This window comes from Homarus americanus, unplaced genomic scaffold (genome assembly GCF_018991925.1).
Source record: "Homarus americanus isolate GMGI-L3 unplaced genomic scaffold, GMGI_Hamer_2.0 scaffold39155, whole genome shotgun sequence".
NCBI classification, from domain to species: Eukaryota; Metazoa; Arthropoda; class Malacostraca; order Decapoda; family Nephropidae; genus Homarus; species Homarus americanus.
This window is the reverse complement of record NW_024737042.1, coordinates 3,033,616-3,105,704: the sequence shown is the minus strand read 5'-3', so window position 1 is coordinate 3,105,704 and position 72,089 is coordinate 3,033,616. Positions and strand designations below refer to the sequence as shown.

General features: G+C 43.0%; 2 protein-coding genes across 2 annotated transcripts; one reads left to right on the top strand and one right to left on the bottom strand.

Annotated features, from left to right (window-relative positions):
- Positions 1-16,676: 16,676 nt before the first annotated feature.
- On the bottom strand, positions 16,677-17,120 carry LOC121872774 (protein TRACHEARY ELEMENT DIFFERENTIATION-RELATED 7A-like). The gene has a single exon (XM_042375830.1). The coding sequence runs from the start codon at positions 17,118-17,120 to the stop codon at positions 16,677-16,679; it is 444 nt and encodes a 147-aa protein (XP_042231764.1).
- Positions 17,121-35,413: 18,293 nt separating this feature from the next.
- Positions 35,414-38,639, top strand: LOC121872773. Its single transcript, XM_042375829.1, has 6 exons — positions 35,414-35,468; positions 35,618-35,734; positions 36,099-36,211; positions 37,065-37,212; positions 37,829-37,969; positions 38,471-38,639. The coding sequence occupies exons 1-6, from the start codon at positions 35,414-35,416 to the stop codon at positions 38,563-38,565; spliced, it is 669 nt and encodes a 222-aa protein (XP_042231763.1). The 3' UTR covers positions 38,566-38,639.
- Positions 38,640-72,089: the final 33,450 nt, after the last annotated feature.

Genomic DNA, 72,089 nt, shown 5'->3' with positions numbered 1-72,089 from the left:
TCATACATTTATACTATTTTTACCATCACTTAACCATTAAATTCACTGTATGAAGTAGGGTTAGGTTAGGTTGTAAATTACAGGGATAAGACTACTTGTGATATACAAATCTTGCGATCACCTTCTCATTTACCCATTGATTTGTTGAAATGATGAAGGCACACTGTGCAAACCAAACTGCATACATCCTCTCTAGAACTATGTAAACCTTCTGCTCCGCCACCAATGCTTCTCATTGACTGGAGGACTTTATGGTTCTCTATTGCTCAAGTCAACAACACCACCGTCGTTACCCATATTCCCAGCCTAATCTTCAAGGGGTTTGTATCTGATTGAGCTTATAAAGGCAACAGTAGCTTCGTAGATTCTCAGATGTCAGTGTGGATACCTTTTCCGCTACTCACTGCTTTTGTCACCTTCCAAGACTTCATCTATCGCTACCTAGAGAAGTGGAAGATCTTTGGCTCTCACTTAATCAAAGCGTTGAGTGATTGACCTGCAACATACTCGTAATTATCAACAAAACGTTCCTTATCGGCCGCCGCCAAGTTGTAGGCTTCCGAGGGACCATCTTCACCCCCGGCGTCGTCCCCCAGGGCATTAGAACGTGATCTCTCTGCTTTCTCATCCTCGATACCCGCTAGTCTTTTACTTCTCATTAGAAATCTGTTTACTCCAGCATTGGTATCAGTGTTAACAAATCGGCTCCTGATTCCAGTTGCCTCCACGATACCCCCAACAGTGTCCAGTGTTGGACCGCCGCCAACCATGTCACCCTCAGCCATAGCCAAGGCCACCACACTGGGCACCAACAACCTCCAGGTGTGAACTCCACCAAACTCTTCGGTGCCAATATAGATGACAACCTGAGCAGGAGAGAATGTCAGTAACATCGTCGATTCTTTCACTTCTCGTCTCCACATCGTTCGCTGCCTCAGGATTCTTGGACTTTTTAACTCAACAATATGTACACAGCCTCCAAGCTTCTTAAACTCGCCTACACTTCCCCTGCCTGGTCTTCTTCCTTCTCCATTACGCAAGGAAGAGGACATACAAGATTATTCTGTTTCTTCTTACACCACAAAAAGAGAGGCACTTGGTACACTTGGGCTTTCATCTCTTTTTGAACATCACCATGACTTCATCTGCAAGTTTGGGACAAAGATGTTACACCATCCTCGTCACCGCCACCTACTACCTCAGACAGCTAGCCACGTCACAACTATTATACAACGACAACTAGTTTTAAAGGTCAGGTAACACCAAATAAGATGACTTTTGTCACTATTGTCTGAAGTTAAATACCGAGTACAGTATATGGATCGTGTACAGTATAATGTATGAAGGTCTTCTTGCCTTTGACAAAAACAACAACTGAAAACTTTTGTGTATTTAATAGGTTTAAGTTTACACCCAACCCAACCTAACCCACTCTCGACTATAATATTAAATCTGGGTCCAATAATCAGTTCTAACCATATTCAAATATTATCGCGTCTACAATCGCCTTTGTCTTCTTTATCTATAGTCTCTCACTTTACACCTACGGAAGGTTTGGTGATATTTGATGCAATATATTTTTCTTTCTTTTTTTCTTTGGTACAGTACAGTATTTCCAATAGGGGGAAGGGAGGGGCGCGGGGAGGGGCGGGGGAAGGGCGGGGGAGGGGAAGGACGGGAGACGGAGAATAGTGGAGGGGAGAGAGGGGGGGCAAGGAATTTGAAAATATCTCCATGTGTGAAATCTTTTTGTCCATGATACAATAAGTGTGGCACCTTCACAGCTCAACCATTTACCTTAACTGTTCCTCATATACAAGTGTAAACGGTTGTAAACAAAGTGATGATGTAAAATGTAAAACAAAACAAATTTGCTCTAGAAAGTGTATGTAAGTTCCTCAAAAAAACTAATTTTACCCAAATTTTGTGAGACAATATGACACAACGGATGAAGAAGGATTCCGACAACCTTACCGAGACAACAGGAGTCGCGGTGTTCATTATGAAATTCATCCATCCCCCCCTCCTCCCTCCCTCCCTCCCCTTCCTCCCTCCCTCCCCCTCTCAGTAACGATACTTATTTGAGTGACTGTACATTTGTCATGACGATACTATGACAGTTAACTTGGGGTCCCATGACAGTTAACTGGGGGTCCCATGACAGTTAACTGGGGGTCCATTGACAGTTAACAGGGGGTCCCATGAAAGTTAACTGAGGGTCCCATGACAGCTAACTGGGGTCCCATGACAGTTAACTGGGGTCCTAAGACAAGCACCTCAGGGTCCTATGACAGCACCCAGTCCCATGACAGTTAACTAGGGGTCCCATGAAGTTAACTGAGGGGGTCCCATGACAGTTAACTGGGGGTCCCATGTTAACTGGGGTCCCATGACAGTTAACTGGGGGTCCCATGACCGTTAACTTAGGGTCCCATGACAGCTAACTGGGGTCCTATGACAGTTAACTGGGGGTCCATTGACAGTTAATCAAGGATCCATGACAATTAACTAACCCATGACAGTTAACTGGGGTCCCATGAGTTAACTGAGGATCCATGACAGTTAACTGGGGATCCTATGACAGTTAACTGGGGTCCCATGAAGTTAACTGAGGATCCATGACAGTTAACTAGGTCCCGCGAAGTAACTGGGGGTCCCAAGACATTTAATTGGGGGTCCCATGAAAGTTAACTGGGGGTCCCAAGACATTTAACTGGGGGTCCCACGACAGTTAACTGGAAATCCCATGACAGTTAACTGGGGGTCCCATGACAGTTAACTGAGGATCCATGACAGTTAACTGGGGGTCCCATGACATTTAACTGAGGATCCATAACAGTTAACTGGGGGTCCCATGACAGTTAACTGGGGGTCCCATGACAGTTAACTGGGGGTCCCATGACAGTTAAATTGGGGGTCCCATGACAGTTAACTGAGAATCCATGACAGTTTACTGGGGTACCATTACAGTTAGCTGAGGATCCATGACAGTTAACTGGGGTACCATAACAGTTAAATTGGGGGTCCCATGACAGTTAACTGAGAATCCATGACAGTTAACTGGGGTACCATTACAGTTAGCTGAGGATCCATGACAGTTAATTAGCATACCATGACAGTTAACTGGGGTTCCATGACAGTTAACTGAGGATCCATAGCAGTTAACTGGGGATCCGTGACAGTTAACTGGGGATTCGTGAAGGTTAACTGGGGAACCGTGACAGTTAATTAGGGATCCGTGACAGTTAACTGGGGATCCGTGACAGTTAACTGGGGATCCGTGGCAGTTAACTGGGGAACCGTGACAGTTAATTAGGGATCCGTGACAGTTAACTGGGGATCCGTGACAGTTAACTGGGAATCCGTGACAGTTAACTGGGAATCCGTGACAGTTAACTGGGGATCCGTGACAGTTATCTGGGGATCCGTGACAGTTAACTGGGAATCCGTGACAGTTAACTGGGGATCCGTGACAGTTAACTGGGGATCCGTGACAGTTAACTGGGGATCCGTGACAGTTAACTGGGGATCCGTGACAGTTAACTGGGGATCCGTGACAGTTAACTGGGGATCCGTGGCAGTTAACTGGGGAACCGTGACAGTTAATTAGGGATCCGTGACAGTTAACTGGGGATTCGTGACAGTTAACTGGGGATCCGTAACAGTTAACTGGGAATCCGTGACAGTTAACTGGGGATCCGTGACAGTTAACTGGGGATCTGTGGCAGTTAACTGGGGATCCGTGACAGTTAATTGAGGATCTGTGACAGTTAACTGGGAATCCGTGACAGTTAACTGGGGATCCGTGACAGTTAACTGGGAATCCGTGACAATTAACTGGGGATCCGTGACAGTTAACTGGGGAACCGTGGCAGTTAATTAGGGATCCGTGACAGTTAACTGGGGATCCGTGACAGTAAACTGGGAATCCCTGAGAGTTAACTGGGGAACCGTGACAGTTAATTAGTGATCCGTGACAGTTAACTGGGGATCCGTGACAGTTAGTTAGGGATCTGTGACAGTTAACTGGGAATCCGTGACAGTTAACTGGGGATCCGTGACAGTTAACTGGGAATCCGTGACAGTTAATTAGGGATCCGTGACAGTTAACTGGGGATCCGTGACAGTTAACTGGGAATCCGTGACAGTTAACTGGGGATCCGTGACAGTTAATTAGGATGTGACAGTTAACTGGGGAACCGTGACAGTTAATTTGGGATCCTTGACAGTTAACTGGGAATCCGTGACAGCGAACTGGGGATCCGTGACAGTTAACTGGGAATCCGTGACAGTTAACTGGGATCCGTGACATTAATTAGGAGCCGTGACAGTTAACTGGGGATCCATAACAGTTAACTGGGGAATCCGTGTGACAGTTAGCTGGGGATGTGACGGTGAACTGGGGATCGTGACAGTTAACTGAGGATCACAGTTAACTGGGAAGTTAACTGGGGAACCGTGACAGTTAATTAGGGATCCGTGACAGTTAACTGGGAATCCGTGACAGTTGGCTGGGGATCCGTGACAGTTGACTGGGGATCCGTGACAGTTGACTGGGGATCCGTGACAGTTGACTGGGGATCCGTGACAGTTGGCTGGGGATCCGTGACAGTTGACTGGGAATCCGTGACAGTTGGCTGGGGATCCGTGACAGTTGACTGGGGATCCGTGACAGTTGACTGGGGATCCGTGACACCGCCCATATTTTTTGTTATATCCTCACCCCTTTTGTTGACACTGGAGTATAAATTTCAGGCTAATTGTTTAGAAAAGGATGATGATAATGATGATGAAGCTAATAATGATGATGATGATAATGACGATGGTGATGACAATGGTGTTGACGATGATGCTCATGATGTTTGTGTTGCGTTCGAGAAGACTTGAAAATTTCTCATGAAAGTTTCTCTGTTTCCGTGAGAGGACCTGAATATACGTAGGAGCTCAATGGCAATATACTCAAGAGCCTTGGGAACAGACAGCCTACTAAGGTCCTTGTGAGTGGTGTTAATTTTCTCTGGCACATGTATAGTGACTTTCATCCACTAATGGGGCTCTGACACGTCCGAGAGGGACCTTATACCCCCGAGAGGGCCCTTATACCCCCAAGAGGGACCTTATACCACCGAGAGGACCCTTATACTCCCGAGAGGGACCTTATACCCCTGAGAGGGCCCTTATACCTCCGAGAGGGACCTTATTCCCCGGAGAGGGACCTTATACCCCTGAGAGGGACCTTATACCCCTGAGAGGGACCTTACACCCTCGAGAGCGCCCTTATACCTCCGAGAGGGACCTTATTCCCCGGAGAGGGACCTTATACCCCTGAGAGGGACCTTATACCCCTGAGAGGGACCTTATACCCCTGAGAGGGACCTTACACCCTCGAGAGCGCCCTTATACCCCCGAGAGGGACCTTATACCTCCGAGAGGGACCTTATTCCCCGGAGAGGGACCTTATACCCCCGAGAGGGCCCTTATACCCCGAGAGGGCCCTTATACCCCCGAGACGGCCCCTACACCCTCGAGAGGGCTCTTATACCCCCGAGAAGGCCCTTATACCCCCGAGAGGGCCCTTATACCCCCTTAGACTGAACATGACCCCCTGGAGCATCTCGTCATTATCGACACATTTCGTGGTCGGGTGTCGTGCCTAAACGAGCTCAGTGTTGCCACATTATGTTCCTCCCGCTGAAGCAAACCTTACCTGTATCAGTGTTGTTGTTTACATACTAGGAGACTCCCAGTTTTGTTGTTTACATACTAGGAGAGTCCAGCTTTATTGTTTACATACTTGGAGACTCCCAGCTATGTTGTTTACATACTAGGAGAGTCCCAGCTCTGTTGTTTACATACTAGGAGACTCCCAGCTATGTTGTTTACATACTAGGAGAGTCCCAGCTCTGTTGTTAACATACTAGGAGACTCCCAGCTTTGCTGTTAACATACTGAGAGACTCTCAGCTGTAAGGAGGTTCTCTAAAATTCAAAGTACTTGTAATGTCAACTTGGGAAGATAGATGAAATATAGTAGGCTGGGTTAGGTCAAGTTAGGTTAGGTTAAGTCAAGTTAGGTTAAGTTAGGTCTAGTTAGGTTAAGCTAGGTCCAGTTAGGTCAAGTTAGGTTAAGTTAGGGTGGGTTAGGTCAAGTTAGGTCAAGTTAGGTTAGGTCAAGTTAGGTTAGGTTAGGTCAAGTTAGGTTAAGTTAGGTCTAGTTGGGTTAAGTTAGGTCTAGTTAGGTCAAGTTAGGTTAAGTTAGGGTAGGTTAGGTCAAGTTAGGTCAAGTTAGGGTAGGTTAGGTCAAGTTAGGTCAAGTTAGGGTAGGTCAAGTTAAGTTAGAGTAGGTTAGGTCAAGTTAGGTTAAGTTAGGGTATGTTAGGTCAAGTTAGGTCAAGTTAGGGTAGGTCAAGTTAAGTTAGGGTATGTTAGGTCAAGTTAGGTTAAGTTAGGGTATGTTAGGTCAAGTTAGGTCAAGTTAGGGTAGGTCAAGTTAAGTTACGGTATGTTAGGTCAAGTTAGGTCAAGTTAGGGTAAGTTAAGTTAAGTTAGGGTAGGTTAGGTCAAGTTAGGTCAAGTTAGGGTATGTTAGGTCAGGTTAGGTCAAGTTAGGGTAGGTCAAGTTAAGTTAGGGTATGTTAGGTCAAGTTAGGGTAGGTCAAGTTAAGTTAGGTTAGGTTATTGCGCATTTTTCTTACACTATAAAGAGTTAATAAGGCACTCAATTCTGTGCTCATCTAGAGAACACGGCCAAGGCATACTCCTATGAACACGGCCAAGGCATACTCCTATGAACACGGCCAAGGCATACTCCTATGAACACGACCAAGGCATACTCCTATGAACACGGCCAAGGTATACTCCTATGAACACGAACACGGCCAAGGCATACTCCTATAAAACGGGGCATACCCTATGAACACGGCCAAGGCTATCTTGAACACCAAGGCATACCCTTCACGGCCACTGAACACGGCCAAGGCATACCTAGACACGGCAAGGCATATACATGTGAACACGGCCAAGCATACTCCTATGAACACGGCCAAGGCATACTCCTATGAACACGGCCAAGGCATACCCTATGAACACGGCCAATGCATACTCCTATGAACACAACCAAGGCATACCCCTATGAACACAGCCATGCATGGCCTATACTCCTATGAACACGGCCAAGGTATACTCCTATGAACACGGCCAAGGCATGCCCTATGAACACGGCCAAGGCATGCTCCTCAAGAACACGGCCAAGGCATACCCCACCTATGATGAACACGGCCAAGGCATACTCCTATGAACACGGCCAAGGTATACTCCTATGAACACGGCCAAGGCATACTCCTATGAACACGGCCAAGGCATACTACCTAAGACCACGGCCAAGGCATACCCTATGAACACGGCCAAGGCATACTCCTATGAACACGGCCAAGGCATACTGCTATGAACACGGCCAAGGCATACTCCTATGAACACGGCCAAGGCATACTCCTAAGACCACGGTCAAGGCATACTCCTAAGAACACGGCCAAGGCATACTCCTATGAACACGGCCAAGGCATACTCCTGAGGGTATCATTTTGAATGTTATTAAATTTATTATTATTATTATTATTATTATTATTATTATTATTATTATTATTATTATTATTATTATTATTATTATTATTATTATTACAACTACTGGTTAGTGGTTCGGCTAACCGTAGTTCCAGCTGGAATTGAGTTTAATCATCGTCGTCAAAAAGTTAAATCATCGTCGTCAAAGAGTTAAATCATCATCGTCAAAGGGTTAAATCATCGTCGTCAAAGAGTTAAATCATCGTCGTCAAAGGGTTAAATCATCATCGTCAAAGGGTTAAATCATCGTCGTCAAAGAGTTAAATCATCGTCGTCAAAGGGTTAAATCATCATCGTCAAAAAGTTAAATCATCGTCGTCAAAGAGTTAAATCATCATCGTCAAAGGGTTAAATCATCGTCTTCAAAGAGTTAAATCATCGTCGTCAAAGGGTTAAATCATCATCGTCAAAAAGTTAAATCATCGTCGTCAAAGAGTTAAATCATCGTCGTCAAAGGGTTAAATCATCGTCGTCAACGGGTTAAATCATCGTCGTCAACGAGTTAAATCATCGTCGTCAAAGAGTTAAATTATCGTCGTCAAAGAGTTAAATCATCGTCGTCAACGAGTTAGATCATCGTCGTCAAAGGGTTAAATCATCGTCGTCAAAGGGTTAAATCATCGTCGTCAAAGGGTTAAATCATCGTCGTCAAAGGGTTAAATCATCGTCGTCAAAGAGTTAAATCATCGTCGTCAAAGGGTTAAATCATCGTCGTCAAAGGGTTAAATCATCGTCGTCAAAGAGTTAAATCATCATCGTCAAAGAGTTAAATCATCGTCGTCAAAGGGTTAAATCATCGTCGTCAAAGAGTTAAATCATCATCGTCAAAGAGTTAAATCATCATCGTCAAAGAGTTAAATCATCGTCCTCAAAGAGTTAAACAGTTTCCCATCCTACCTCAGTGTTCTCACGTTGGGAGGAACAGCCTTATGAGATCTGGCTTCAAAATCACTATGAATTTCTGCAAAAGTCTTTATCGCCCTTATTATTAAACATCTTCCCATGAAGAGGGTCGCCGTGTTTCAACCCCAGTATTAAACTAAATGAGTCCTGAGGGACACCGCAGTACAGTACTTAACTGGGTGGTGTAGCGGGAAAGTTAACTAATTCCAATAAAATTCATTTATAATATTGGAATTAGTTACGATAATTTTACCGCCACACCACCCCGTTAAGTACTGTACTGCGGTGTCCCTCAGGACTCATTTAGTTTAAAATTCGGGTTGAAACACGGCGACCCTCTTCATGGGAAGATTTTGTTTAATAATACGGGCGTATATAGCCTGTGTGTGGTGCTTCCTTAGCCCACATGTTCATTGATACATGTTCTTCAACCTAATGCTTACTTAGAGGGCCTACTACAATTAATACTACTACTATTTTTAAACGGGGCCTCCATCCTCCCCTAATAGCCACACCTTCGCCGCCATTTTATTACCTTAAAATTAACTATCCTAAAACAAAAGTAGCTACCCTAGCTGTGTTGAGTTAGTTGAGCCTCATCGTCAATATCTGCGACCGTTGTTGGCTTTGGGGCCGATGCTCTCGTTCCCCTGAGGCAGAGCAATGCAGACCTAAATAGAGAGAAGGACAGTCGACATCTCATCCAGGCTGTAACATAACTTCTGGGCTGCTGCTTCTGTTCGGAGATCAGCTCCGCGAGTCTGGCGTAGAAGCATCTTGCACTTGGTCCCATCCCACCAGAGGTTGTGAACACTAGAGGAGTGAAGCTGCCTTGATCAACGTTCTGAATTCTCTCCCAGTATGCCCTTATCTTGTCATTCTCGTTCCTCCTGTGTGCAGCATCTCGAGCTAGGTTACGGTGACATGCAGCCATGAGGTCGGAAATCCTTATGTCAAAGAAGGCTCGCTGTCCCCGCTTCCAGAATCCTCAAGTAGTAGTAGTAGTATTAGTAGTAGTAGTAGTTAGTAGTAGGTGGCCAGCGCGGCGTGGGTGTCGTGGACCGTCCCTCCTGATCTAAAGTGTTATTGGTGGGGACATACTCGTTGTGTGGGAGCGGGAATTTGACAATGTGTCCGTGAATATCGGATGTCACCCTAAGCATTGCCACCCAAGGTTTCTCCTCATCCCTTACGGCATAAATTGTAAATATTCCGTGTGTTCACCGGCGTTCACCAAGTGAGTGGTGACCTGTGCTGGGTCAGTGGTAGGATAATGAGAAGGCTCGGCGCCAAGGTCAGTGTCGTTAGGCCTACTGTGACAGGGGTGGTCCCGAGACTATCGCCCCTATGGGGCCGAGAGTGCTGCCCATGCGGTCGCCCCCACCCCCCCACCATAGTAACGGACTCTTAATGTAGGGTCTCGACGAACCTAGTGAGTATACATAACTGATATTACACCAGTGAGACCATACAAATAGTGGTTATTTGTGCCAAGGAAATATAAACTAGTGCCTGGTGTGACAAACTCTTGTCCATAGTGTATCATTCTGATGTATGGATGGTCGCTATTAGGGGGGGTAACCTACACACCCACGCGCGCACGTATGCCCCTACTACCTGGACACACCAGTCCAGCCTGTCACCTCTCCGCCCTTCCCTCATAAGAACCAGTATAATCTTGTGCCTGGGACTAAATCAGATGTCCGGAGGCAGACGTTACCGTCGCCCAAGGTGCTGGTCACTATGCCTGGTAACATTCCTTGCTGCGTCTGTGCTAGCCCGAACCAAAACTGCACAAATTGTGTTTGTGCGAGAAATAACCGACCATGTGTGAATTGCAGGAAGCTAGACCAGTGTCGGAACCCACGTCGCAGGGAGCCGACACAGGCGGCCACAGTGGATATCGCCGGGACCCAACTACCCGATGATATCCGAAATGATAGCAGTGAGTCTACTCAACCCGATAATGTAGTACTAATAAATGCTGCTCCCTCAGTAGCAGGTGTCCACGAGGAGAATGAGAGACAGCCGCCTCAGTGGAATGGCATGTCGATGGAAAATGCAGGCGTATGGGTCAAAGAAACCTACTCAGAAATTGTCAAGTGGTCGCCCGCTAACTTATTTGAACCACCCAAGTGTGCGGCCACCAAAGAAATGATTCGGGAGATGACTCACTTCATGACTGATTACACTCAGGACCGCTTCCTCGCCCCCCTAGCTCTTCAAATACTGGCAATAATACCACATCTATTTTGTCAGAGGACACACACAAAGGCTAAGCACAAAGAAAATGTGGCAGCAATGAAGAGAAGGTTGACAATGTGGCAGACTGGGGCCCTAGATGATCTCCTATGTGAAGCAAGAACACTGCAGGAGAGACTAAAATCTACGGGTGACGGAAAGCAAAACACCGATGACGTGGCAAGACAATTTGGAAACAAAATGCGTGTGGGAAAAGTGTCTCTCGCGGTAAGATCTCTCACACATGAATCCTCCGGTGGAGTGATGCCAATAAACAGAGCGACATTAAAACTATTGAAAGAGAAACATCCCCCTGCAAGCGAAGATGAAGGCATCAGGCTCCAGGGTGCTTATATCCCACCAAACGCTGTCCTGTTCGAGAAAATAACAGGAGAGATGGTGTGGAAAAAGGCACTGAAGACTCGAGGAGGAGCCGGCCCTTCAGGTCTGGATGCAAACGGTTGGAGAGTCATCCTCAGCACAAACAAGTTTGGCCCTGTAGCAAGCGAACTCTGCATTGCCATTGCCACCCTTGCAAGAAAGCTTGCATCCTCTTGCTGCCATCACCTCCAGGCTCTGACGGCCTGCCGCCTTATTCCTCTGGAAAAGAATCCAGGATGTAGACCTATAGGGGTGGGGGAAGTGCTGAGGCAGATCATCGGAAAGTGTATAATGGAGGTGGTAAAGGATGATGTCAGGGCAGCAGCAGGGAACCTACAAGTGTGTGCTGGCCACCAGGCTGGTGGGGAGGCAGCCATTCACGCCATGAGATTGATATTTGAGCAGCGTGATTGTGAGGCCGTTCTCCTGGTGGATGCTTCAAACGCATTCAACATACTTAACCGCAAGGCGGCACTGCACAACATCAAGAATTGATTAATCTGAAAACGTGTATGTTGAAAGTTATTGTAGAGGTCTTCAGACCTCTCGTGGTAAACAGCAAGGCTACGAAGATACCCATCCTGATCGATAGGGAACAACGCAAGAACCCGTTACTGGTAGCAATGTATGCAATAGGCTTCCATCAGTGCTCCAACAAATAAAATTAGCAAACAACTGGGGGGTCAAACAAATTAGCATATACGATGACCTCACAGGAACCTTGGGAAAAGTGGAGGACATCAAAGTGGGTGGGACCTGTTACACATCTTGAGGTCCACAAATGAGAATTTTCACCCAAACGCCCAGCAATCCTCCATCAGTGAAATGAGATCATTATGATCCGGGCTGTGGAGTTCGGCGAAGTGAGGTCAAAATAACTAAGGACATTAAGACATCTGGGCGCAGTAATTGGCACTACGGACTTCAAGACCAATGCTATTAGGAAGGTGAACAGGTGGAGTTAGCAAGAATCCATATATCGGGTGCCTGACACAGAACCTATCTGACACTGCAGCATTCACCTGCCAGGTCAACATCCGTTGGAACTTACCTGATAAGTACCTCCCCCCTGGAATCCGCCCCTCCTCCACCCTTGGAAGAAGCAATATGTGTCAAGTTCATTCCCCAAATAGTGAAAACACCGACCCAACTAGTAGAGAAAGAACATGCACTTCCACCAAGACTGGGAGGGATGGGACTAACTAATCAGAGAGGTGCTGACTCTGAACATCAGAAATTCACTTAAGCTCACATGGCCCTCGCGACCCATAATGGCCCAGAAATGCAACAGGAAGTAAGACACCAGCAGAGATTAATAAGATCAAATAGTCCATTACAGATCAGCAGCACTGCAAGAAGCCAGCATGTTACATAACTATTACTGCGGGTTCGAAAATCTGACAAAAAAAGTAGCTATAAGCGCGGTGGGCACCTCGAACTAGTTAACTACGTTACCGATAAGGGCAAAATGGTTTGGCATAACAAACAAGAATTTACAGATGCCATTGCTCTAAAGATGGGTTGGCCAGTAGATGGTTACTTACTCCCAATGCGTGTGGCTATTCCTATGATGGCGATCACGCCATGGTTTACAGAGGCCATATGCATGAGGGCATGATGAGGGTAAAGGATCTCACAGCAAATATGTTGAAGCCTGCCAGGACGTCATGAGTAGAACCATTATCACTTCCACTGGATGCGTGAGATCCTCCAACTGGGACAAGCATCTATGGTAGTGTGGACGTCAGTGCTCGAGGATTCTGGACGCGGGGACAGCGAGCCTTCGCCCATCAGGATTTTTGATCCGCGGCCGTTTGTCACGTGAACCCCTGGCTCTCGATGCTGCACCTGGGAGGAGCAGGAACGACAAGAGGGCATATGGGAGAGAATTAAAATGTCGATCAAAGGCAACTTCCTCCGTAGTATTGCAACCTCTCTGGTAGGATGGGCCCCAGCATAAGATGTTTCTCATGAACTACAGCGGAGCTGATCTCGAACAGAAGCAGCCCAGAAGTTATATCACAGCCCTAGATGAGATGTCGACTGTCCTTCTCTCAACTAGGTCAGCTTCTGCTCTGCCTCAGAGGTGAACTACCTTTCTCAAATCGCTGCCCAGATATCGACTATGAGGCTACAATTGAATCTTGTCGATCTGCGGCTCCAACTAGACTAACACAGATGAGATGGTTGCTTATGTATTAGGATATTTAATATTAAAGATTAAATAAATGGTGTGGCAGAGGTGTGGCTGTTGGGGGGAGGCTAAGGCCACTATATTTAAAAAAAAAAAAAAAAAAAAAAAAAAAAAAAAAAAGTTTAGTAAAGTAGTAGTAGTAGTAATAGTAGTAGTAGTATTAGTAGTAGTGGTTAGTAGCAGTGGTGAGCCAGTAGTAGGTAGTATTAGTAGTAGTATTAATTAGTAGTAGTAGTAGTAGTAGTCTGTGCTTGTAGAACCAAAACTGCAAATTGGCTGTGCGACAACCGACCATGTGTGGATTGCAGGAAGCTGGGTGGTCATCTGGAACCCACATGACAGAGCCGACAGGCGGCACAGTGGTTCTTGGGACCCAACCTTGATGATATCAGAAAATGATAACAGTAGTCCTCTCAGCAGTAGTACTAATAATGCATATAGTGTCCCAGGAGAATGAGGCTACCTCAGTGGAATGGCATGTCGATGGAAATCTGGTAGTATGGGTCAAAACCTACTCAGAAATTGTCCAAGTGGTGGCCCTTCTTATTTGAACCACCCAAATTAATGGGCCACCAAGGGAGTGAGTTAAGGAATGGCACAGTTACACTCAGGTTGCTTCCTCCTTGTAGCTCTTCAAATACTGGCAATATACCACATCTCTTTGTCAGAGGACACACCTTAAGGCTAAGCACAAGAAAATGTGGCAGCAATAGAGAAGATTGACAATGTGGCGGGCTGGGACTAGATGAATCCTCTATGTGGGAAGCAGAACACTGCAGGAGACTAAATCTGGTGTGACGGAAAACCAAAACACAGATGACGTGGCAAGAAAATTTGGAAACAAAATAGCTGTGTGGGAAAGAGTGTCTCCTCAAAACGACAAGATCTACTCACTCAGGAATCTTCCGGTGGAGGTGGTACCCAATAAACAGAGACATTAAAACTATTGAAGAAAACATCCCCTGCATGTGAAGATGGTATCAAACCCACGGTGCCTGCTCCCACCAAATGCTGTCTGTTCAGAGAAAATAACTTGGGAGAGATGGAGTGTGGAAAAAAGGCACAGGCTCGTCTGGAGAGCCATGCAGGTCATAAGATCTAAACAAACAGTTGAAGTCATCCTCACTTTAAAACAAGTTTGGCCCAACAAGCGATCTACCGTGCACTTACAGCTTGCATCCTCTTGCTACTTATCACCTCAGGCTGACGTACCTTATTCCTCTGGAAAGAAACCGGGATGTAGACCTATAGAGGTGAAGTGCTGAGGCGGATTATCAGAGGTATAATGGAGGTGGTAAGGACGATGTCAGGGGAACATGGCAAGGGAACCTGAAGTGTGTGCTGGCCACCAGGCTGGTGGGAGGCGGCCATTCACGCCGCAAGTTGATATTTGAGCAGCGTGGGTGTGGGGGCCGTCTCCTGAGTGAATAACTAAGCGCATTCAACATCATAACATAAGGCTGCACTGCTACTTATCAGAATCAGTGTCCTAGCTTTGCGATGTATGTTGAAATTAATATAAAATCCATCAGACCTCTACCTGTAGTAAACAACAAGGCTCTACGAGGTGATACCATCCCACAGTCGACTGAGGGAACAACACAGGGGACCCCACGTTGCAATGACAAATGTATGCAACCAGAGCCTATCAGTGCTCCAACAGAAATAAAGTTTGAAACAACTGAGGAGTCAAACAAGTAGCATGTAAATGACCTTACAAGACAGGAAAGTGGAGGACATCAAAAAGTGAGTGGGTTTCATTGACATCAGGTCCACAAATAAGTGCCACCCAAACGCCAGCAAATCCTTCCTCATCGTGAAGCCAGATCATTATGATGCGGGCTTTGGAGGTTTCGGCGAGGTGAGGTCAAAATATTAGGACGACCCAGAACATCTAGGCAATGGTGGCACTACGGACTTCAAGATGATGCAGCCATGGGAAGGTGAATGGTGGTGACAGAATCAAAACCTATCGAGAATTGCTAACAAGAATTACATGCGGCCCATGGCATTCACCCATGGAGTCAGCTTGTCGTTGCTGGAACTGCCTGATGCGCCATCCCTGGGAATCAGTTCCTCCTCCACCCTTTGGGCAATCAGTGTCGGATTCATTCTGACAGGTAAACACCCTGATAACCTATGAAAAGAACACTTCTTGCGCTTCCACCAAGAACTGGGAGGATGGGACTAACTAATCCAGAGAGTGCTGACTCTGGCGTAAAGTCCACTTTAGCTCGGCAGCCTCACTGACACATAGCCCAGAATGCAGCAAGAAGTGGACACCAGCGAAGTTAGCAAAAAGATCCATGGGTCCATTACCACAACAGATCGGCAGCACTGCCAAAATGATATGTTACTGTAACTATTTATGCATGTTCAGAAAATTTGACAAAAAAATGGCCAAAGCGGGAGGTGGTAGCCTCGAACTGGTTAACTACGTTTACCGATAAGGGCAAATGGTTTTGTGTAACAAACAGAATTTACAAGATGCCATTGCTCCTAGATGCGGTTGGCTGATAGATGGTTTGCCCTCCCATTGCGTGTCAAATCTCTCCCTATGATGGCGATGCGCCATGGCGGGTCTGCAGAGGGGGCTTCTTATGCATGGGGCGCTGACGGAGTAAGGGATCTCACAGCAAATATGTTAGAAGAAATCTGCCGGGATGTCATGCTGGTAAGGCAAGCCCTCAACTCCATTGGATGGTGAGATCTTCAACATGGGACTTCAAACACATCTAACAAGAAGCCCGTGTGGACATAAGTGCTTTCGAGGATTCTGAATAGCGGGACAACGAGCTTTCTTGACGTAGGTTTTTAGCCCATAGCCGTTTGTCACCATGCTAGCTCGATACTGCACATAGGAGGAACAGAACGACAAAGAGAAGAATATGGAGAGAATTGGAAATGTTGATCAGGCAGCTTCCTCCTCTAAGTGTTCACAACCTCTGAATTTGGGCCCCAAATTCCAAGATGTTTCCCTTAGAATGTGGGCGATCTCGAACAAGGCAGCAGCTTCCCAAGTTATGTTGGCCCTGGATGAGATGTCATTGTCCTTCTCTCTCTCTTCGGTCGGCTTTGCTCTGCCCCTCAGGGGAACAGAGCCTGCCCTACTCCGACAGCTGCAGATATTGACTATGGGGCTACAGTCACTGAATGCATAGATCTGCTTATTTCAACTAATTGCCTGAATGGGGATTCTTCTTAATGAGATATTTGTATTAAGGTAAATAAATGGTGTGGCGAAGGTGTGGCTGTTGAAGGGCTGGAGGCCTGAAAAAAAAAAAAGTAGTGGTAGTAGTAGTGGTAGTAATGGTATTATTGATGGTAGATTAATTAATCTAGATTAGTAATCGTGGTGGTGTTGTAGTAAACGGTAATGTTACAACAGCGTAGGTGGGGTGGGCAGCACCAGGTGGCGTGGGTGGGCAGCAGGTGGCGTGGATGGGCAGCACCAGGTGGCGTGGGTGGGCAGCAGCATTTGGCGTGGATGGGCAGCACCAGGTGGCGTGGTGGGCAGCACCAGGTGGCGTGGGTGGGCAGCGGGTGGGGTGGGTGGGCAGCAGCAGTTGGCGTGGGTGGGCAGCACCAGGTGGGGTGGGTGGGCAGCAGCAGGTGGTGTTGGGTGCGACGGTACCAGGTGGCGTGGGTGGGCAGCAGCAGGTGGCGTGGGTGGGCAGCAGCAGGTAATGTGGGTGGGCAGCAGCAGGTGGCGTGGGTGGGCAGCAGCGGGTGGCGTCGGTGGGCAGCAGCGGTTGGCGTGGGTGGGCAGCAGCAGGTGGCATGGTGGAAGTGGTGGGCAGAAGCAGGTGGTGTGGGTGGGCCGCAGCAGGTGGTGTGGGTTGGGCAGAAGCAGGTGGTGTGGGTGGGCAGAAGCAGGTGGTGTGGGTGGGCAAGCAGAATGGTGTGGGTGGGCATCAGCAGGTGGGCAGCAGCACTGCCCACACTCACTTTTGCTGCCAAGTTTCGTCTGTGCTGGTGTCGCGTGGCTGTATTTGGCCAAGGTGTCGCCACGGTCAGCGGGCCACTGCTTGCTGCTGCTTGCAGAGGGCAATGCTTGCTGGGCCTTGCCAGCTCTTGCTTGACAGTATGCTGTTTGTTGTTGCTTCATTGTGCGTGTGGTGTTTGTTATTGGTTGATGGTGTGGTAATTGTGTGTGTTTGTAGCTTGAACTATTGTTTGCTGATATTTGAATTTGAGGTTGTTAGCTGATGTTAATGGCGCAGTTATTATTTCTTTTTATATGGGAAGCTATTGTTTGGCCTTGTATGTATTGTTTGTTAGGGTTCAGTAATGAAGCTATTATTTGTTGATAGTGGAGCTATTGTTTGTCTGAGTATTACACAGATGCTGTTCATTGCCTTATGTTGTGGCTATTGTTTGTTGATACTTGTTTGTTACTATGGCTATTGTTTGTTAATACTGTGACTGTGGCTATTGTTTGTTAATACTGTGACTGTGGCTATTGTTTGTTAATACTGTGACTGTGGCTATTGTTTGTTAATACTGTGACTATTGTTTGTTGATACTGTGACTGTGGCTATTGTTTGTTAATACTGTGACTGTGGCTATTGTTTGTTGATACTGTGGCTATTGTTTGTTGATACTGTGACTGTGGCTATTGTTTGTTAATACTGTGACTGTGGCTATTGTTTGTTAATACTGTGACTGTGGCTATTGTTTGTTGATACTGTGTGTGTTGTTTTTTGATACTGTACTGTGGCTATTGTTTGTTAATACTGTGACTGTGGCTATTGTTTGTTGATGCTGTGTCTATTGTTTGTTGATACTGTGACTGTGGGTATTGTTTGTTAATACTGTGACTGTGGCTATTGTTTGTTGATACTGTGACTGGCTATTGTTTGTTAATACTGTACTGTGGCTATTGTTTTTGTCTGTGGCTATTGTTTGTTGATACTGCTTATTTGGTTTTTATACTGTGACTGTGGCTATTGTTTGTTGGTACTGTGACTGTGGCTATTGTTTGTTGATACTGTGACTGTGGCTATTGTTTGTTGATGTGACTGTGGCTATTGTTTGTTGATACTGTGACTGTGTGTGTTTTGTTGATACTGTGACTGTGGCTATTGTTTGTTAATACTATGACTGTGGCTATTGTTTGTTAATACTGTGGCTGTGGCTATTGTTTGTTAATACTGTGACTGTGGCTATTGTTTGTTAATACTGTGACTGTGGCTATTGTTTGTTGATACTGTGACTGTGGCTATTGTTTGTTAATACTGTGACTGTGGCTATTGTTTGTTAATACTGTGACTGTGGCTATGTTTTGTTAATACTGTGACTGTGGCTATTGTTTGTTGATACTGTGACTGTGGCTATAGTTTGTTAATACTGTGGCTGTGTTTGTTGATACTGTGGCTGTGGCTATTGTTTGTTAATACTGTGACTGTGGCTATTGTTTGTTAATACTGTGACTGTGGCTATTTGATACTGTGACTGTGGCTATTGTTTGTTAATACTGTGGCTGTGGCTATTGTTTGTTGATACTGTGACTGTGGCTATTGTTTGTTAATACTGTGACTGTTGGCTATTGTTTGTTAATACTATGACTGTGGCTATTGTTTGTTAAATGTGGCTGTGGCTATGTTTGTTGATACTGTGACTGTGGCTATTGTTTGTTGATACTGTGACTGTGGCTATTGTTTGTTAATACTGTGACTGTGGCTATTGTTTGTTAATCTGTGGCTATGTTTTTGTTAATACTGTGGCTGTGGCTATGTTTGTTATACTGTGACTGTGGCTATTGTTTGTTAATACTGTGACTGTGGCTATTGTTTGTTGATACTGTGACTGTGGCTATTGTTTGTTAATACTGTGACTGTGGCTATTGTTTGTTGTCTGTGACTGGCTATTGTTTTATTATACTGTGACTGTGGCTGTTGTTTTAATACTGTGACTGTGGCTATTGTTTGTTGATACTGTGACTGTGGCTATTGTTTGTTAATACTGTGGCTATTGTTTGTTGTCTGGCTGTGGCTATTGTTTGTTAATACTGTGGCTGTGGCTATTGTTTGTTAATACTGTGACTGTGGCTGTGTTTAATACTGTGACTGTGGCTATTGTTTGTTGATACTGTGACTGTGGCTATTGTTTTTTAATACTGTGACTGTGGCTATTGTTTGTGTCTGTGACTGTGGCTATTGTTTGTTAATACTGTGACTGTGGCTATTGTTTGTTGATCGACTGTGGCTATAGTTTGTTAATACTGTGGCTATGTTTGTTGATACTGTGACTGTGGCTATTGTTTGTTAATACTGACTGTGGCTATTGTTTGTTGATACTGTGTCTGTGGCTATTGTTTGTTGATCTGTGGCTGTGGCTATGTTTGTTGATACTGTGACTGTGGCTATTGTTTGTTAATACTATGACTGGCTATTGTTTGTTGTCTGTGACTGTGGCTATTGTTTGTTAATACTGTGACTGTGGCTATTGTTTGTTAATACTGTGGCTGTGGCTATTGTTTGTTGATACTGTGACTGTCATTTTGTTAATACTGTGACTGTGGCTATTGTTTGTTGATACTGTGACTGTGGCTATTGTTTGTTGATACTGTGGCTGTGGCTATTGTTTGTTGATACTGTGACTGTGGCTATTGTTTGTTAATACTGTGACTGTGGCTATTGTTTGTTGATACTGTGACTGTGGCTATTGTTTGTTGATACTGTGACTGTGGCTATTGTTTGTTGATACTTGATGCTGTGGCTATTTTTTGTTGATACTGTGGCTATTGTTTGTTGATACTGTGACTGTGGCTATTGTTTGTTGATACTTGATGCTGTGGCTATTGTTTGTTGATGCTGTCCATTGTTTGTTGATACTTGGCTATTGTTTGTTATTACTGTGACTGTGGCTATTGTTTGTTGATACTGTGACTGTGGCTTTTGTTTGTTGATACTGTGGCTATTGTTTGTTGATACTGGCTATTTTTGTTGATGCTAGCTATTGTTTGTTGATACTATGGCTATTGTTTGTTGATACTGTGACTGTGGCTGTTTGTTGATACTTGATACTGTGGCTATTGTTTGTTGATGCTGTGGCTATTGTTTGTTGATGCTATGGTTATTGTTTGTTAATACTGTGACTGTGGCTATTGTTTGTTGATACTTGATACTGTGGCTATTGTTTGTTGATGCTGTGGCTATTGTTTGTTGATGCTATGGTTATTGTTTGTTAATACTGTGACTGTGGCTATTGTTTGTTATACTTGATGCTGGCTATTGTTTGTTGATCTGTGGCTCTTGTTTGTTGATACTGGCTATTGTTTGTTGATACTTGATACTGTGGCTATTGTTTGTTGATGCTGTGGCTATTGTTTGTTGATACTTGATACTGTGGCTGTTGTTTGTGATGCTGTGGCTATTTTGTTTGTTGATATAGTGTGGCTATTGTTTGTTGATGCTGTGGCTATTGTTTGCTGATACTGTGGCTATTGTTTGTTGATACTTGATACTGTGGCTATTGTTTGTTGATGCTGTAGCTATTGTTTGTTGATACTGTGGCTATTGTATGTTGAGGCTGTGGCTATTGTTTGTTGATGCTGTGGCTATTGTTTGTTGATGGTGTGGCTATTGTTTCTTGATGCTGTGGCTATTGTTTCTTGATACTTGATACTGTGGCTTCGGCATCTGTAAATTCTTGTTTGTTGAGACTGTAACCATTTGCCCTTATTGTTAACATAGTTAACCAGTTCGAGGCACTCACCTCCTACGCTATAACTACTTTGTTTTTCAAATTCTCTGGTACTTGCAGCAACAGTTGCTGCAACATTATTTTTGGCCGTGCTGTCGTTCTGTCGTAATGGACCTTCGAATCTTGTTTACTTCACTGGTATCCACCTCCCCTGTTGCGTTCTGAGGGCTGCCGTGAGCTTAACTGACTTTTGATGTTCGGTGGCAGCAATCTCCTCTGGATTGGTCAATCCCTTTCCTCCCAGTCTCGGTGGTAGTGCAAGGAGTGATCTTCCTGCTGGGGTTAGGTGAGGGTGTTTCACTAATTTGGGAATGAAATTGACGCTGATAGCTTCTTCCAGAGGCTAGAGGAGGGGGTCCGATATCAGGGAGAGTGCGCTGCAGGTAGTTCCAGCGATGCTTGACTCCATGGGTGAATGCCGCAAAAGCCGCATGTGGCTCTGTGCTAGCAATCTCAGACAAAAGCTTGATTTCCTAACCCACTCTATTCACCTTTCCTGTTGCTGTGTACTCGGTCTTGAAGTCCGTCGTGCTGGATTACTGCACCTAGGTGTCTTTGGCCATCATTTGTTATTTTGACGTCGCTTCCACCGAACACCTCCATTGCCCGTTCATAATGTTCTGCCTCTACAATGAGGAAGGATTTATTGGTGCTTGGGTGGCACCTTATTTGTGGGCCTCGTGATGTTACTTCTTCAGGTCCCACCACTTTTTTGATGTCCTCCACTTTTTCTGTTCTGTAAGGTCGCTCAGCACGCCACTTGCTTGACCTCTGTTGTTTCAAATTTTAATGTGTTGGAGCACGGATAGGCCTATTATGTGCTACTGCTATTGCAACAGGGTCCCCTGCGTTACCCGGTTGACTGTTTGATGGTATCAAATTTTAGAGCCTTGTTGTTTACGTAAGCAGAGGTTCGATGGATTCTATAAGAGTTCTCAACATACTTTGCAAAGCTTGCATACTTTTTGATCTTGATGCTAAAGCAGTGCGGCCTTGCGTTATATGTTGAATGCGTTTGAAGCGTCCAGCACCAGAGAACGGGCTCACAATCGCACTGCTCAACATCGCTTTCATGGCGTGAATGGCAGCTTTCCTCCAGCCTGGTGTGGCCAGCATAAACTTGCAGGTTCCTGCTGCTGCCCTGATATCATCCTTACCAATTTCCATTATGCATTTTCTGCGGATCCGCCCCAGCACTTCCTCCACCCTATAGGCCTACATCCGACTTATTCCGGAATGAGGCGGCAGGCCGTCAGAGCATGGAGGTGTTGGCAGCACGAGGATGCCAACTTTGCAAAAGACGGGCAATGGCAGTGCAGAGGATCACTTGCTATGGGGTCAAACTTGTTAGTGCCAGGATTACCTCCAACTGTTGCAGCCAGACCTGGAAGGGCTGCACTCTCCCCAGCCTCAGTGCCTTTTTTTCACACCTTTCCTGTTATTTTCTCGAACAGAACAACATTTGGTGGATATAGTCATCCTGGAACCCGATGTTCGTCTTCACCTCCAGGGGGATGTTTTTCTTCAGTTGCTTGTGGTGAATGTCTCTCTGTTTATTGGCAGAACCCTACCGGAGGACTCTTCGGTGAGAGATCTTACCGCTAAAGCATTATTTCTTTTTCCCATGATTTTGTTTCCAAATCCTTTCGCAACGTCATCGGTGTTTTGCTTTCCCGTCTCCTATAAATTTTAGCCCTCCTGCAGTGTTCTTGCTTCATAGAGAAGCAATCAAGGCCCCATTCTGCTACATTGTCACACCCGGGGTGCTGGTGGTAGAGTGGTACTGCTCTGTTTCTAGCGATGTCACGGTCTGATTCCCGGCCGGTGGGAAGAGTTTGGACATACTTCCTAGCCCCCATTAGTCCCTGTTCACCTAGCAGTAATTGTGTAGGTACTGTAAATCGAGTTGCGAATTGCATTCAGGACAAGTTGTTGAGTTTCCAATAACTTGATGACACAAACTATTGACTCTTCAGGCTTTTAAGTGCCCCTTCACCTTCAGGCTTCTACTCCTTAACGCATGAGATATAAAGGGCAAGCATGAACTTAGTATGTTTCCTGTTGGGCGCTGTAAACGCTTCTTGCGCTTCACCCTTACACAAGGATGAGTGCCCAATAAAAAAAAAAAAAAAAAAAAATCTTTCTTCATTATGCCGCATTTTGTGCTTATTCTTTGTGTGTGTCCTCTGACAGAATAGGGATGGTTATTGCCAGTATTTGAAGAGCTAAAGGGGTAAGGAAGCAGACCTTGAGTGTACTCAGTTATGAGGCGAATCATCTCCTGAATCCGCTTCTTTGTATGCACATTTGGGTGGTTCAAACAGGTTATTGGCGACCACCTGACAATTTCTGTGCAAAGTTTTTTAACCCATATGTCCGCATTTTCCATCGACATGCCATTCCACCTTGTGGCTGTCTCTCATTCCACCTGTGGACATCTACTTACCATTGAGCAGCGTTTATTAGTGCTACATTTTTCAGGTTATAAGACTCACTGCTATCATTTAGGATATCATCTGGCGGTTGGGTCCCTGTGATATCCACTGTGGCTTCCTGTGTCGGCTCCCTGCCATGTGGGTTCCGACAATTGTTTCCCTTTCTGCAAACCACACATGGTCGGTTGTTTCTCGCACACTCACAGCTAGTGCAATTTTGGTACTGGCTAGCACAGGCGCAGCAATGTCTGTTACCCGGCATAGTGTTCCGCACTTTGGGCGACAGTTACGTCCGCCTCCGACATCTGCTTTGGCCCCATATAGAAGAAGAAATTAGTTCTTATGAGTAAAGGGCAGAAAGGTGACAGGCTGGACTGCTGTGTCCGGGCAGTAGGGGCATACGTGCACACGTGGGTGTGTAGGCCACACCCCTGTGGGCGACAATCCACACATCAGAATGATACACTGGGAGCAAGAATTGTCACACCTAACACTTGTTTATATATCCTTGGCAGAAATATCCAATATTTCTATGGTCCCACCGATATAAGATTAGTTACATATACTCACTTGGTCGGCCGACACTACATGAAGTGACCGTTACTTGGGGGGGGACGACCGCAAGCGTAGAGCACTTGGCCCCATAAGGGCGAGAGTCTCGATGCCACCCCTGCCAAAGTAGGCCTATCGACACTGGCACTGGCACTGGCATCTGCGGTAGCCGTCCAACCAAATACTCACAAACTCGCTTGGTGATCGCCGTAAGCGATGAGAAGAACCTTCGGTGACAAAATGCTTTGGGTGACATCCGATATTCACCGACACACTGAAATTCCCGCTCCCACACTCCGAATATGTCCCCTCCAATAACACTACTAGTTGTGATGTATATACTATTTATACTACCAGTTGTTACATATATACTATTTATACTACTAGTTGTTACATATATACTATTTATACTACTAGTTGTTACATATATACTATTTATACTACTAGTTGTTACATATATACTATTTATACTACTAGTTGTTACATATATACTATTTATACTACTAGTTGTTACATATATACTATTTATACTACTAGTTGTTACATATATACTATTTATACTACTAGTTGTTACGTATAGGGGAAACGTATCCAAGAACTGATTATATGTGTCTTGTTTATCGACTGCTAGACGACTGTATAATACATGGCGGTGATACAGGAACAGCACATGACTTCTGAATTGACTTACGGTGTTTAAGGAATGGGTTTGGATACAGCGTCACCAGGAGAGTGTATAGCTGGTTGGCCCGGTACAGCACTATTTGGCGTGTGGCGGTCCAGTGAGTCAGCGCTCGGCTCCTGTTACAGTGGTCGGTGGCTCGATTCCGAGGTGCTCTCAGTTCATCCTGTGATGATGTATGCCGTACAGTTCTACATTTTGTATACCGTATTGTGCTACATGTAATATACCGTATAGTTCTACATTTTGTATATGTATTGTGCTACATGTAATATACCGTATAGTTCTACATGTTGTCTATAGTATTGTGCTACATGTAATATACCGTATAGTTCTACATGTTGTCTATAGTATTGTGCTACGTGTAATATGCCGTACAGTTCTACATTTTGTATACCGTATTGTGCTACATGTAATATACCGTATAGTTCTACATTTTGTATACCGTATTGTGCTACATGTAATATACCGTATAGTCTACATGTTGTCTATAGTATTGTGCTACGTGTAATATACCGTATAGTTCTACATGTTGCTACATGTAATATACCGTATAGTTCTACATGTTGTATAAGTATTGTGCTACGTGTAATATACCGTATAGTTCTACATGTTGTCTACAGTATTGTGCTTGTGCCATGTAATATACCGTATAGTTCTACATGTTGTCTACAGTATTGTGCTACGTGTAATATACCGTATAGTTCTACATGTTGTCTATAGTATTGTGCTACGTGTAATATACCGTATAGTTCTACATGTTGTCTATAGTATTGTGCTACATGTAATATACCGTATAGTTCTACATGTTGTCTACAGTATTGTGCTACGTGTAATATACCGTATAGTTCTACATGTTGTCTATAGTATTGTGCTACGTGTAATATACCGTATAGTTCTACATGTTGTCTACAGTATTGTGCTACGTGTAATATACCGTATAGTTCTACATGTTGTCTACAGTATTGTGCTACATGTAATATACCGTATAGTTCTACATGTTGTCTATAGTATTGTGCTACGTGTAATATACCGTATAGTTCTACATTTTGTATACCGTATTGTGCTACATGTAATATACCGTATAGTTCTACATGTTGTCTATAGTATTGTGCTACGTGTAATATACCGTATAGTTCTACATGTTGTCTACAGTATTGTGCTACATGTAATATACCGTATAGTTCTACATGTTGTCTACAGTATTGTGCTACGTGTAATATACCGTATAGTTCTACATGTTGTCTACAGTGTTGTGCTACATGTAATATACCGTATAGTTCTACATGTTGTCTACAGTATTGTGCTACGTGTAATATACCGTATAGTTCTACATGTTGTCTACAGTATTGTGCTACGTGTAATATACCGTATAGTTCTACATGCTGTCTACCGTATTGTGCTACATGTAATTTACCGTATAGTTCGACATGTTGTATACCGTATAGTTCGACATGTTGTATACCGTATAGTTCGACATGTAATTTACCGTATAGTTCAACATGTTATATGCTGTTCTACATACTATATACTGTTATTTCTACATGTCATCTCACTTGCCTCAAGAACTCTCACCAGGAGAGTCATGACAGAGTGCTGCCCTCTGGTGGTGGGAGGTAGGATCAGACTGTTGGTTGTACAGCATAGTGTAGTCATGTATAAAATTCCCCATTTCCTTCCATCTGGTAAATTGAGTCACACTTGGAGCTGTAGTTTGCTTGGAGACCACACACTTACCTGATGCTGTGATAGGTCGGTCATGTTTGGTAAGATGGCACTAGTAAGGCTGGTAGGGGCCGACCTCCCACCAAGGAGTGATCAGAGTAGTTGATATACAATAGTACAGATGGTGGTGTTGTGGGTGAGTTGCAAGAACTATTATCCAGCCCATTTAAGTCATTATACTGACCCGGCAACATTTATTAAGCACGACCCTATCATCCTGTAAGGGAAGTACCACGCAACTAGCTGCCACCCTTATAAGAGCGGGGGCACCCTTATCTTACTCATACTTCTCTCTGTCTACATATTTCAGTTCATGGTTACTACATACATCAGTTCTTTTTGGTAGCATGGCGAGGACAGGCACGTGGGTACTGTAATTCTGGTATCAGGGTCACTTGGACCGAATAACGGTAAATACCGAGGTGAAATGAATACCCCTAATATACTCTAAGAAAAGGTTTATTAATATGAAATCAAATTAGGGAAAAATATATCATTAACATACAACTCCAAGGTGCAACTCCTCGGCTTTACTCAACTGCAATTTACTCAGATACTGTACTCTTACTACACACAACCTTACTGGTGTTACATTACATTACAGTTACCAGGACCAATTCCTTGGCTTCTCTTAACTGCCAATCCAAGTGGACACTTTTACTTCTCACGTATTACTGGTGGTACATGACATTACATACATAACAAACTTACATATGATACCTTCACAGACTGTTGTTAGTACATATGAGATGCACTCACAACACACAACACGTTATTACTGAAACCAAAAAGTTACACATGGGTTCACTACCCAACATGGGATAATTATATTCCAGAATTATCCCGAACATATACAACCGGCACTGTGGACCAAAGAACTAAGGTTATGTAGTAACCAATAACTGAAATATGTAGACAGAACAATTGAAGGAACTAAGAGAGAGAGCATGTGTAAGATAAGGGTGGCCTCGGTGGTTCAGCAGTAAGTAGTAGTGTTACCCCCGCCCTTACAAGGAGGCAGCGTGCAGCCGCCCTTACAATCCCACCCCACAACTGTGTAGCAAATGTCTCTTCTTTGGTATGGACAGTGTGAGCATCCTTGTCCGAAACACACATTTCTTTTCAATGGAGAACACACAACAACATATCCTATACACCCCGCCTTTGCTCAACAAGCAGATGTAATCCGCCTCCGGGTGGACTCAACACAAGCCAGGCACAGGACACAGCAGGCCAGAACAGCAACTTGTGCAGATATGGTTACGGGTCCGGTTTTCGATGTTGAGTAAAAACTGTCAGCTGCCCAAACTGTAGACCGAGACCTGTACATGACACCTGAGGAAGCTTCTTAAGCCCTGTCACCAGTGGCTTCTTCTGCCACTTCTACAGCTTCTTCTGCCACCTCTACAGCTTCTGCCACTTCTACAGCTTCTTCTGCCACCTCTACAGCTTCTTCTGCCACTTCTACAGCTTCTGCCACCTCTACAGCTTCTGCCTCTTCTGAATAGTAAACCTTCCACTGTGACTGTCTGACCCGCACAGCACCAGTTAGTAGATACTGAGGTGGATCTATTGTTCTTGTACTATTTGCCTTCATTTATCCCGAGATTGCTCAAGACACCATACCCCAAATGCCTCGACCTTTCTCAGTACTTGAGTGGCTGTACACGATGACCGAGCGACAATAACTGCCTTTATTCGAGTCCCCCTTTGTTATGATAAACAAGAAGGTTCAACTGACTTACAACTAACTTTCCACACAAACCCTAACTAGATCTCCTCTTTCCGTTCCCCATATAATACAGGAGCTACAGCCGAAGCTTTATCCTCGCTCATGATTCAGTAAAGCAAATTGGGGAATTTTCACAAATATTCTCATTGCTCCAGGTGTACAGTACAATATATTAAAAATACTTTGTTGTAGTATGTGCAATGGGGAAATTTTACTCTCGTGAAGTTACCTGATATATACACCCCCTTCTGTCTCCCGCTGAATAACTTATTGCCGAGAGAGAGAGAGAGAGAGAGGGATCGTACTTTCCTCCTAATACCGAACAAACCGGACACACGAAAACTTCATCACATCTCATTTCCTTAAATATTTATCTATGTAAACTTTTAGGGAAAAAAGTTAACTGTGCATTTACTTAATTCTTCAAAACAATAATGGTCTTTCCCTCTGTCAACCAGGCTTTACTCGATACGACTACATGATGCTGACACGATTCATTCAATAATTCCTCTCCACAAGGCATTCCATATCAGTGTAGGCAATATTTACTCAACACCCAAACAGTTCGAAACCATTTTCCTGGGCAATAGTTTCCCTCCAACTACCACGTAAATGATATGTAGGCAATTTACCCATATACTGTTTATTAAGTCGACGAAATATTTGCCAACACCAGCTACAACAAGCAAATAATTCGGAATCAAAATAACCTAACCTACGTGGAATTCGTCTCTCCCGGGAGAAATTGGTCTCAAGAGATTTATATGTAAAGTTCGTCTTTGTCAGGAAATTGTTACAGTTTGTTCATACGATAGCACAGTTCGCTTTAAGACTCATTCGTTGACGAGCAGCTGATTTGGGAGCCCGGATACAAATATCTTAGAAGCTGTATAAAACACCTTGACCCTGTTCCTGTTATTGGGAGTCGTATATGTACGTTCAGTACAGTATCTAGAATGTGGAATTCCTTCTTTTGAGCCCATCAGAGACCCGACCTTTACTGAAATACACATCGCCAGTTAATTGATGTTTCTAGCATACAGATGTTTTGCGAGCGTAGAGTTAGATTCTCGGTACAGTAAATATTGTTGTACAGTGGAGAGTCGTGCTGTAGTTTACCTTTGGCCCTTCTGGTAACTTATCACCGTTATGTTTACCACAATCTTGTTAACACACTATAAGTCACATCTCAAGTATCGCTGTTTAACTTTCTCTTCTGACGCTCTTCATATCTATTGGTGTAGGCTGGTCTCCTGAACTATTAGTACTCGGTGAAGACTTTGCTTGGCCGTCTAGCTGTCATGGGACACATGTTGCTACCATCAATTAATTTACCCTTTAATGGAAAACCTACCTTACACAATTACCAATAAATCCACCTTCAATAAATCTCTAACTTTCTAGGCTCTCATACGGACTGCTAGTATTAAACTTGGATCCTGTACGTGTCAACGGAGTGCAGCATCCAAGTGCATACAGAGTTTGCCTCTTGTCATCTGGGCTACCGGTTCGCACCCCGAGGCACCCCCAGACGACATAGCTGTGAATGGGTACCCAACAATACACTAGAGGAAGTGAAGCCAAATATAGAAAAGTTGTATCTCTTGTTAACTTCTGATAGACGGGTGTAATTACAGTACTACCGTTGTTACCCGCTTAAAGACCTTAGCTATTGAAGCTCAGCAATAACGCAAAACGTCAAGGAGTAAGTGAAAGTGATGGCGTTCAGTTGACCTAATGCCTACACCCCGCACCCCCACCTACACTCCCCACCCCCGCCAACACTCCCCACCCCACCCACACTCCCACCCCTGCCCACACTCTCCACCCCACCTGACTCCCCACCCCCTGCCCACACTCCCACCCCCTGACTACACTTCCACCTCCACCCACACTCCCCACCCCTGCCCACACTTTCCACCTCCACCACACTCCCACCCCCTGCCTACACTCTCCACCCCCACCCACACCTCCTGGACCCCACCCACACCCCCACCCCTGCCCATGCTCTCCACCCCCACCTACACTCCCCCATCCCTGCCTACACTCCCCACCTTCACCACCTGGACCCCACCCCTGCCTACACTCCCCACACTCACACCCGCTACACTTACATTCGCCACATCTACACTCGCCACACCTACACTCTCCTCAGCCACACCTGGGAAGATATTGGAAGCATAATGTGTTGTCTAATGGTAGACCCTGCTGCCATATGTGACCAAGTCCCAGGTTGATGATCTGACTTTCTGCCTCATTTACACACAATTGCAGGGTCTCAATTGTTTCTCTTACTGTTGACAACACAACAGATATATATTGTTTTTTTTATTTTTTTATTTCTTTATGGTTTTTATTACTATTATTATTATTATTATTATTATTATTATTATTATTATTATTATTATTATTATTATTATTATTATTATTATTATTATTTTTATTATTATTATTATCATTATTATTACTACTACTACTACTACTACTACTACTACTACTTTTTTTTTATAACGTGGCCTCCAGCCTCCCCCAATAGCCACACCTTCGCCACCATTTATTTACCTTAATATTAAATATCCTAATACATAAGCAACTATCCTATCTGTGTTAAATTAGTTGAGCCGCAGATCGATGCGGCATTCGGTGACTGTAGCCTCATAGTCGATATCTGCAGCAGTTGACGGAGTAGGGGCAGAAGCTCTCGTTCCCCTGAGGCAGAGCAAAGCAGACCGAAGGAGAGAGAAGGACAGTCGACATCTCATCCAGGCTGTGACATAACTTCTGGGCTGCTGCTTCTGTTCGGAGATCAGCTCCGCGAGTCTGGCGTAGAAACATCTTGCGCTTGGGCCCATCCCACAAGAGGTTGTGAACACTAGCGGAGTGAAGCTGCCTTGATCGACATTTTGAATTCTCTCCCCATATGCCCTTCTCTTGTCGTTCTCGTTCCTCCTATGTGCAGCATCGAGAGCTAGGTTACGGTGACAAACGGCCATGGGATCAAAAATCCTGATGTCGAAGAAGGCTCGCTGTCCCCGCGTCCAGAATCCTCGAGCACTGACATCCACACGGGCTTCGTTAGATGTGTTTGAAGTCCTGTGTTGGAGGATCTCGCCATCCAGTGGAAGGAGGGTCGGTTCTACCATGACGTCCCGGCAGGTTTCCTTCAACATATTTGCTGTGAGATCCCTTACCTCGTCATGCCTCATGCATATGAAGCCCCCCTTCTTGCAAACCATAGCGTGATCGCCATCATAGGAATAGCCACACACGCATTGGGAGGGCAAACCATCTACTGGCCAACCGTACCTTAGAGCAATGGCATCTGTAAATTCTTGTTTGTTAAGGCTGAAACCATTTGCCCTTATCGGTAACGTAGTTAACCAGTTCGAGGCGCCCACCTCCTGCGCTATAGCTACTTTTTTTGTCAGATTTTCTGGAACCTGCAGCAATAATTGCTGCAACATGTCATTTTGGCAGTGCTGCCGATCTGTTGTAATGGATCTACGGATCTTATTAACTTCGCTGGTGTCCACTTTCCCTGTTGCATTCTGGGCTATTATGTGGTCAGTGAGGGCTGCCGTGAGCTTAAGTGAATTTTGATGTTCAGAGTCAGCAATCTCCTCTGGATTAGTTAGTCCCATCCCTCCCAGTCTTGGTGGAAGTGCAAGAAGTGTTCTTTCTACTGGGGTTAAGTCGTGGTGTTTCACTAGTTTGGGAATGAACTTGACACTGATTGCTTCTTCCAAAGGGTGGAGGAGGGTTCGGATCTCAGGGATGGTACGCATCAGGTAGTTCCAACGATGCTTGACTCCATGTGTGAATGCTGCAAAGGCCGCATGTGGCTCTGTGTTAGCAATCTCCGATAGAGCATGGATTTCGCTAACCCACTCGTTCACCTTTCCCCCTACGTACTGGGTCTTGAAGTCCGTAGTGCCAATTACTGCGCCTAGATGTCTTTGGCCGTCCTTAGTTATTTTGACCTCACTTTCGCCGAAAACCTCCACAGCCCGATCTTAATGATCTGGCTTCACGATGAGGAAGGATTTGCTGGCGTTTGGGTGGTACCCTATTTGTGGACCTCGCGATGTTACCAGGTCCCACCACTTTTTGATGTCCTCCACTTTTCCTGCTCCTGTGAGGTCATCAGCATATGCCACTTGTTTGACCCCAGTTGTTTCATACTTTATTTCTTGTTGGAGCACTGATAGGCCTATTGCATACATTGCCATTGCAGCAGGGTCTCCTGTTTCTCGGTCGACTGTCGACTACCTGCTACTACTACTACTACTACTACTACTACTACTACTACTACTACTACTTACTACTACTACTACTACTACTACTACTACTGCTACTACAACAACAACTGCAACAAAACTACGGCGACAACTGGACTGGTAACCTGCTGTGGCTGGCGCTGCTGCTGCTACTGGTAGCGACTGACTGACTGGGCGACTGACTGGTACTGACTTTGGTGCTGACTGGTACTGGGCAGGCTGGACTGGCGACTGGACTGGACTGGACTGCTGGACTGGACTGGACTGGACTGGACTGGACTGGCTGGACTGGACTTGCTGGCTGATGCTGCTGCTGCTGCTGCTACTGCTGCTTTACTACTACTGCTACCTGCTACTGCTACTGCTACTACTGGAGGTGATGGCAGCAAGAGGATGCAAGCTTTCTTGCAAGGGTGGCAATGGCAGTGCAGAGTTCGCTTGCTACAGGGCCAAACTTGTTAGTGCTGAGGATGACTCTCCAACCGTTTGCATCCAGACCTGAAGGGCCGGCTCCTCCTCGAGTCTTCAGTGCCTTTTTCCACACCATCTCTCCTGTTATTTTCTCGAACAGGACAACATTTGGTGGGATATAGTCACCCCGGAGCCTGATGCCTTCATCTTCACTTGCAGGGGGATGTTTCTCTTTCAATAGTTTTAATGTCGCACTGTTTATTGGCATCACTCCACCGGAGGATTCATGTGTTAGAGATCTTACCGCGAGAGACACTTTTCCCACACGCATTTTGTTTCCAAATTTTCTTGCCACGTCATCGGTGTTTTGCTTTCCGTCACCCGTAGATTTTAGTCTCTCCTGCAGTGTTCTTGCTTCACATAGGAGATCATCTAGGGCCCCAGTCCGCCACATTGTCGATCTTCTCTTCATTGCTGCCACATTTTCTTTGTGCTTAGCCTTTGTGTGTGTCCTCTGACAAAATAGATGTGGTATTATTGCCAGTATTTGAAGAGCTAGGGGGGCGAGGAAGCGGTCCTGAGTGTAATCAGTCATGAAGAAAGTCATCTCCTGAATCATTTCTTTGGTGGCCGCACACTTGGGTGGTTCAAATAAGTTAGCGGGCGACCACTTGACAATTTCTGAGTAGGTTTCTTTGACCCATACGCCTGCATTTTCCATCGACATGCCTTTCCACTGAGGCGGCAGTCTCTCATTCTCCTCCTGGACACCTGCTACTGAGGGAGCAGCATTTATTAGTACTACATTTTCGGGTTGAGTAGACTCACTGCTATCATTTGGGATATCATCTGGTGGTTGGGTCCCGACGATATCCACTGTGGCCGCCTGTGTCGGCTCCCTGCCACGTGGGTTCCGACACTGGTCTAGCTTCCTGCAATCCACACATGATCGATTGTTTCTCGCACAAAAACAATTTGTGCAGTTTTGGTTCGGGCTAGCACAGACGCAGCAAAGACTGTTGCCAGGCATAGTGACCAGCAACTTGGGCGACAGATATTTCCGCCTCCGACCTCTGCTATTGGGCCCATACGGACGAAGGAACTAGATCTTATGCGTATGAGGCACAGGGGTGACTACTACTACTATTACTATTATTATTATTATTATCATTATCATTATCATCATTATTTTTATTATTAATATTATCACTAGCATGCGCACACGCACACACACACACACACACCACTAGCACGCACACACATACACACACACACCACTAGCACACACACACACTCACACTGTCGTGTCCATCCGCAAGTTGATCGTGATTCTTAAACAAAGACAAAATATTTATGTGTGCATATGAGATGACACCTGAAGGTACACTGTCATCACCTCTCCTCTATTCTTAGAAGTTTCGAAACAACTGAATTGATGAACACCAATCAATAGTTCTGTCACAAACCTGAGCCTTGACAATCACGGCCCTCTACACCAAGGTTAGACCCCAGTTTACGACACGAAGATCAATCACCTTAGCTATACTGTGCTGTATATTGAAGATAATAGCATCTACAGGTGATATATATTTTCTTGTCTTGCTAAGGGCATTTTGTAACATTTTGACATAACTTACTTCACATATCCTTTATACTCACTAATAACGTAATTACATTATATCAGGAGTAAACTAATTTTTTATTACAAAAAACAGATGGTGCAACGACCATTACTTGTAATATTACCTTCATTTTGATTATAATTCATTAGGCTGCAGTATTTTCTTAAAGAAGATATTCACGTATGAAATAAATACAGACTGTCAACAGATCAGTACAAGTTCACTACACGTTAACGACACGATCAGTTCGACCTTGAGCTCACACTGACACTCGGGTGCGATCTGGACGACTACCGCCCGAGGTATTTGAGTGATAGAAAGCCTTCCAGATATAGCATTAGTACAGTAAATAGGGTATAAACTATGTTGATTAATGTAAAAAAAACCGGAAAATATAATCACATGATCCCACAAAATCGTGAATTAGACGTGTTTCCTTGTTTCGTAAGTGGTTATCAGCATATACGTGGATCACGCGCACCTACTGTACAGTGATTTATTGGGTTTTGCCCAATAGATACAACCTAACCTAATCTAACAAACGTAACCTAACCTTACCTAACCTATAGCAAAATTTCGCTTATCGCTATTTTCCAAACAACCACAACGCGTTGTGGTTAGTTTTCGATCTTTTGCGCATGCTCCGCGGACGCGAATGCGACATCCATCTGTAGTACATACATAAAATTTGGTCATATTCCACCAATAAAAAAAGATTTGGAATATATATTTATTTACAGCATTTTCTCCTTCATCAAAGAACACCCACGGGCAGTTGAATCTACATGGACCAGACTGACGAGCGGGCCCCAGTTGATGAGTGGACCCCTATTGACGAGTAACTGTAGCCCCTATTGATGAGTGGCCCAAATAACGAGCGACCCCATTGACTGAAACACATTAACCACTTCAGTTTAAAACATGAGTTATTCATGTTAAAAGTCGAAAGCGGGTCGTCTATTGACCCCGACGACCCATCAGTTGGAGGTAGTGTGGCGACAGCACTGAATACACTGTCTCTGGCACAAAATAAAGCACTCAACCTCCTCCGTTTCCCCATCTGAAAAGTTAGGCACTCATTCACAGCTGTGTTGATCAGTGTTGAGGGTAGTTTAATAAAAGTCTTCAATATCCAGGTCCTGGCCAGCGCTATGTGAAGGAAGGCTCGTTAATGGTGAGTGTGGTGTCTGCCAGCACCACGTGCGGCATCCGCTGTACAGAGAACGTCCACTGCATATCTTTCAACCACAACGGTGAGTCCCACACACACACACACACACACACACACACACACACACACAAAACCCGTCTCTTGCCCGTATTATAACTTCTGGCTCTTACTCACGTCCATTACCACGAAGAACTAACTGAAACACTTCCAATATTATGAATAACTGTGTAAATAACTTGTATTATTATGTAGCCTAAGCTCTGACCAACACAATCATACGCTTGTATCGTATGCAGAAGGTCGGACACAACCAATCAATAGTACTAATGTGTGAACTGTAACAGACTGAACTGATTTCATGATTTTCTGGTAGGAGGCATTGTTACACATGTGTTATTTCGTATCTTTAAAAATTTATATGAACATTATGCTGAACATGCTGACAGGTGTCACGCAGAAGTATGAGCTGCTGAACACGGTGCCTTACTTAGCGGGAGACCACCTGTATCTGGCCAATGAAACAGACTGGAGTCTCTTCAGTGTCTACGTTTCTGAGAAGGTAATTACCACCAGATGAAATGCAATTGACAAAAACAAACAGATTTTATGAAAATTCCACCGGACAGATCCCATGGGCAAAATCCTACAGGGCAAAAACTAATATAAAGTTCTAATTCCCTGTAAGTTTAGATTAAGTTAGATTAGGGTAGTTTAGGATAGATTAGATTAAGTTAGGTCAGGTTATTACGTCATATTATTTTGTCTAAGTAAAAGTGCATATTTATTTTTCTTTGTCAATCTTCCAATGGACAATCCTAACCAACTCTTACTAGTCTTCTCCTTTACATTTGTTATCATCAATTCTCAAAATATTATTGCATCCATCTCTTCTTCTCAAAGTCTGCAACTTACTACTTCGGGAGTATTACTTCCATAACAAGTATAAATATCTCCATATTGACGAGTGGCCCCATTAATGAGCGGCCCCATTGATGCATGGCCCCAATTGACGAGTAACTAACCCCTATTGATGAGTGGCCCCGTTATTTTTCTGTTCATCCTTGCCAACTTTTCTAATACTGTACCCATGACGCTCCTCGCTACGTTAGAGCCAACTATCCGATCCGTACACAACAACTTTGATTCCTCGTTTGGTTATTACGCTCATATTTTTTATGCTATCTCCCGCTTATAGCATGGATTACTTCTGTAAACAAATATCCTGCGCGACCAGCGACGTCATTGAATTGCCTTGCCGCTAAGAGAATGTGTTTTGTATATTATGTTTATGAAAAACTTGGAACAGGAGAGCCCTTCTGTGAGGCTCTACTCCTTCATCCTATAAACCAAGGAGTTTTTTTTTTTTTTGCTTCTCGTTATACGAGAGGTAAAGTAACACTTACACTTGGCAGGTTTTTAACGCCACTGCCCTCTGTCCTGTGGGAAGTGTGTTGCTGTCCTACGAACAGCCCGCCTACTTGAAGCAAGACTACGACCTACCGGCCTACGCTTGTACTAATCACACCTACGTACTTAACCAGGTCGCTCTGGGCCATACTGGTCAGTACCATTATATCTGTACTATTACTTCCGTACACTAATAAATGTTATTATAGGATTAGGTTGGTTGAAGCTGATTACAATGAGACAACAATACTGTACAATAATAGCACTCATACTACAAAAAAAAAATCTTCAAAATACCAAGAGAGCGATTCTCCCCCTGAAGGGTGACTCCTCTCTTCATCTTTCCTGCTGACTTCCTTTCAAGCCATATCACTTCCACTTCTCACCAGAAAAATTCCCCGATGAATACGTCTAACTCCTATCTTAACTGACCCAATGCTTAATGGGCGTCCTTCACCTCTTTAATTTAATTAATGGTCCACTATATCTCTTGGCTAGAATACTTAAGGGGCGTGGGTTTTTTCAGGATCTTTTGAAATCAATATCTTACAACTATTTTTTTTTACGACACATCATTTGGTCCACGCTTGGAGGTGCATGACGAAGTTTTCATGAGAAGATGATTTATCTGCACATGACAGTACTCGAACACAGAACTTGTGGTTTATTTGGGTGTACTGAATGTTTGTCTTATAATCGACCATGATTCTGGTCTTACAAAAGAGAAAAAGTGTGACTACAAATACCGAACTTTCCCTTCATTCTACAGACTGCCGGATGGTCATTAAGTACGATACGAACTTCCTTGGCTACAATCATCCTCACTTTCCTCACAACACAATGGGCTTTGTCGACACCATGGCCCATTGCTACGATTACGGCTGTGTCGGTGTTGTCTGCGTTGTCCGAGGTAACTCTTCTCCTTGATTACCTTAAGCTAAATATTCCTTTATGATTTAATGAGTCGTCGTGTAAATGTGTCTTATAATCAACTCCAAGTGAAGATAGTCTACTAAGTCTTCTATGAGCATTAATCGATTCTTTCTTCCTTGACTATTTCAGCCAACATTTACTCATATTTGTGGTAATCAAACTTTATTGATTGATGATTTTGATCAAAGTCGACAATATTTTTTCCCCAAACCTTATTATTTTGTTTGTGTGCCCCCCACCCAACTACCCCTCCCTCCAAAAAAAAACACTTCCATGGCTGGTTGAGCTCAGCACTAACTCAACACAGAACATTTCTTGTTTTAACTACAAAGGTCATGGTCAAAACAGGTCATTAATGAAGGTCACCCCACCGATCGCTAATAAATGTCTTGGTACAATAACAATAACGTCAAGCTTTGGTAGAATATTAATCAAGATGTGTTATTTTACCTTATATCTCTCCTCTTCTTTTTTTCAGGCAATTGTTGGATACAGTATGAGTCTTTCCTCACCTCCAACACGGAACCAACTCATGTGGTAGACATTCTCTACTGGTATGCTGTCTGCCAGTAACATCTCTTTACACATCCGCCACCACACTTACACCACTACCACACTTACACCTACACCACCACACTTACACCAACACCACCACACTTACACCAATACCGCCACACTTGTACCAACACCGCCACACTTACATCAACACCGCCACACTTACATTAAGACCACCACACTTACACCAACACCACCACACTTACATCAACACCACCACACTTACACCAACACCATCACACTTACACCAACATCACATAGTTACATTTAAAGAAAAACAATCCTTTGCTACACTCGAGTCCAACAATGACACTGATGAATACTATCCAGGATTCTCAAACCAAACCAAACCTAACCTAACCCTAACCTAACCTAACCCTAAAAACCATACCATGAAACAACTTGGCGATGAATGTGAAGCAAGAATACAAGTGCAGACAGACATTAGTCAATACATTGTATACCATGAAGAGATGTATTGAATTCGTAAAGCATGTATAGGGAGCCAGTAACGAGATGTAGCTGCATGCTTTCAGAGAGCAGCTCGAGGATGGGCTGAAACACAACCCGACATCAAACAACTCGAATCCGGGTGCCAAATGGGGTATCCTCGACACTGTCATGACAAAAACCTGCAGACACTCGGCCACCTCAAAAGAATACACCGGGACTGCTTTGATGAAAATGACCCGGAAATCAACGTACTCATCGCTGCTAAACGTGATGCTTTAAATGACAGGCAGAACAACCCCCAGTCTTGGACCAAAGCGAACTTCGTAATCTAAAGAACGTATGGCTGAAAAATAAAGTGTGAAATGCAAAAATTTTCAGATCAACACAAGAAGCGTAAATTTATCAATTCCATTAAAACATTTTATGTCCCAATTCTTTATGGTGCATCCTTCTCCTCTCATCCGACGGTAACTCTCTGATTAAAGACGAAGACGGCATGCTACAGGTCCCTCAGCACCCACAGCTAACCCACCTCAGCAACTCTCCATTCCAGGATGAGGTAGCTACTGCCATGAAACATGAGAAATAACAAAACCACAGGGCCTGATTAAATCCCAGCCGAGGTATATAAAGCAGGAGGGCCTCTATTTACCAGCAGTCTCCACTCTCATGGCTGCCCGCCAGATACAGAAAAAGTGCAGAGAACATCATCGTGGCTGCCTGCTAGATACAGGAAAAGTGCGGAGAACATCAATGTAACTTGTAAATAGCCTTCATTGACCATACCAAAGCCTTTGACTCGGTCTGCAGGGAATCCATCTAGCAGACCCTCAGTCGTTTTTACTGCCCACCAAAATTTATCGCCATTGTGAGGCAACTCCACGATGGCATGCACGGCAGTGTCCTGCACAATGGCACCTAGTCCAAACGGGGGGAAAATAAGCGTGTGTACTGACATCAACTCTCCTTTACATTTTCTTGGCTGCCTTTCTTAATCATACCAGTGCCAATTTAACTGGTGGGGTGGACATCCAGTACCGGATGAAGGGACTTTTCAACAAAAGACGACTCCAGGCAGGAACATAGGTGTCTGCTGCTTCCATTATTGGACTTCAGTATGAAGACGATCTCACCCTTGTCGCTCACACAGAATGCGACCTCCAGGAGATCCTGAACACCTATCCAAATGCATATGCACACTTCGGCCTTGAAGTGAATGTACGTAAGACTCAGATTATCTTTCAGCCTGCCTCTAGGTCAACCACACCTCCACCACTTTCAACACCTGTGATCATTTTATGATTACAGTAGTACACACTGGGTTTTGAGGAGCAGGATTCTTACAGTGTGTTACTGAATATTAGGTGTCCTTCCTAACACAGTCACTTGAAGGATTACCTTAACCGATGGGACAACAACTGCATTCCATTGAACAAGAACAACAAGTGCAATAAAAGTGTTTGTAAACTGAGAATACTCCTGCCCGACACCGGGGCATGCCGGGCGAAAATTTAATAATAATAATAATAATAATAATAATAATAATAATAATAATAATAATAATAATAATAATAATAATAATAATAATAATAATAATAATAATAATGATGACAATAAAGAACCATAAATACAAAAATGAAAGAAAGATCAAAAGTTAGAAACAATATACAGTATGTATGTTGTGTTGTCAATAGTACGATAAACAATTGAAACCCTGCAATTGTGTATAAATGAGGCAGAAAGACAGATCAGCAACCTGGGACTTGGTCACAATTTTTGTGATGCCATATGGCAGCAGGGTCTACCATTAGACAATACATTATGCTTCCCTGAACAGCCTAATGCTTTTCGTCCCATATCACTAACCAGCTGCCTGTGTAAAACCTTTGAGAGGATGGTTCTTGGCAGACTTTCATATATAATCAGAGAACACATGTCTCCTAACATAAATGGCTTCACCCATGGTAAAGGTGTACATAATCGCATCACCACATTCCTAACTGTGCATGGGGATGAAAGGCACAGATACACCACATTTCTTGAGCTAAAATCTGCATTTGATATTGTCAATATGCAACTGATATTGTACGAACTAGCCAAAATGGATATAGGAGGTTGGCTGTTACACTGGCTAAGTGGTTACCTAACCAACAGAGGGGCTGCTGCACTGTTTCAGTGTTACAAAAGTGAAGTTAAGGATATGCAGCATGGCACCCCTATGTTCAATGTTCTCGTGAATGCATTATTAAATTCAATGCCAGACAACCCCAGCAATATCACAATCAGCTATGCTGATGATATTCTTATACATACTAAAACTCATCGAGATATGCAAACCAACCTGAACCACCCTGTAGGAACCTTGGTCACATTATCTCCACTGAGAAAACTAAGGTGTTCAACAAACAAGCTGGTAACCGCAAGCGCGGCCTCGCCAAGTTCACGATAGGAAACAACACTGTGGACTATGTCTCTTCTTTTAAATATCTTGGTGTCTCCGTCCCTTGTACCTTACCTGCCGTACAACAGCTAACCCGCCACTGAAACCTCTTAGAAGTGTAGCGGGGTACAGCCCACAGTATGGTGCTAATATTAGAATTGTTAAAATAATGTACCTAGGCTATATAAGATCTCTGATAGATTACCACGCACCAGCCCTGGTCCTTCGTGACGGGACAGTCATTGACAAGCTCGAAAAATGCAAAATAAAGCCTCAGAATTATCCTAGGATGTCCCATGAGCACTAAAGTACTTAATATTAGGAAAGAACCAGGTATACCCAGTGTCAAAGATAGAATAATGGAAGTCAACCTGATGATAGTCCTGAGGCTTTTGCGTGGTAATCCTGATAACATTGTTTCCTTAAAATTGTTATAATGTATGAACAATAGGACTGGTGAATCTAAATGGATCCAGACTACAGCTACACATATGAAGATGTTTGGACAGGACCATCTGTACAAAGTTGAGACAGTTCCCTTCGATATCACAATACCGACATATCAGCCTTAAAAGATTAATTATACAAAGTATTTATCTCCAACACACTGCCAAATTGAGAGCTCTTGAACACATATACACCCTTCAGACTGATGATAATATCACACAGACCATCTACACTGATGGATCTCTTACCAACTGGGCATCTACTCTACAAACTGAATTAGTTGCCATACTCACTGTCACCAACAGTCTCGTCATCACTGATTCTCTATCCTCACTACTTGCCCTTGACACCCTCAACTCAAGTTGTCACCGCTTGTCTCTGAAGCCAGACACAAATATGTGTTCCTTGTTGACCTGGGTGTCAAGATCAAACTGTTGCGGATTCCCTCTCACATAGGACTCAAAGAACTTGACAGAGTTGATGCCCTCGCCGAACTCGCGTCTAATAAAGGCACTGTTGAATACAATCTGGATTTGTCGAAACGAACCCTTAAAACTGCATTTAGAAATAAATTTGTTGATGAATTTGACGCAAGCAGACACGTGCAAACAGGCGCTAGTCAATCCATTGTTTAACATGATGAGATGTATCAAGTGAAACATGTATATGGAGCAAGTAACAAGTAACAGTATATCTCTCAAGCAGATGTGAACAAGACGTCCTTGACTGTGAAGATAGAACCTTTTAGAGACAGGTCCAATCACACTGTGTGTGAATTGGCACAACACTTTATCTCTAATCGCAAGATAGCCGACATGTTAAGATTGTATCCACTTTTTTTGCACCTAGTAGCTACATCAATTCCCATATATAGAACCAAACACAAAATGTGCTTGAATATCTCTCACTCAAATGTGAATAACAAAGTGTGCGACCAGACATACTTCGTAACACTCTTGTACTCACGCCGTTGCGAAGAATTTATTTGAAATCCTGACCCTTCGTGAACCCTACTCTGTAATCCTTTGCGTTACCGTTCACAGGGTGAGTATGGGGTGCACAATAAACTGTACTTTAGCTCCCACCTTTCCACCACCACAGACATCGATGAAGAGATTCAACATCAGATTAGATGTGCATCTCAAGCATTTGGCAGACTCCGTACCTGTGTCTTCAGCTGTAGAGGACTCAAATTATCTACAAAGTCGCACGTATATCGATCAGGGTCTTCCCCACCCTGCTGTATGGCAGCAAGACTTGGGTCACATGCAGGAGGCACCTCAAGGCACTTGAAAACTTTCACCAACGTAGTCTACGTTCCATACCCCGAGTTCGCTGGGAAGACAAGAGAACAAATGCCACTGTTCTCGCTGACACCAACTGTAGGAGCATCGAGGCTACCATTACACTGGTCAACATAAAAAAAAAATTCTCATGGTTCTGGATCAAAACAGTCTGATTCTAGTGTAATTGTATGTGCTGAACTCAATTATGACATTTGTATAGCTGTATCAGGCTCAGTTTTCCAGAACCAGCATATCTATATATTTAGTGTACCATGCTATTCATACAGTAATTTATATGCTCATTGGCTCCACTTATGCAATTATTTTGTCCTGATTTGTGCTTTTTTGTTTGTTTCAGTTTGCTGATTCATGATATTGCATATCTACACCTGCATGATTTGTAATTACTATGAAATTAACAAAACATGGAACGTCGCAAGTGTGTGAACGGTGCTGACAGTTTTTGCTACATATGTGGTGCCTTCACTCCTGGTAGCCTCAAGAAACCAATCACAAAAGCTGTTCGACTGAACTACAAAAGTTACTTCAAATGTCATTTGGGTGACCAAGACAAGAAATGGGCACCTCATGTAGCCTGTAAGTCTTGTGTTAACCACCTGAGCGAGTGGATGTGTGGTAAACGAAGTTCAGGAATGCCGTTTGCTGTACCAATGATATGGCGTGAACCTAAAGACCACAGTAGTGACTGCTACTTCTGTCTCACAAATATTAAGGGAATAAAAATCAAGACACGAGGCAAGGTACAGTACCCCAATATTGCTTCTGCAATCCGACCAGTACCGCACAGTGCTGAACTTCCAGTCCCAAATCCACCGACTGAACAAGAATTGAGTGATTCCGATTCTACCTCTACCTCAATGGAAAACGACTACCAGGATGACTCTGAAAATACCAGGCCTAAACTATTTACTCAAGAAGCGCTTCATGATCTCATCAGGGACCTAAACTTGTCAAAAGAAAAGGCTGAAGTTTTGGGATCCAGACTAAAGCAGTGTAACCTGCTAGAAGATGGAGTGCATATCACTACAGCGCGTTACCGACATAGACAGCTGTCTGCATTTTTCAAGATGGCAAACAACCTTTGTTATTGCGAGGACACAGTATCTCTCATGCAACAACTCTGCAAGTCTGAAACATACAAGACAGAGGATTGGAGGCTGTTTATAGACTCAGGAAAAGACTCTCTGAAAGCTGTTCTTTTACACAATGGCAATCGGCTTCCATCTGTCCCAATAGCACACGCAACAAAAATGACTGAGAGCTATGAAACAATGAAAATTCTGTTGGCCGCTATAGAGTATGAGAAACACCAGTGGAAGATATGTGGCGATCTCAAAGTCATCAGTTTACTACTGGGCCTTCAGAGTGGCTACACAAAGCACATGTGCTTTTTGTGCTTGTGGAACAGCAGAGCTGATGCAGAGCACTATGTGAGAAAGGATTGGCCGACAAGACCAAGAGATGCGCCTGGAAGGTTTAACTGTGCTCACAATCCGCTTGTAGATCCAGAAAAGATATTTTTGCCTCCACTGCATCTAAAGCTCGGTTTGGCTAAAAATTTCATCAAAGCTATGGATCAATTCGGTGCTGGGACTCTATACTTATCTCAGAAACTAGGTGGTGTGGTTTCCGAAGCCAAGTTGAAAGCAGGTGTCTTGAATGGACCACAAATTCGTATACTAGTTAATGATAGCGAATTCACCAAAACATTGAACCCACTGGAGAAAAAAGCATGGGAATCATTTGTCAATGTGTCAAAGAATTTTCTTGGAAACTATCGTGCTGACAACTACAAAGAAATCGTAACAACCATGCTTCAGAATTATCATGCATTGGGAGCAAGGATGTCCTTGAAATTGCATTTTTTCCACTCTCATATTGAATTTTTCCCAGGTAACCTTGGAGACGTTAGTGATGAACACGGCGAAAGATTTCATCAAGATATCGCCATAATGGAGAGCAGATATCAGGGACAATTCAGTCCTAACATGATGGGCGACTATTGCTGGACACTGCAACGAGAAGAGAGCAAGCTGTACAAGAGAAAGAGTAAAGTTCAGAAGCACTTTTAGAACTTCATATTTTGTCATTATATAGGATTTGAACATATGTTTTTTGGTACAATTTCTTATGAGCTTATCTGTGATAGGTTTAAAATTGTATCTTGCATGACGCGATAATGTTACTATATTTACTATTTTTTTTATTCTTTAAGAAAGTAGGTCTGATGGTAGAATGAAACATCCAATTAATATTCATTAATATGAAATTAGTCATGAAAGCACAGTCACATGAGATAATTTCATCTTTTGCACGACACGTGATGGAATATTAAATATTTGTACCTATTGATTTGTTTATAAAACTTGGTCTGATAGAACAAAACAAATATCAGATTCGAATTCAGCAATATGAAATTAGTTGTGTGAGCATGATCTCATATGTGAACCATTTTGGCTGTTGACCAGTGATTTTATCCATGAACAACTACATTGAACTGGTCATGTTAACCGCATGGACGACAGTAGACTGCCAAAGCAGCTACTTTACAGTCACCTAACGAATAGTAAACATAACGCTGGTGGGATAAACCAGAAAAATGTCAAACCGACCCTCTCACCTGGAAGACAATCACTCCACACCGTAATGTTTGGAGGACTGCCTACCGAGTCAGACAAGTGGCGGCATCAGAAAGACGCTACCGCCGCCCCTCCCACACTAGATGTACCCCTCCACGTGTGCAACATCTGTGGACGGCCGTGGCGATCCCGTATCGGCCTCTCGAGTCACCTCAGAGCACACCAACGAAGGAGACATCCTTAAGAGCTCATATCTTTGTATCATAGCTGGATAATCGTCATACTCGATTCCAAGTGACAGCAGAGTAGTAGTAGTAGTAGTAGTAGAAGTGTGTATGTGTGTGGTGTGTGCGTGTGTGCAGCCACACCCAGGGTGTGTCTAGTGTGGCAGCATTATGTTGTATTAGCCCCTGTCTTATAGGTAGAAATATTTAAATAAATGGGTTAATTACAATAGACTTGTATAACCATCACCCCCTGTAATATTCCACTAGCTATGAGGTAGCATGTTCAGAGCACGTGATAAGGTGTGCCCACGGGAAGTCACGTTAGCTAGTGCTGAGTTAAGCATTAAGTAACCGGCTCACTGGCCACCTAATGCGGACAGTAGTTTGATAACCCTGACCAGAGGAAGACGTTATTGAGAACCATCGTGGATGGTTCCATCTTCCCTCGAGGAAGGAAGTCGAATATATTCCCGTTCTTCCCTCGATGGGTCCCTACTCACTCTCACTCACCACTCATCGACAGGACGTTTTCAGCAGAGCTATTTAACATAGCCTCCGTCCTCATTTAACACTCATAGCTTTCAGTAATTAAGTTACGGTGATAATCCTTTTTGAAAGTGTACATAGAAACCTTTTATAATAAATACAATGTTAGTGTTAAGGTGCAAGCACTGCTTGATCTCTCTCGCTTTAAGCTGCCGCCGCTTGCTAGCCCTCGTGGCGAAAAGGGAAGCAACTTGCATAATTCTTCCCCCTGCCAGTACACAGCCTCCTCACCATCAAAACTCCTGCTGTGCCTCCTCGTGGCAACACACGGTAACTGGCTGCCTCGTGAGCTCAGGCTAGATCAGCAGGAAATCTCGGAGAAACAGTGGGACCCAGAGGGATGGTGCATAGGCTCACTGGCATGTGGACACGTCCTGGCGCCTACCAACCACCGCCCTGCTGCCTTGCGGATTAACCTTGGCAGGTATAAGGGTACGGGAGAAAACCCCAAACGAAAAATCTACAGTGGAGCCCCGCATTAGGCAGACATGCTTACAGAGAACCAACAAGACCCCAACGGCGGTGTAGGCGGAAGAGGTGACCACCATGGAAACCCAACGACTACCCCGGCGGACGAAGTCAATGCCTGATAGACAGGCTACGAAGGCTAAACCCAACAAACTGAGCTATCGGCAGTCCATTGCAACTCTCCCTCTCTCCAGTCGTTACAACACTTGCACCCCTGGATCAGGAAAAGGGAGAGCCAAGATGTGTGGTTGCAGCATGCGCTCCTGCCTCACCACATAAATCAACTCACGCACAGCCATCACCCATCATCATCAAGACCCCTTATACCCACAAAAAGTCCTATGGCGACGGGCGAGTGACGATGGGGACAGGCAGAGAGGACTGGCGAAGGTCTCTAGTCACAACTCTGCACATGGAAGGCACAGATAAGATGGTCGTTTATGTACTGGGATCTAGGCAGCATTGCAGTCCGGTCCTGTCCGTGCGACTGAGCAGCCCTTTCGAGGAGCCATTCTGCTCACCCCACATGGGGATGGGGCTGAAATGGTACCCTCAACATAGCCTGCCTAAAAACCCAACCTGACTGGGCAACCGCACCCAGTAAGGTCATCCATGTGCGGTCGAAAACACAATCAAAATCACAGATCTAAACAAAAACAAACCATACAACCTCTTATGGTCGCTGCATAAATGAGCGTCCTAAAAGAAGAACTGCCCTTGTGGCAAAAGAGCTGGTTAGGTATAACATCGACATAGCAGCCATCAGTGAGTCCCGTCTCCCAGATGAGTGCCAAATCACAGAATGGGGGTCTGGCTACACCTTCTTCAGGAAGGGGAAACCTGCTGCGGAGAGAAACCGCATTTATGGAGTTGGCTTTGCCATCCGCTAACGCATCCTACATAGGCTATCTGAAATGCCTATTGGGATCAACGAGTGCCTCATGACGCTTCGAATCCCACTGAATCACTCACGTCATCCCTTCTTCATCAGTGCATACGCCCCAACACTGGATGCAGAGGATGACATTAAGGAGGCCTTTTTCGCTGACCTCGACAGAATGCTAACCTCTATCCCCAGAGAAGACAAGGATGTGCTCCTTGACGACTTTAATGCCAGAGTTAGCAGAGATGCTAACATTTGGCCGGGAACCATAGGGAGAAATGGACTTGGCAAGTGTAATCCCAACGACCTACTCCTCCTCAGCAAGTGTGCTGCTCACAATCTCACTATCACCAATACCTTATATAAGCAGGCCGACAAGTTCAAGGGTTCGTGGCACCACCCACGATCCAAACACTGGCATCTCATTGACTACATCATTGTCAGAGAAAGAGATCGTCGAGATGTCTTCATCACCCATGCCATGCGTGGCTCAGACCAATGTGACACCGATCATCAACTTATCAGATCCAAAACGTCGAAGGCATCAAGCCTCCAGAAAAGGTTTTAATACTAAGCATCTGGAGGATCCAGCGGTAGCATTTCAGAGAGCAGCTCGAACATTGGCTTATAAACAACCCAACAGCAAAAAACGTGAATCCTAGTGCCGAATGGGATACTCTTAATACTGTTATGATAAAAACTTGTAGAGAGACCCTCGGCCAGTTCAAAAGAATACACCAGGGCTGGTTTGATAAAAATGACCCTGCAATCAAAGTACTAATCGATGATAAACGTGCTGCTTTAACTGACTGATAGAACAACCCTCAGTCTCGGACCAAAGCTGATACCTTCCGCAAGAAGAAAGCGGCAGCCCAACGGGAACTTCGCAATCTAAAGAACGACTGGCTGAAAAATAAAACATGTGTAGCACAAACACTTGCAAATCAGCACAAGATGCGCAAATTTTATATTTCCACTGAAACATTTCATCAGCTAGTCACTCTCGGCGCAGCCCCCCTCCGCTAATCTGATGGTGGCCACATAATTAAAGACGACGAAGGCCTCCTTCAGTGCTGGAAAGAGCACTACCATTCATTGCTCAACCGAAACACCGATGTGGATGTCCTGACTACCCAGCAGATCCCTCAGCATCCAGAGCTGACCCACCTCAGCTATCCTCCATCCCTGGATGATGTAGCTACTGCTATCAAACAGATGAAAAATAACAAAGCCTCAGGGCCTGATGGAATCCCAGCGGAGGTGTATAAAGCAGGAAAAACTCGGCTTACCAGCCGTCTCCTCTCTCTCCTAAAGAATATTTGGGAAAAGAAGGAAATTCCCAAGCTCCTTAACAGACTTCTTTTTGAGGCGAAAACTTCCTCCCAGAATCTCAATGTGGTTTTAGACCATCACGTGGCACCGCTGACATGATCTTTGGTGCCCGCCAGATACAGGAAAAGTGCAGAGAGCAGCGTCGTGACCTGTACATGGCTTTTATCGACCTAACCACTGCCTTCTAGTCGGTCAATAGGGAAGCCCTCTGGAGGACCCTCAGCCGCTTTGGCTGCCCACCAAAATTCCTCGCCATTGTGAGGCAACTCCAAGATGGCATGAATGGCAGTGTCCTGCACAACGGCACCCAGTCAGAGTTCTTTCCCATCCAAAGGGGATTAAACAAGGGTGTGTACTGCCACCAACTCTCTTTTCCATCTTCTTGGTTGTCTTCCGTACACGTGCCAGTGCCAGTTTTGGTAGCAGGGTGAACATCGAGTACCGGATGAAGGAGGGTATTTTCAACATAAGATGACTCCAGGCCAGAACAAAGGAGTCGGCAGCTTCTATTACTGAACTTCAGTGTGCAGACGACCTCACCCTTGTTGCTCACACTGAACACGACCTACAAGAGATCCTGAACACCTACGCAGACGCATATGCACAATTTTGCCTTGAGGTGAATGTAAGCAAGACTCAGATTCTCTTTCAACCTGCCCCTGGTTCAGAGACACTTCTCCACCATCCATCCATCTCTAATGTTGCCCACTTTTGTATCTCGGTTCCCACCTGTCCACCACAGCAGACATCGATGAAGAGATTCAGCATCGGATCAGATGTACATCTCAAGTATTGGGCGACTCCAAAATCGCGTCTTCAGCTGTAGGGAGCTGAAATTATCCACAAAGCTGCACGTATATCGAACAGTGGTCCTGCCCACCCTACTACTGTATATGGCAGTGAGACATGGGTCACATACAGGAGGCATCTCAAGGCACTTGAAAACTTTCACTAATGTAATCTATGTTCCATCCTCCAAGTTCACTGGGAAGACAAGAGAACAAATGACATAAACAACTACGTTGGACCGGCCATGTTACCACACGGACGACAGTAGACTGCCAAAGCAGCTACTTTACAGTCACCTAACGAATAGCAAACGTAACGCTGGCGGGCAATTGAAAAGGTGTAAGGATTGTCTTAAGACAAACCTGAAAAGGTGCTAAAACGACCCCCTCCCCCACCTTGGAGTTGATTACTCCACATCGTAACGATTGGAGGAGCACCACACGAGAAGGTGTCAATACTTTCGAGTTAGCCCGACTGCAAACCGAGGCAGACGAGCGCCAACGTCGGAAAGATGCTGCCACCGCTGGAGCCCTCCACATGTGCAACGAATGTGGACGATGCTGCGGGTCCTGTATCGACCACTTTAGTCACCTCAAAACTCACCAACCTAGGTGACATCCCTAATATCTCATATCATTGTATCTAACTGGATGATCGTTATACTCGATTCCGAGTGGCAGCAAATTATTATTATTATTATTATTATTATTATAATAAAAATTAAAAACAAAATTAAAACTAAAATAGAAATACTAATAATAACAATGATAATAATAATAATAATAATAATAATAATAATAATAATAATAATAATAATAATAATAATAATAATAATAATAATAATAATAATAATAATAATAATAATAATAATAATAATAATAATAATAATAATAATAATAATAATAATAATAATAATAATAATAATAATAATAATAATAATAATAATAATAATAATAATAATAATAAATAATAATAATAATAATAATAATAATAATAATAATAATAATAATAATAATAATAATAATAATAATAATAATAATAATAATAATAATAATAATAATAATATTAAAATAATAAATAAATAAAAAAAACGAAAAAAAAAAAAAAATGAGAAGCGATATACATTATGTTGTCAAAGTCAGAGAAAGAGTTGAGACCCTGTAACTGTGGGTATATGGGACAGAAAGTCAGATCAGCAAAATGGGACTTGGTCACAATTTTTGTGTTGCCATATGGCAGCAGGGTCTTCCATTAGACAACAGATTATGCTTCCAATATCTTCCCAGGTGGTAGTATCTCAATGTTTGATAGCTGCCAACTACATACTATGACAGCTACACTTGTCCTTATCTACCATCTATGACAGCTACACTTGTCCATATATACCAAATATGACAGCTACAAATGTCCTTATCTACCAACCACGACAGCTACACATGTCCTTATCTACCATCTACGACAGCTATACTTGTCCATATCCACCAACTATGACAGCTAAAAATGTCCTTATCTACCATCCATGACAGCTACACTTGTCATTATCTACCAACTATGACAGCTACAAATGTCCTTATCTACCAACCATGACAGCTACACATTTCCTTATCTACCATCTATGACAGCTACACAAGTCCTTATCTCCCAAATATGATAGCTACACATGTCCTTATCTACCATCCATGACAGCTACACATGTCCTTATCTACCATCAATGACAGCTACACTTGTCCTTATCTACCATCTATGACAGTTACACGTGACCTTATCTACCAATTATGACAGCTACACTTGTGCTTATCTACCAATTTTGATAGCAAAACATGTCCTTATCAACCAACTATGACAGCTACACTTGTCCTTATTTACCATCTATGACAGCTATACTGGTCCTTACCTACCAACTATTACAGCTACACTTGTCCTTATCTACCATCTATGACAAATACACTTGTCTTCATCTACCACCTATGACAGCTACACGTGTCCTTCTCTACCAACTATGACAACTACACTTGTCCTTATTTACGAATCTATGACAACTACACTTGTCCTTATCTACCAACTATGGCAGCAATACATGTCCTTATCTACCTACTATTTTAGCAATACATGTCCTTATCTACAAATGACAGCTACACTTGTCCTCATCTACCAACTAATACAGCTACACAATTCCATATCTACCATCTATGACAGCTACACTTGTCCTTATCTACCATCTATGACAGCTACACTTCTCCTTATCTACCAAGTATGACAGCTACACTTGTCCTTATCTAAAAACTATATCAGCAATGCTTTGTCCTTATCTATCAACTATGACAGATACACTTCTCCTTATCTACCAACTATGACAGCTACACTTGTCCTTATCTACCAACTGTGACAGCTACACTTGTCATTATCTACCAACTATGACAGCTACACTTGTCCTTATCTACCAACTGTGACAGCTACACTTGTCCTTATCTATCAACTATGACAGCTACACTTGTCCTAATCTACCAACAATGACAGCTACACTTGTCCTTATCTACCAACTGTGACAGCTACACTTCTCTTTATCTACCAACTATGAGAGCTAAACTTTTCCTTATCTATCAACTATGACAGCTACACTTGTCCTTATTTTCCAACTATGACAGCTACACATGTCCTTATCTACCTACTATGACAGCTACACTTGTCCTTATCTATCAACTATGACAGCTACACATGTCCTTATCTATCAACTATGACAGCTACACATGTCCTTATCTACCAACTATGACAGCTACACTTCTCCTAATCTACCAACTATGACAGCTACACTTGTCTTTATCTATCAACTATGACAGCTACACTTGTTGTTATCTATCAACAATGACAGCTACTCTTGTCCTTATCTATCAACTATGAGAGCTACACTTGTCATTATCTACCAACTATGACAGCTAAACTTGTCCTTATTTATCAACTATGAAAGCTTCGCTAGTCCTTATCTACCAACTATGACAGCTACACTTCTCCTTTTACCAAATATGACAGCTACACTTGTCTTTATCTACCAACTGTGACAGCTACACTTGTCCTTATCTATCAACTATGACAACTACACTTGTCCTTATCTATTAACTATGACAGCTACACTTGTCCTTATCTATCATATGACAGCTATACATGTCCTCTTCTACCAACTATGACAGCTACACTTGTCCTTATCTACCAATTATGACAGCTACACTTCTCCATATCTACCAACTATGGGAAATAAACTTGTCCGTATCTATTTACTATGGCAGCTACACTTGTCCTTATCTACCAACTATGACAGCTACACTTGTCCATATCTATCAACAATTACAGCTACACTTCTCCTTATCTACCAACTATGTCAGCTAAACTTGTCCTTATCTATAAACTATGGCAGCTACACTTGTCCTTATCTACCAACTATGACAACTACATTTGTCCTTATCTATCAACTATAACAGCTACACATGTCCTAATCTACCAACAATGACAGCTACAGTTGTCCTTATCTACAAACTATGACAGCTACACTTGTCCTTGTCTATTAACTATGACGGCTACACTTGTCCTTATCTATCAACTATGACAGCTACAAATGTCCTAATCTACCAACTATGACAGCTACACTTCTCCTTATATACCATCTATGAGAGCTACACGTGTCCTTATCTAACAAATATGACAGCTACCCTTGTCCTTTTCTACCAATTTTAATAGCAACACATGTCCTTATATACCAACTATGACAGCTATACTTGTCCTTTTCTACCATCTTTGACAGCTACACTTGTCCTTATCTACCAACTATAACAACTACACTTGTAGTTATTTACCATCTATGACAACTACACTTGTCCTTATCTACCAACTATGGTAGCAATGCATGTCCTTATCTACCTACTATGGTAGATATACATGTCGTTATCTACCAATGACAGCTACACTTGTCCTCCTCAACCAACTATGACTGCTACACAATTCCTTATCTACCATCTATGACAGCTACACTTGTCCTTATCTCCCATCGATGACAGCTACACGTGTCCTTATCTACCAACTATCACAGCTATACTTGTCCTTATTCAACAATTATGACAGCTACACTTGTCCTTATCTACCAACTATGAAAGCAACACGTCTCCTTATCTACCAATTCTGACAGCTACACATATCCTTATCTACTAATTATGACAGCTATACTTGTCCTTAGCTGTCAACTATGACAGCTACACTTGTCCTTATCTACCGTCTATTACAGCTACACTTGTCCTTATCTACCAACTATGACAGCTACACATGTCCTTATCTACCAACTATGACACCTACACTTGTCTTTATCTACCAACTATGACAGCTACACAATTCCTTATCTACCATCTATGACAGCTACACTTGTCCTTATCTACCATCTATGACCGCTACCTTTCTCCTTATCTACCAAGTAAGACAGCTACACTTGTCCTTATCTATAAACAATGTCAGCGATGCTTGTCCTTATCTATCAACTATGACAGATACACTTCTCCTTATCTACCAACTGTGAAAGTTACACTTGTCCTTATCTACCAACTGTGACAGCTACACTTGTCCTTATCTACCAACTATGACAGCTACACCTGTCCTTATCTACCAACTGTGACAGCTACACTAGTCCTTATCTATCAACTATGACAGCTACACTTGTCCTAATCTACCAACCATGTCAGCTACACTTGTCCTTATCTACCAACTATGACAGCTACACTTGTCCTTATCTACCAACTATGACAGCTAAACTTGTCCTTATCTATCAACTATGACAGCTACACTTATCCTTATCTACCAACTATGACAGATACACATGTCCTTATCTACCAACTATGACAGCTACACTTGTCCTTATCTATCAACTATGACAGCTACACCTGTCCTTAACTATCAACTATGACAGCTACACTTTTCCTTATCTACCAACTAGGACAGCTACACTTGTCCTTATCTACCAACTATGACAGCTACACTTGTCCTTATCCCTCAACTATGACAGCTACACTTGTACTTATCTATCAACTATGACAGCTACACATGTCCTTATCTACCTACTATGACAACTACACTTGTCCTTATCTATCAAGTATGACAGCTACACATGTCCTTATCGATCAACTATGACAGCTACACATGTCCTTATCTACCAACTATGACAGCTACACTTCTCTTTATCTACCAACTATGACAGCTAATCTTGTCCTTATCTATCAACTATGACAGCTACACTTGTCCTTATTTACCAACTATGACAGCTATACATGTCCTTATCTACCTACTATGACAGCTACACTTGTCCTTATCTATCAACTATGACAACTACATATGTCCTTATCTATCAACTATGACAGCTACACATGTCCTTATCTACCAACTATGACAGCTACACTTCTCCTTTTACCAAATATGACAGCTACACTTGTCCTTATCTACCAACTGTGACAGCTACACTTGTCCTTATCTATCAACTATGACAACTACACTTGTCCTTATCTATCAACTATGACAGCTACACTTGTCCTTATCTATCATATATGACAGCTATACATTTCCTTATCTACCAACTTTGACAGCTACAGTTGTTCTTATCTACCAATTATGACAGCTACACTTCTCCATATCTACCAACTATGGCAGATAAACTTGTCCGTATCTATTAACTATGGCAGCTACACTTGTCCTTATCTACCAACTATGACAGCTACACTTGTTCATATCTATCAGCAATTACAGCTACACTTCTCCTTATCTACCAACTATGTCAGCTAAACTTGTCCTTATCTATAAACTTTGGCAGCTATACTTGTCCTTATCTACCAACTATGACAACTACACTTGTCCTTATCTGTCAAATATGACAGCTACACATGTCCTAATCTACCAACAATGACAGCTACAGTTGTCCTTATCTACCAACTATAAAAGCTACACTTGTCCTTATCTATTAACTATGACGGCTACACTTGTCCTTATCTATCAACTATGACAGCTACAAATGTCCTAATCTACCAACTATGACAGCTACACTTCTCCTTATATACCATCTATGAGAGCTACACGTGTCCTTATCTAACAAATATGACAGCTAACCTTGTCGTTTTCTACCAATTTTAATAGCAACACATGTCCTTATCTACCAACTATGACAGCTATACTTGTGCTTTTCTACCATCTATGACAGCTACACTTCTCCTTATCTACCATGTATGACAGCTACACTTGTCCTTATCTATAAACAATGTCAGCGATGCTTGTCCTTATCTATCAACTATGACAGATGCACTTCTCCTTATCTACCAACTATGACAGCTACACTTGTCCTTATCTACCAACTGTGACAGCTACACTTGTCCTTATCTATCAACTATGACAGCTACACTTGTCCTTATCTATCAACCATGACAGCTACACTTGTCCTTATCTACCAACTATGACAGCTACACTTGTCCTTATCTACCAACTGTGACAGCTACACTTGTCCTTATCTATCAACCATGACAGCTACACTTGTCCTTATCTACCAACTATGACAGCTACACTTGTCCTTATCTACCAACTGTGACAGCTACACTTGTCCTTATCTATCAACTATGACAGCTACACTTGTCCTTATCTATCAACCATGACAGCTACACTTGTCCTTATCTACCAACTATGACAGCTACACTTGTCCTTATCTACCAACTGTGACAGCTACACTGTAATAGGCCCCTGTCTCATCAACAGAACGTATTATATAAATGGGTCAATACATCTGATATTATATTCAGATTCACCACCCTGTAACTTTCCACTGTCTATGAGTAAGACATGAGATTGACACGTGAGCGGGCAACTTACCCAAGAGGGCGAGACCCATAGCTCAGCATTTCTGTAAGCACGCACTGCGATGCCCCTAAGCTTCAGTAGCTCACCTCAACTCATATCGAAAGGACGTGACCAAACGTTTATCATACATAAACGCCGTCCCTTTCTCATTCACTCCTAGACAGTGAGACTTACGGTTGATATACACTCAGGAATTATATATACAACCTTTTATAATAAAACAAAGGAACTACCGTTTGGGTTTCGTTACTTAAAACCCAAATATAAATATGTGTGAACGGACTGGTTAATTGGACAAGCAGCCGATTCATATAGGTGGCAAGCGGTGTGTACGGATTCTTCAAACTGGTAGTCGTATCATCCGTCTGTGTCTTGTGAAAAACAAGAAACCACACAGCAGTGACGCGTTACATAATCCGAGTGTTTAAAACTATATCCCGTATTGAGACGATATGTAGTGAGCGCTCCTTATCTCTGTCACATACAAATACGTGCAGAATTCGTAATATACAAATATTACAGCCTGTTGGTATATATCCAGATTGAGCCGGTTGAGATAGACTCCACTCAGCATTCCCTAGACATTACAGTGTTGCAGTGTTGAACAACAGTTTCGTAACCTGGAATTCAATTGGTATTTCACTAGCAGCTGAGCAGTATTGTTGTGTCGTCAGCGCGAATTACGAATTCCGGTGTCATCATACAGATCTCCATATATACGTGGACTGTGAAAGAATTGGCACACGGCAGTTTTCGCCAGCGAACCACCAGTGTGATAACCAATCATCAGTTTTCTGATCGCCGGAGGAGGAACTCACCTAAATCAAGTGGACTCGTCTCTCACCAAAGCAGAAGCGTCATCTCGTTGCCAAGGAAACCAGCAGCAGCGCACGCATCCTAGGAAGAGGCAACACCCACACTCCACTCAGAACTCTTGAAGGATCACACATTTTCTATACAGACGTACTCTGTATAAATAGGTATTTAAATTACATAGTTTTACACACATGAACACGTTCGAGAGATATCTTCACACCGATAGGTTCGTCGGATAGGATTATTTCAATGATAAAGTGTCGAATGTAAGATTAATGTATTGAAATCCTATAATTTACAGTAGTTTGTAAGTGTCTGTCTTCTTATTGATAGTTTAAAATTAACTACAATTAATATTCATTTGTCTTGTAAATGAGAGGCAAGTGATCTACTTACTGTTAAGTATTCATTGACCCAAGGGGGCTAATAGATAATTTCTAAGTTTCCCATGTCTAATGTAGATGAAATCGAACGCCTAGCGCAACTATTTGCTGATAACCAACTCATCAATGATCAAGCCCAGACTGACATAGATTTTGAGTATGGAACACAGTTAAATGAGTCGGTAGGAAGTAGTGAGAAAGTTATAGACGAATCATTTGACGACTTAAACCGTCGTACCCTACGGTCTGGTAATCACTATAGTACCTCACCTAAGTATACTAAAGCAGTTACCCCTGTTACAGGTGATAGTGTGTCTGTTGCTAAATCGGTAACAACCTTATTAACCCAGCCTTCTGTTAAGAGTAAGAATACTAATTCGCTTAATAACACTAAAATGGCATCTTCTAACCCTCACACCCTACTAACACACCTACAGCTGATACTGTTATTAATATCATGCAGCGCGGCGAATGTTCGAAATTTCACGGGACAAGACGATTATAGGGTCGCACATTTTATTCGTGCATGTGAAGATAGCGTGCGCAATAGTCACATAACGACTGACGAAGATAAGAAAGCATATGTACGTTCCCATATAACGCAGGGTTCCTATGCAGGCAGTCGTTTAAATGCGTTTGGTTTACAAAGCCCTGACTATGAAAAGTTCAAGCGAACGCTAATTGGGATTATTGGGGGTAGGTCACAGCTGGGCCAGCCGTCACAGATGCCACAGATGCCTCACTCTCAGACTCCTTACGCGACACACTTAGCTCCGATCGCTCCTCCCCGCCTAACATATAAACAGAAAACATCGTTACGATGCGCACATTGTAATAAACGTGGCCACGTAATGGAAGATTGTTTTCAGCCCCGAGGTAATAGTGCAAACAAAGCCACACCCGGTGCAAAGCCATTCTCAAGGTCAAACAGAGAGGGAGCTAAAGCAGCACCTCCTCCTCCTACCCAGACAGCGCGCAAATGGTGCGCTCTTCACAAATCGACATCTCATAGTTCACATGAGTGCGATATACTAATAAAAGCTAGGGGAGTGGACCTAAGTGAAACGGAGGTGTCGTATAGGCGCAAGCAGAAACGTCCCCAGGACAAGTCATCGGGGGAAGACCAGCGCACACTACAGCAAGGAGAGGGATAGATAGGGTAATTCCCGCCCCTCCTCACAGCACTTCTATAGCGGCCTCATTAATAGCGGCGCTTAGAAAAGTGGAAGTGTTGTCAGTACCGGTGAGAGTGGATAATACCAGATTGGCTCTTGATATAGACACAGGTGCTTGCGCTAATGTATTGGCCTTGACATCGTATCACGAGTTACAACGTAAATTCCCTCACCGCAAATTCAAATGGAGGCCTAGTAACGCTGAGCTCGAAGGAGTTTCAGGTACTCAGCTGAGCATCAAAGGAATGGTGACGTTACCACTCAGATTCTCAAGACGTGGTACGCCCTTCTACGCGGACTTTTATATAGTTCAGCAGTTCATTTTGCCAGCTGACGGGTTACTTGGTCTACCAACTCTTCGAAAGAACATGATAGATGTTCATCCACGTAATAATAGTGTTACGTTTAAAGGTGTTTCCTACACAGCAATGAGTCATTCTGAACCTATGCTCACCGCTAGGACGAAGGTGTTGTCTACCAATCCTATTAAGAGGAAGGCGGATCATGCGTCAGAGATATCTCGCGACCTCAACCACACACCTTCCCAGCGTGATTACAGCAGCAAGAGTTGGAAGATAGTACCTGCAATGTTGAAGAGTACTCTCCATTACCAGAATGAGGAATTCACCAACGCAACAATCCTGTGAGCTGAAGTGAACATTAGTTTCTGCAAATGATTCGTTCACTGCCCAGGGTGTGACAGGACGTGACTGCAGTTGTTGAGACTAGTCATCAATCAACATCCTGTCAACAAAATTCTTTCGTATGGCGTAAACAACCCCCAGTTACCAGCGCCCAGCACCCACCCTAGTGATGATGACACATCCGGTCTGAGAGATGGTCTCAGCATTCTGAGGTATGGTGTTGTGGATGACGTTGTGTAACAATTAGCGGCGGTTTGCTGTACTCAGGATTTTTGTGAGCATTGACCCAATCACCGGACCTTGGAATCAGCTGTGTCTACTGTGGGACACACACACACAAGTCTACGGGATTGCGGGAGCAATTTCACATTATCAAGAAATTAAAGAAAGGATGTTATGTGTGTGATTTTATAGATATCACAGCAATGTCGAAGTGCAACCAAATAAATTCCTAATTCGAGGTATTGTTGCGAATTGCCAACAGACTCGACTGGCCAGGATAGATCAAATAGCACCACATGTTAAGGTGATCGATCATCCTCAGGGCAAGACACGCCTGTTAGAGCTGCTTGCCGACTACAGATAGTAGCCTTGCCAGGGGAAACGCTAGGTCAGACAGATGTAACATCCCATCATATAGCGTTAAAGGAAGGAACCAACCCTATTTACGTACCAGCTTATAGACTACCTCATAGCCAGCGCGCTGTAGTGCAAGATATGGTACAGGGTATGTCAGATGAGAATGTCATTAGACACTCAAAATCCCCCTTTAATAGCCCATTATTCCTCGTCCCGAAAAAGGATGGTGGATGGCGCCCTGTCATAGATTTCAGGCGCGTAAATAATCAAACAATCCCTGATAGGTACCCAATGCCTATCTTGAGTGACATATTGCAATCCTTAGGCAAGGATAATGCGGTATTTAGCAACTTAGATTTGCTTAGTGGGTATTGGCAAATACCACTCGATGAAAAATCACGAGAAATCACGGCATTTAGCACGCCTCTAGGCCACTTTGAGTTTCTACGAATGCCATTTGGTCTCAGAAATGCCCCACTAACATTTCAAAGAATGATCAACACCCTGTTTGCCGGACTAATTGGTAACACAGTCTGCGCTTATTTGGATGATCTAATAGTAGTCAGTAAGGACGCCGATTCCCATCTGATAAAACTGCGTGAAGTTTTGGCCAAACTTTCCACAGCAGGACTCAAAATAAAACTCTCAAAGTGCGAGTTTTTAAAATCCAGAATCCATTTCCTTGGTCATGTAGTTGACGGTGAGGGCATACACACAGTTAATGATAAAGTCAAAGCTGTATCTCAGTTCCCGCGTCCTACCTCAAATGATCATGTGCGTAGCCTTCTCGGATTATCTGGTTATAATCGTTCCTTTATCAAGGACTATGCAACATTAGCATCGCCCCGAACGAGGTTGCTCAAAAAAGATGCAGTGTTTATATAGGATGCTGAACACGAGGAAAGTATTACGGCATTGAAGACAGCGCTAACCAATGCCCCGGTTCTAGCACTCCCAGACTACACTCAACCTTTCACTCTCTGTACTGACGCTCCCGGAATTGGAGTCGGAGCAGTGCTCATGCAAGAGGACACGCGTGGGAAGTTTAGAGTGATAGCATTTGCAAGTCGCAAACTAATCGATGCTGAAACACGTTATTCGGCGACGCATTTAGAAACGTTAGCCGTTGTGTGGGCACTTAAGAAGTTCAAGGACATTATCTTTGGCTACAAGATAACTGTTTTTACTGATCATGCGGCAGTCACCGAACTGTTCCATGGCAGAAACTTATCAGGCAGATTAGCACGCTGGTATCTGACAATTCAAGAGTTTGACCCCGAATTTAGGTATTTACCTGGGAGGGCGAATGTTGTCGCCGACGCTCTGTCAAGAAATATAGCACCAGTTATGCCTGTATCAACATTCACTCTTTCGCAGCTGGAAGATGAGCAACGACGCGACCCATATTGGTCAGCTGTTATTTTTGCTCTCGAATCGGGCGAGGATGTTAAACTCCCCAAGTTATTTCTTCCCTTAAGTCAGTCTGAATTACGACATAACATACTCAATAGGACGAGAAAATCTCCTGAGGGTAATGTGTCTCAAATAGTCGTACCTGACACGTTGCGCAAAGCAGTAATGACATTGTTCCACGATGTCCCACAAGCAGGTCACCAAGGTCGTGATAAATGCTTAGCGGATTTACGAAAGAAGTATTTCTGGAACACTATGAAGAAAGACATAGAATTACACATAGCTAATTGTTTGGCATGTGCTCAACATAAAGGATCAACAGGATCACCTGCCCCGATTCTACAATATCCTACACCAGACCGTCCGTTTGACACAGTCGCTGTTGATGTGTTACAGCTCCCAATGAGTCATCAGGGATCAGGATACGTCTTAGTGTGTGTGGATCATTTTTCCAGGTTCGTGGTCTTGGTCCCACTAAAAAGCAAAACGGCCGAAGCAGTAGCCTATGCATTAGTGATGAATCTCATATGTCCATATACTACGCCTAAAGTTCTACTCTCTGATAATGGAACAGAGTTCAAGAATGAGCTAATAGAGCATATATGTTTACAATATGGAATTAAACAAACTTTTGTGACAGCTTATCATCCACAGGCTAATGGCCTTGTTGAAGAACCAATCGTAAAATCCTAGAAATACTGCGTCCAATCGTTAATGGTTTTCAATACGCATGGGAGGATTGGTTACCGCAGGTTGCAGCGTCGATTAATGGGTCAGTTAATAGCTCTACGGGCAAAACACCCTACTATATTGTCTATGGTACAGATAAACGTCTGCCTTACGACATCCTTACAGAGGCGTCATACCCGGTATATAATACGGATGATTTTGCGGCAAAACAAATTCATGTCTTTACAGAAATTCATAACCAAGTACGATCACAGCTAGCGGCGTCACGCGCCGAAATGATCATCAAACAGCATAAACATGCTAAACCTATCGCACTGAACGTTGGGGACGCTGTTATGTTACAGGTAGCCTACCTGAAAGGAACTCCAAACTTTCGGCGAAATTTTCTGGTCCATTCCGCATAATCTCAAAAGAAGCAGGCAACAAATTCAAAATATGGAAGCCTAATGCACAGATCGCAGATGTCGTGCACGCGGATCGTCTGAAGAAGACCCAGATAAATGTCTTACCTCCAGTTGATGATAATGTGATTGATACATCCTTACAGACTGTTCAGAAGCAAAATGTCCCAAATGACTATTGTATGAAACTACGTTCTGCGAGTAGAAGTTAACTCGTACTTTCGCGTCAGATGGAAAACGTCGACGGCCAACTACAATCAGCATTGGACATTCTTCATGGTCTCAGCACAGCTTCGATGAATTCGACAATAGTTTCATGAACGTTGTCGTTCAAGCTGTATCTCAACAGAATCGTGTTATTTCTCAAACCTTTCACGCGATTACTGCTCTAGAATCAAAGGTTAATGCAATCATAATGGAGTCTAACCAAGTTTCGAGGATTGTTACTAGGTTACAGAAAGCAATCCCGACGTTAGAATGGCTCCTTTACTTCACAGAATATTTGCATGCTGCTGAAATTTCAGTTCATAAAATTGTAACCTCTAAAAATGAACTAATAGACAGCATTGTAGATGCCGGGATAGGACGTGTGGACGCGAAGCTTGTGCCTGTGCAGACGCTTCTTGAAGCTTTAAAAATAGCCAAGTTGCAGTATCATTTAACTCCTATTTTCAATGACAATGAGGTTCAATATCATTACCCACTGTTGGAGTCAACCCTCACGCACAATGCAATTCTGATCCACATTCCTATGCGAGGGCAACATGAGTTTAATGCATGGCATTTAGAACCCTTCCCCTGGTTTGTGAATGACACACTGTATACCCTAGATAGGCCTAAAGAACTTTTCTTAGTAGATGAAGAATATTCATTGTTATCAATAGAGGATTCTGAGGTACTGTCACGGTGTAAGTCGTCTTATCTACACCTACACGTATGTCCAGCCTACATGTTTGCATTTATTCCTGATGCAGAGGGAATATGTGAATTGGCGGTCATACAAACAAATGTATGCACAGCACTTGAGCAATGCAGCTATAGGCCAGTTAGTGTGAAAAATGTGTTTCACGCTCATCTGCACAATGTTCAGTATTTGTTCTTTCCAAATCTCACTACTGTTATATTAAAATGCCATGATGGTGTTATGCAGCTAGTTGTGAAAGGGCACTACAAGGCTCCTGATTACTGTGAAATAACTTGTGGTACATTACGGACCTTGCCTACTCATCAGCATTTTGCTTTAAATCTTAAACTCAAGTCTGCTTTAATTCAACTGCCTATAATGAATTTCACTATTAAGGATATTCAAATAGTTTCAGAGAAAGTAAAAGTTTTAGTTTTCTTGAACGAGACACATTTTGCTGATTTGAAAAATAACTTGCCATTTTACCTATCACAGGAATTTGCAATACCAAACCTTACAATTCCCTCTATTTTGTTAATTCTGGCAATTATGTTCCTGTTCTGTTATTACAAGGCAGTATCATCCAAATTCAACATTGTTCATAACATACTAACCCGTACGACACTAAAGTATAGGTCCCCTGTAGTAGATAATATCCCTACAGTAGTAGAATCCCCAGCATAGTGTCTACATATCTGTTTATAACATGGTTAGGGTTGTCTAGGATGTACTGTACTCTGTGAGTTATTTAGGCCTCACGGAGCTCGGCTGATAGGTGACCGAGCTATGTAATGGGCCCCTGTCTCATCAACAGAACATATTATATAAATGGGTCAATACATCTGATATTATATTCAGATTCACCCCCTGTAACTTTCCACTGTCTATGAGTAAGACATGAGTTGTACACGTGAGAGGGCAACTCTCCCGAGTGGGAAGAAGCCCATACTCAGCATATATGTAAGCCCGCACTGTGAGGTCCTTACTCCTTAGTCACTCACAGCAACTTATATCGTAAGGACGTGATCTAACGTTTATATTACATAAACGCCGTCCCTTTCTCATTCACTCGTAAAGAGTGGAACTTACGGTCGACCTACACTCAGGAATTATAGATACAATCCTTTTATAATAAAACAAGGAACTACAGTTGGATTTCTTTACTTAAACCCAAATAATGAATATATGTGAACGGCCTGGTTAATTGGACAATCCAGCCAATTCATGGTGTTATATGTAGTGATGGTGGATGGTGTTATATGTAGTGATGATGGATGATGTTATATGTAGTGATGATGGAAGTTGTCATATGTAGTGTTTCTGGGTGGTGTTATATGTAGTGATGATGGATGGTGTTATATGTAGTGATGATGGATGGTGTTATATGTAGTGTTTCTGGGTGGTGTTATATGTAGTGATGATGGATGGTGTTATATGTAGTGATGATGGATGGTGCTATATGTAGTGATGATGGATGATGTTATATGTAGTGATGATGGATGGTGTTATATGTAGTGATGATCTATATATATATATATATATATATATATATATATATATATATATATATATATATATATATATATATATATATATATATATATATATATATATATATATAGGAAGTATAGAGAGTAGGCATGTAAAGATAGGAAACTTGGTAGCGTGGCCTGGATGGTATTTGCACAGCGTCACTACGCTTATCTTATCTCGTATGTCAATACACATATATCACTTCTTAAAGGGACAACTTGTTAAACACCTCTTGATACAACTATTTATTACTTCACTCAATGACATGGACACATTAATATCACTATTATATCGGGGTACTAACACATTATGCTTTACGTTACTTGACACTGACTCTCGGACACACCTGAATGAATACACTTCCCACAGTAGGTAACTCACCCTAGGACGTTCTGACAAGACTCACGTGTACCCTGACGTAGGCCCAGTGAGTGCTGGCTGGGCTGCCTCCTATGGGAGAGTCTGCTTAGCTGGCGATGCCGTGGTCTGGTCGGGAGGTCTCCCTCCCGACCTGGGGAGGGGACGTGCGTGACTCTGCTTAGTGAACCGAGTGACGACCCGAACGGGAGAGAGATGACAGCAACCAGAATGAGAATCAGTATGACCAGAATCAGAATGATAATGATAATATCCCGTGGACGGGACTGTAGGGCCTTTATATGGGGTCGGCCCAGCCGGCTTCTGACCTCTAACAATTAACACTAAACTGGTTTGATCTAGATAGCTGTGTGCAGGTGTGGTCCTGGCCAGGTGTCTTGGCTAGGTGCGGTTATAGGTCACCCGGCTCACGTCATTAGCGGGCGAGGTCAAGTCCCTTGGGTCGACCTGAGGTGTGTCAACCCGAAATGTGGTGGTACCACGAGGTCTGCAGTGCTCTTGCTGTTATATGCGGCATAATTCTGGGCTGTAAGGTTTGGTCTGACAATCACTCATTACATACACTTGTCCTTATCTACCAACTATGACAGCTACACTTGTCCTTATCCCTCAACTATGACAGCTACACTTGTACTTATCTATCAACTATGACAGCTACACATGTCCTTATCTACCTACTATGACAACTACACTTGTCCTTATCTATCAAGTATGACAGCTACACATGTCCTTATCGATCAACTATGACAGCTACACATGTCCTTAACTACCAACTTTGACAGCTACACTTCTCTGTAACTACCAACTATGACAGCTAAACTTGCCCTTATCTATCAACTATGACAGCTACACTTGTCCTTATTTACCAACTATGACAGCTATACATGTCCTTATCTACCTACTATGACAGCTACACTTGTCCTTATCTATCAACTATGACAGCTACACATGTCCTTATCTATCAACTATGACAGCTACACATGTCCTTATCTACCAACTATGACAGCTACACTTGTCCTTTTACCAAATATGACAGCTACACTTGTCCTTATCTACCAACTGTGACAGCTACACTTGTCCTTATCTATCAACTGTGACAACTACACTTGTCCTTATCTATCAACTATGACAGCTACACTTGTCCTTATCTATCATACATGACAGCTATACATGTCCTTATCTACCAACTATGACAGCTACATTTGTCCTTATCTACCAATTATGACATCTACTCTTCTCCATATCTACCAACTATGGCAGATAAACTTGTCCGTATCTATTAACTATGGCAGCTACACTTGTCCTTATCTACCAACTATGACAGCTACACTTGTCCATATCTATCAACAATTACAGCTACACTTCCCCTTATCTACCAACTATGTCAGCTAAACTTGTCCTTATCTATAAACTATGGCAGCTATACTTGTCCTTATCTACCAACTATGACAACTACACTTGTCCTTATCTGTCAAATATGACAGCTACACATGTCCTAATCTACCAACAATGACAGCTACAGTTGTCCTTATCTACCAACTATGACAGCTACACTTATCCTTATCTATTAACTATGACGGCTACACTTGTCCTTATCTATCAACTATGACAGCTACAAATGTCCTAATCTACCAACTATGACAGCTACACTTCTCCTTATATACCATCTATGAGAGCTACACGTGTCCTTATCTAACAAATATGACAGCTAACCTTGTCGTTTTCTACCAATTTTAATAGCAACACATGTCCTTATCTACCAACTATAACAACTACACTTGTACTTATTTACCATCTATGACAACTACACTTGTCCTTATCTACCAACTATGGTAGCAATGCATGTCCTTATCTACCTACTATGGTAGATATACATGTCGTTATCTACCAATGACAGCTACATTTGTCCTCATCTACCAACTATGACTGCTACACAATTCCTTATCTACCATCTATGACAGCTACACTTGTCCTTATCTCCCATCGATGACAGCTACATGTGTCCTTATCTACCAACGATCACAGCTATACTTGTCCTTATTCACCAATTATGACAGCTACACTTGTCCTTATCTACCAACTATGAAAGGAACACGTCTCCTTATCTACCAATTCTGACAGCTACACATATCCTTATCTACTAATTATGACAGCTATACTTGTCCTTAGCTGTCAATTATGACAGCTACACTTGTCCTTATCTACCGTCTATGACAGCTACACTTGTCCTTATCTACCAACTATGACAGCTACACATGTCCTTATCTACCAACTATGACAGCTACACTTGTCTTTATCTACCAACTATGACAGCTACACAATTCCTTATCTACCATCTATGACAGCTACACTTGTCCTTATCAACCATCTATGACAGCTACCCTTCTCCTTATCTACCAAGTATGACAGCTACACTTGTCCTTATCTATAAACAATGTCAGCGATGCTTGTCCTTATCTATCAACTATGACAGATACACTTCTCCTTATCTACCAACTATGACAGCTACACTTGTCCTTATCTACCAACTGTGACAGCTACACTTGTCCTTATCTACCAACTATGACAGCTACACGATATAATCTGCTTATGACAGCTACACCCTCGCCCATCTTACCAACTATTTCGCTACACTTCTCCATCTTACCAACTATGACGGCTAAACTTACGTCGTATCTGTATCGCTTCCTTGACAGCTATACTTGTCCTTTTCTACCATCTATGACAGCTACACATGTCCTTATCTACCAACTATGACAGCTACACTTGTCCTTATCTATCAACTATGACAGCTACACCTGTCCTTATCTATCAACTATGACAGCTACACTTGTCTTTATCTACCAACTATGACAGCTACACTTGTCCTTATCTACCAACTATGACAGCTACACTTGTCCTTATCTATCATCTATGACAGCTACACTTGTCCTTATCTATCAACTATGACAGCTACATATGTCCTTATCTTCCTACTATGACAGCTACACTTGTCCTTATCTATCAACTGTGACAGCTACACATGTCATCGATCCTTTATGACAGCTACATGTCATATCTACCAACTATGACAGCTACAATTCTCTTTATCTACCAACTATGACAGCTAAACTTGTCCTTATCTATCAACTATGACAGCTACTCTTGTCCTTATTTACCAACTATGACAGCTACACATGTCCTTATCTACCTACTATGACAGCTACACTTGTCCTTATCTATCAACTATGACAGCTACACATGTCCTTATCTATCAACTATGACAGCTACACATGTCCTTATCTACCAACTATGACAGCTACACTTCTCCTTTTACCAAATATGACAGCTACACTTGTCCTTATCTACCAACTGTGACAGCTACACTTGTCCTTATCTATCAACTATGACAACTACACTTGTCCTTATCTATCAACTATGACAGCTACACTTGTCCTTATCTATCATATATGACAGATATACATGTCCTTATCTACCAACTATGACAGCTACACTTGTCCTTATCTACCAATTATGACAGCTACACTTCTCCATATCTACCAACTATGGCAGATAAACTTGTCCCTATCTATAAACTATGGCAGCTACACTTGTCCTTATCTACCAACTATGACAGCTACACTTGTCCCTATCTATCAACAATTACAGCTACACTTCTCCTTATCTACCAACTATGTCAGTTATACTTGTCCTTATCTATAAACTATGGCAGCTACACTTGTCCTTATCTACCAACTATGACAATTACACTTGTCCTTATCTATCAACTATGACAGCTACACATGTCCTAATCTACCAACAATGACAGCTACAGTTGTCCTTATTTACCAACTATGACAGCTACACTTGTCCTTATCTCTTAACTGTGACGGCTACACTTGTCCTTATATACCATCTATGAGAGCTACACGTGTCCTTATCTAACAAATATGACAGCTACCCTTGTCGTTTTCTTCCAATTTTAATAGCAACACATGTCCTTATCTACCAAGTATAACAACTACACTTGTACTTATTTACCATCTATGACAACTACACTTGTCCTTATCTACCAACTATGGTAGCAATGCATGTCCTTATCTACCTACTATGGTAGATATACATGTCCTTATCTACCAATGACAGCTACACTTGTCCTCATCTACCAACTATGACTGCTACACTATTCCTTATCTACCATCTATGACAGCTACACTTGTCCTTATCTCCCATCGATGACAGCTACATGTGTCCTTATCTACCAACGATCACAGCTATACTTGTCCTTATTCACCAATTATGACAGCTACACTTGTCCTTATCTACCAACTATGAAAGGATCACGTCTCCTTATCTACCAATTCTGACAGCTACACATATCCTTATCTACTAAGTATGACAGCTATACTTGTCCTTAGCTGTCAACTATGACAGCTACACTTGTCCTTATCTACCGTCTATGACAGCTAGACTTGTCCTTATCTACCAACTATGACAGCTACACATGTCCTTATCTACCAACTATGACAGCTACACTTGTCTTTATCTACCAACTATGACAGCTACACAATTCCTTATCTACCATCTATGACAGCTACACTTGTCCTTATCTACCATCTATGACAGCTACACTTCTCCTTATCTACCAAGTATGACAGCTACACTTGTCCTTATCTATAAACAATGTCAGCGATGCTTGTCCTTATCTATCAACTATGACAGATGCACTTCTCCTTATCTACCAACTATGACAGCTACACTTGTCCTTATTTACCAACTGTGACAGCTACACTTTGACTTATCTACCAACTATGACAGCTACACTTGTCCTTATCTACCAACTGTGACAGCCACACTTGTCCTTATCTATCAACTATGACAGCTACACTTGTCCTAATCTACCAACCATGACAGCTACACTTGTCCTTATCTACCAACTATGACAGCTACTATGTCATATCGATCCTTCTTACCTACACATGTGTCCTTGTCTACCAACTATAATATACTTGTCTTTTCTACCATCTATGACACACTTGTCATATCTCCAACTATAACCTTTACACTTGTGCTTATTTATCATCTATGACAACTACACTTGTCTTATCTACCAACTACATGGTAGCAATGCATGTCCTTAATCTGCCTGCTATGGTAGATATGCATATCGTTATCTACCAATGACAATACACTTGTCACTCATCTACCAACTATGACTGCTACACAATTCATATCTACCATCTACCCAACCCAGCTACACTTGTCCTTATCTCCATCATTAATGACAGCTACACTTGTCCTTATCTATCAACTATGACAGCTACATATGTCCTTATCTTCCTACTATGACAGCTACACTTATCCTTATCTATCAACTATGACAGCTACCCATGTCCTTATCGATCAACTATGACAGCTACACATGTCCTTATCTACCAACTATGACAGCTTTTCTTGTCCTTTTCTACCATCTATGACAGCTACACTTGTCCTTATCTCCCAACTATAACAACTACACTTGTACTTATTTACCATCTATGACAACTACACTTGTCCTTATCTACCAACTATGGTAGCAATGCATGTCCTTATCTACCTACTATGGTAGATATACATGTCCTTATCTTCCAATGACAGCTACACTTGTCCTCATCTACCAACTATGACTGCTACACAATTCCTTATCTACCATCTATGACAGCTACACTTGTCCTTATCTCCCATCGATGACAGCTACATGTGTCCTTATCTACCAACGATCACAGCTATACTTGTCCTTATTCACCAATTATGACAGCTACATTTGTCCTTATCTATCAACTATGACAGCTACACATGTCCTTATCGATCAACTATGACAGCTACACATGTCCTTATCTACCAACTATGACAGCTACATTTCTCTTTATCTACCAACTGTGACAGCTACACTTGTTCTTATCTATCAACAATGACAGCTACTCTTGTCCTTATCTATCAACTATGAGAGCTACACTTGTCATTATCTTCCTACTATTAATGCTAAACTTGTCCTTATCTATCAACTATGACAGCTACGCTAGTCCTTATCTACCAACTATGACAGGTACACTTCTCCTTTTTACCAACTATGACAGCTACACTTGTCCTTTTCTATCAACTATGACAACTACACTTGTCCTTATCTATCAACTATGACAGCGACACTTGTCCTTATCTATCATATATGACAGCTATACATGTCCTTATCTACCAACTATGACAGTTACACTTGTCCTTATCTACCAATTATGACAGTTACACTTCTCCATATCTACCAACTATGGCAGA

Excerpts from the sequence above, each read along its gene's own strand:
- LOC121872774 (XM_042375830.1), bottom strand. The coding sequence starts at position 17,120 with ATGCCACCTGCTGCTGCCCACCCACGCCAACCGCTGCTGCCCACCGAC.
- LOC121872773 (XM_042375829.1), top strand. The coding sequence starts at position 35,414 with ATGTTAAAAGTCGAAAGCGGGTCGTCTATTGACCCCGACGACCCATCA. Across the intron at positions 35,735-36,098 it reads CATATCTTTCAACCACAACG|GTGTCACGCAGAAGTATGAG; the intron begins GTGAGTCCCACA and ends ACATGCTGACAG. Across the intron at positions 37,213-37,828 it reads GGTCGCTCTGGGCCATACTG|ACTGCCGGATGGTCATTAAG; the intron begins GTCAGTACCATT and ends TTCATTCTACAG.